The sequence below is a fragment of the Cryptomeria japonica genome, chromosome 5 (assembly GCF_030272615.1).
Source record: "Cryptomeria japonica chromosome 5, Sugi_1.0, whole genome shotgun sequence".
In the NCBI taxonomy this organism is placed as follows: Eukaryota; Viridiplantae; Streptophyta; class Pinopsida; order Cupressales; family Cupressaceae; genus Cryptomeria; species Cryptomeria japonica.
In genome coordinates this window covers 48,269,605-48,341,693 of record NC_081409.1, presented here as the reverse complement: position 1 = coordinate 48,341,693, position 72,089 = coordinate 48,269,605, and positions in this window count along the sequence as shown.

Genomic DNA, 72,089 nt, shown 5'->3' with positions numbered 1-72,089 from the left:
GATGGTCCTTTATATATAGTTGCAAAAGTTAAGAATACACCTTGTTGTGGAGTGCTTATTGATCCTTCTTGCATGGTTAATGTCATTACTGAAGAATTTCTTTTTACTTTGCAATTGAATCAAGTGATCTATGACAAAACAAATGTGGTTGTGAAATTATTTGATGCATTTTCTTCTCCTACAATTGGTTCTATTACATTACATATTGAGGTCCATAACAAATCCCTTGATGTGAGCTTTGTTATTATTCCATCGTCCGAACAATTTCATGTGAAGCTAGGCTATCCTTGGCTATCTTCCATGAAAGCTATTGCTTCTCCTATTCACAAGTGTTTGAAATTTCCCCATAATGGTGAAGTTGTTACTATCAATCATAGTCTCTTTAAACCAGATGAAAGAACTTCTAGCATTCCTATTGATTATTTTTGGCCTAAACAATTTCAATCTCTTCCACCGTGAAGTGATCATCTTTTCAAATCTTATCAAAAGTGGAAAAAAGATATGATCCTATCTCTAGGTGAACCTAGAACACCCAAACTTGATATTCCTATCATTCTTGAGAAGGAAGTTCTTCCTTTGAAAGATAAAACTAATGTCTTTCCTCAAGAAGATCCCCAACCCATCCCTATGGATGTGACTATGTCTATGTCTAATAAACTTTCTAAAGGTAGAATTATACCTCCTCATCATGATGGACTTGGTCTCCTTCCTAAACCAGATATTCCTCCCTTATATGGAGCAGTTCCTCCTCCTTCCTCTTATAGAGAGAAGAGACCTTCCTCTTCTCCTATTATCCAACCTAAGAGACCACATCCTAAACACCCAAGTGATAAGGATGAGAACATTCCTCCTCCTCAATCTTCTCAACATCCTACTAAGACTAGACGAAATCATTCTGCGCGTGAACGCCGATGAAAGCATTATCTTAGAGCTCGTGCAGCTGCTTCTCAAACTTTGCAATCCCCAAAGACACCTTCAGCTAGTATTATTCCATTTTCTCCTCAACCGAAAATTGAGCCAAAATCTCCTAAACATAAGATGCATGATGGTTTTGATCCTGTGCGAGTTAAAGATACTATTTTTATAAATCTTGATGATGATATAGATGAAAATGTTATTCATGATGAAAATGTTACTCCTCTTGCTTCTGATAGTGAATATGAATATGTTGATATTGATAACCATTTATCTAACAAATTTTATAAAGCACTTATCTTATCTCCTAGACAAGAACAACATGGCTTGGAACATGAACATAGCCCTTGTTAGGATCTTGTGATAGCTCCATCTGCTGTGTTGGATGTTCCTCCTCTAGTGTGTTTCCTGCCTTCCTGAAATATTGATCAGCAAGATCGGGGGGTGGATGACGTGCTAGACTAGTTCATTAGCATAGCAGACTCTCTCCTCCTCTCTTGATCTCTTTTGTTACTTCTTCTATGTGTTATTCCCATATTCTATTTGTTGTCCTTAGTGTTGTCTACTTGAGGACGATGCAAAGCATTGCGATCTCTTTTGGTCTCTCTCATGTTGACTCAAAAGACACATGTGTTCCCTTCTTCTAGGTGACCTTCCTTGATTGGGGAATGAAGAACAATTATGCATACATACATATGATATACATGAATTATCATATAGCATACTGACCCCAAGGAAAGCGAAGTCACTTCATGATTTGTGTTTTGTGTCTATTATCCTTGGGTTTATCTCACACTTGGGGGCTAAATCTTTGTGATAACATGCTCCTTTCCCTTCTCATTTCTTATGTGTATCACTACCTTAAAGCAATCACCCCCAATGAGGCATGTGTGATTGCTTTAACGTAGGGGGCATACACTCCATTCATATCTCTTCAAGATTCTTAAAAATTTCTTGGCGAACTTAGCTTTGCCTTGAAAATTTTTGGTAGTATTCTTGCATGACTCATAGTGAGGGAACCTTACTACTCACAGTCATGGTTCTCCCTTGTGATCTTCCCTTTTACTTTTTCAATCGAAGTCGTAAGATCCTTAATCCACTCGAGGCTTGGTGTATCTTGCCTCCTTGATGTGGTGAAAGTCTTTCAATGTTGTTTCCTTGTACTTTACCGGAAGTATGGGTGTACACTTATACTCCCACTAAAGTGGGGGCTAAATGTAGCATCGTAAAATTGTGACACTTGCAATTTTGACTGCATTTGTGTCTTCACGATGGCGGCGCAATGTTGAACCTGAATGGAGACCCTGAAACCTATTTACGATGTCAAAAACTGCATCTTTCTGCACCTTGGCCTGATCCTCCTTGCACCTTGCTGTCCTGGGAGGTGGGATCATGGCGCCCAGCGCCCTAGTCCTTTAGGACTATGGTGCCTAGCACCCTGGTCCCTCAGGACCATGGCGCCCAGCACCCTAGTCCCTGGCCCTATTTTGGGCCCAGTCTCTTGTTTGGCATCGGGTCTTCAAGTTTGCAATTTGGAAAATAATGCTCCTAGGTCGGCCTAAGGTCAGAAAAATCAGTTTCCTAACCCTAATTGACAAGTATATAAACTACATTTCCCCTCCCAGAAAGGAGTGAAAAAAACATATATGTGTGCAAGAGGCAAAAGCGATAGGCAAACATTCAAACATTCAAGCATTCAAGCATTCCTTCAAGAAATTGAGCATTCTAGGTCTCCATTCAAGGCTAGGTGTTGCATTCAAGACAAGGATTCAACCATTGAAGAGGAGATCACCTACAACATACAACATACAGCATCATTACACCTTCGCATGTAGGAATACAAACATTCTTACAACAAGGTATCAATACTTGATTACATTACAAACACTTACATTTACAGCATTCTCATTTCTTGGTTAATTCCAAAACCAGGGTTTGACCTAAAGGAAAACCCCTAATCCCTAAGCCCCCAATCATCCCTTCTTTTCTATGTGTAGGTTGCAAATACACAGCTATAATTGAAGATCTGGAATCCTTGTGCAGAGACGAACAGATCCCCCTTTGTTTCACGGATTTCTTGGAGGACCGTGTGCACTTCGGGCACCATCGTCCCGTCAACTTTCGTTCAAACTTGTAGGACAGCATCATCTTGACATTTTACTACTAATTTTAGGTCCGTAGCTTCATCCTGTGTCCCTATCTCCATCTACAAGTGAATCTTTCTTACTTTTACATACACTCCTAGTTCAATCCTTCCATCTACATTCTTTACAAAAGAGGGTATCATTGTTGTCTCAACCCTTGAAACTCATTTAGAATTCAATCTTGCATTGTGTGGGATTGGATCTTGTGAGTTTCAACCCCTCTTTTGAATGTAAATTCTCTCCTAAGTGAAAACCGTCAATCCTAGTGACCTTCTTTCTCTCTCCTTGGAGTGGGGGAACACCTAGGGTTCGATTTTTCGCTTTACAGTACTAAGTTAAGTGCATGATGATTTCATGTGGCTACAAGAGAAACCATTTAAGATCACTAAAGAAATCATTCATTTGATCACCGGTTATCCTATCTATGATCATGCCTGAGCACAGAAAATGATATCACAGAAGGAATTGATCAGTTTGACTGGAGTAGAATCTGATTGCAGAGGTCTAAAGTTGAACAATGTCACTAATCCTAAACTCAAATTTGCCATTAGAGTAATTGGTTACTGTTTCTTCTAATCGGCAAGGGAATAAAGTGTACCCTATGCAGTAGTGGACTTAGCATACAAAATTGTTAAGAAAGGCATGAAAATTGACTTGTGTGAAGTATTGTTGAAGAACTTGTTTGAAAATCTGAACACAATCAGGAAGCCGAAGAAGAACAACTTGGCAAATACTCTAAAATTTGGATCACTACTTGTATGTATGTTTTTCTACTTTGAGAAGTTTTTTCCAACAGTCGGTAAAGTTGTTTGGGAACTACACAAACCAATCACCCATCAGATCAATGACTTCATCAAAAAGTTAGGTGATAACTTTAATGATATAATGGATGATTACTTTAGCAAGTTCCAAGAGAAAATGCATAACAGGTATCGGATTCCACCCCAGCTAGTAGAAAAATACAAAGATGAAATATGTTTTGAAGTCGACACTGATTACTATTATGTGAATGATGTGGAACCGAGGATTCAATCTTTGTCACCTATGGGTTACAAGATTGATTTTGATATCACACAACAACAAATTGATGCATTTCTGACACTACTAAGGCATACTACTGAGCTAAGGTATGGAACCTATGAAGAGGTGAAAGAAAAAGTAAAGATGAGCATTGTAGAACCCAAAGCTACAAGGAAGGCATCAAAGATGATTAAGGCATTAACTGAGAAATTCAGAGAAGAGTCTTCCCCCACACCTGTCAAAGGCATTCTAGCCATCATCGAAGAGGAGACAGAAGCCCAAGAAGCAGCCATAACACTTAGCACTGAATTTACTAAGGGAAAAGTGTTGAAGAGAAAGAAACAGGACACTTCAATGGCCCTACTGACTCCTCCAACAAAGAGACCTAACACAAGGGCATCTGCTACATCATCAAGTAAGAAACAAAAGACTGTTGACGTTCCGAAGGTAACTAGAACTTACAAGAAATCTACTCGGAGACTCATTTTGCCAAAAGAGTCGAGTGATACCGAATTCGAAGATGCAAGTAAATTTCAGATTGTGAAAAGAAAGAAGGTAGATGTACATAGTGTAGAAAATTTTTGTAATAATCTGAAGGAATATGGTGGATTTGGTGGATTCAGATTTGTCAAATATGAATCTAGATCTGCTGATGAAAAGAGGCAAATTGAAGAAGCTGTCATTTGCACACTTCTAAAATTCTGAGTGGTCCCATTAGAAGTATGTAATTCTATTCCTAAGGAATTATATGCACATATTGAAACCAGATGGAAATATGCCCTAGACTCAGAGAAACAAATCAGAGAAAGAAGTCTGGTGCATCTCTTTCCTGATATGCCAGTTGATGAAATAAAAGAACATCTGACAAATAGCCAAACACAATTTACAGTAAAACAAAAGGCCTTGAAATTGATGAATGGCATGTATATAGAAGTGGAGAAGGAAACAAAAGAGCAATGGTAGGACATCTTTTGAAGAAAGAATGTTGGTGAACAATCTACAGTGGAAATAGTCGATGTCACTAACCAAGATCCTAATGTCACCGAGCAAGACCTTGCTGACACCATTCAAATAGATGAAGATGTCATGGATGCAGAGGCACCTGAACAAGAAATGATAAAAGGCAATGCTTATGCAAAACTTGTCTCCAGTGAATTTGTTTTGGAACAAGTTCAGCCTTACCCACCGATCAATCAACCTGCTACAACCGAAGCTCCTCAGGATATAGATGAAGGCACTGAAGGTCAAAAGTCTACAACAGAAGGTACTGCACAAGAACAAACCTCTCAAGCACCTTCTAGCACAGAAAATGTTACAGCTAAGACACCAAGCACTGAGACACCAAAGGACACTACTAAGGCTAAAGAAACTAACCAAAGTGTTGTCTCTACCAAGCAACTTACCGAGGGTCCTCAAGCCTCTCAAGCTATTGTAGTGGTTCACCCGGTGAAAGGTAAAGAAAAGAAGTTGAAAAAGCATAGTTTCAAAATAGATTATTGAAACCGATAGTGTTGCCCAATGTAGACATCTCCAAACTGAAAGGGCAAGCACTCACTGAATTCGGTGACCTGTGCAAAGCAAAGGCCGAAGAAGAGAAGCAACTGGCCATACAAAAGAAGAATAAAGTACTTCAAAAGGTAAAGACCTTACTATCAGATATGCTACCTTCAGCTATAGTATCAACTGATGCAGCCATCCATATTCAATTGGATGAACTCCTAAATCAGATTGAGACATCTGGAGTAGATGCATCCGAATACTTGAGCAAACTAAAAGACAAGGAGATAACTGCTAAAATGATAGAGGAAGTATAGAAATACATTGCTGTTTGCATGGTAAAACTTGTCAAATTTATTGTTGAGTTGTCCCATCAACTCAAGCACATTCTTTCATTATTTTAGAAACTCTGGACATTTTCTTTATTCATTAAGGACATTAAGAATAAAATAGAAGTAATTGAGAAAGAGATCACCGATCTCTCAAATAAGTTGACCCCCAAGCCCAATTCAGTTCAGAATTTTTATACTAAGCTACAATAGCTCATGGCTTAACAATTGGAACTGAGGAATGAGGAACACAAGATCAAGATGGACATAATGACACTTCAAACATTATTCCTTCCTCATCTTTCATCCGTTCAAGAACAGCTCAACCGAGTCACTTACCTCTCTACTACACAAGAGGGAAGCACTTTAGATGGCTTAATTTCATTATTGGCTAATATTAATGCATAGAATTCTTTAATGGACAGTGTAAAGGATGCACTCTCTGTTGCTCTCACCGAAGCTAAGACAAAGTACAAGTCTATTTTTGATCAGTTGCCACCTCCAAATGGTAACTAAGTTTTGATGTTTGTCAAAAAGGGGGAGTATATCATCAGAGTATATATAGCATCAAAGTACACAGCGGGAGTGTATAGTATTCAAAGTATCAAATAGTCGGAGTGTAGTATACAAGGGGAGTATACTGAGCAGAATGAGCAGAATAAGCAGAGTATCCAAGAGCAGTGAACCGAGCAGTGAACAGAGGAAAGAATAGTGATTACAGATTATTGATCACCGAGCATACATAATCAGAGTTTTGTATAGCATATTAATAAGGGGAGTATATTTGATTATACTATTTCATTGGCTAATGTATATACTATATGTTTAGTCAAATTTTGTAAAGTATATTGATTTTTGAGTAATGACTTTGAAAGTAGTTTTGCCAAACATCTCAACTAATGTCAAAAGGGGAGATTATTACTACTTATCAAATTGCCATTAGTTTTATATCCAAAGTCATTCTATATACTCTAGTCGGTTACTACTACTGAAATATTTAGTCGGTATGAACAGTCTAGTCGGTTACAAAAGGAAAACAGTCACAAAGCCCAATATACACCAAGCTATCTACTGAGTGTTATTTCATGTCTACCGAGCAGTAAAGATAATACACCGAGTTGATATACACCAAGTGAAACATGTTACCAGATTCATTGAACCTGGACACACATATGAAAATGTGTTACAAGATTGAGGCACATAGAACCATTATTGCATTGGAAATTGCACATATAGATTTTGTATAAATTTGAGGTCATCTAACCAATGAAATATTTTGCATGGTTATTCATTTGAGAAATCATGTTTGAAAGATCAAAGCAATGAATCAGATCACCGACATAAGAAATCTATTTATACAACATGAATTTAGGGTTAGATATATATGTGAATGAGAGAAATGTGTGTGCATATGTGTATGAAGTAAGACTTATGTGATACATGAGAAATCACAGAGTATTATGACTTTTACAGAGACACAGAGGTCACCAAGAAGGTTTTTAGAGAACAGTCAAAGAACAGAGTAAACATAAGGGTTTACCGAGTTACTTTATGTGTTACCGAGGTATGCTATAGGCAAGGTAATCTTATTTTGAGCACATAGAATCTACTATAGCATTTCAGATGTAAAGTTGTAGATATTTGTAAAGTATTATTGTAATATTTTGAAGTTGTAAGAGAAACCTTTAACAAGGTAAAAGACTCTAATCAAGTCTATAAATTGTAAAGCTTCTAACCAGGTGCAACATTCAGATCCATGTTGTAAAATCCTTTAGCAAGGTAGATCTAATAGATCTTGTTACTCCTAACAGGATAAGCTATCAGAAATAGCTAAATATGTAGCTCTAACCAAGCACTCTTTATTATTGCAGTAGTGAAGTTGTGGGTGCCATCCCCACTACAGTTTTTCTCTCTAACCAAAAGTTTCTGCATAGCCAAAATATATGTGTTATGGAGTGAATCATGTATGATTGTTACTTATTTGTTTTAGCTTTATGTTATGTTAGAGAAATTTTTGGTTTATGCATAAAAGTAAAGATATTGTTGATAAAAGGATTTGAAGTACTGATTCACCCCTCCCCTCTCAATACATTAGCTTTCCATATTGGGCCTAACAATGTGGTCAGTGTATTTTTATCTATTTCTCTTATTGATAATGATTCCATTTGTAAGTGAAGTGGAGCTTCTTGATTGTTTGTTACTTGATTGTATGTGCTTGCCCTTAAATAATTATAGTGTTAAAAAGGGTTTGGGTCACCATGGACAGTGATATCAATGCCATTGTATGGGAACTTCACACATTGGTGAAAAGTTGATGGTATTGCTTACATGGTATGTATCTATGGGTGACCTAATAGCATATTGTACCCCAATTCTTTGTCTAGGACTTGAAAGGTGATGTCTATTGTAACTAATCCAACTTGTACTAGTAAAGTCACCACACCCTTAGAAGGTCGTTCCTCATCATCATAGGCTTTGATATTGAATCTCTTGGTAGAATCAATATAATATTCAGAATATCCCAAAGATTAGATCAAATGTAGTGTGCATATGTTAAGGCTAGCTCCACCATCTATAATCACCTTTCAAACCTTCTTTTGGTGAACCAAAGATTCTAAGTGTAAGGGATCATTATGCATGGGTCAATCTTTAGGTACATCTTGTTCATTGAATGCAACCTTTGAAGCTGTCAAGTTTCCAACCATGGATTAGAATGTGTTCTCATCAATATCTCTAGCAACAACTGAATTTTGTAAGGCTTTGTCCAGTACTGCCATATGAGTCAGCGAGATGCGCAGTAACTCAAATAATGAAATTTAGGCTAGAGTTCTCTTCTATTGGTCTGCCATATTGTAGTTGCTAGTTGTTGAAGGGGGATTTGAAGGTACCCCTTGTAATGTGACATTTGATCTTCTACTGATGACAACATAGTCTCTATTTGTGGGATTTATTGTGATTGTAGCCCCTATGTCATCTCCTGCACTGAGTGCGTTTATGGAATAATCAAATGCGACATTAGTATAAGATGCTATGATCTGTGTTTGGTTCCTTATTGGTATCCATGGTAATGTCACCATGATCAATGAGATCTTGTATGAGGTTCTTTAGTTTGTAATAGCTTGTTGTGTTGTGACCTTTATTGTAGTGGTACTCACAGAAATCATTGTCATTCCACCAAGTGGGCTTGAATGGACCTGGTTCATATGGCCTAACTTCTAGTAAAGTTATGGCATTGCTTTGTATCAATTTTTTGAGTGTTGATTCAATAGGTTAACCAAGGGGTGTACAGCTTCTTCTCAGTATGCTTTCCCTTGGTGGTCTTGGATTGTTTGAATACAGTGCATTGGTGTTGTTTATTTGAGTTTGATTCTTATTGGCAAAATCAGTCAGTCCTTGCAAAGATAGTATTGGTTGAGCTCTGTTTACAATACAGGCATCAACAACTCCATCATTTGTGACATTCTTATTCCTAGGCCAAAATTTTGGCCTTTCATTGTTGCAGTTGTGTTTGCCCATTATCTTTGTGGTGTTTCAATATCCATTGTTCTAATAGGCCTCATTCACACTTGATTCCTTTTCTGTGATATTTTTAAAATTGTTTAGGCATTGCATTTGTAATGGATACTTAATTCAAGGTACAATATTTTCATTGAAAATGTCTACTTGCTTAGCTTCAAGAATGTGACTAAGACATTTACGGTATAAACCTCTCCATCTTTGCAAGAATGTAGTGAAGGTTTCTCATTCCTTTTGCTTTGTTCCATATAAATCCATTAGGGTAACTGGATTATCTATATTGCATGCAAAGTTTGATATGAATAACTCAGCCAGTTCACCCCACGAATCAATCTTAGGTGTGAGGTGTGAAAACCATTCTAATGTTGTCCCTCCAAGACTTTTAGAAAATAGCCTCATTAAGTATGTATCATCATGATCTACCTCGATACATGTCATGAAGAATTCCCTGACATGATCTTGAAGATCACCTTTCCCTCTATATTTGTCAAACCTTAGAGTTTGAAAATGCATGGGAAAAGGTGGCATGTATAACTTTTTGTCAAAATGATATGGACGGAGGTCCTCCATTGTATAGCTCTTTTTATCATTGATTGTTTGCATACTAGTCATTTGTTTCTAAATATTCTCTATTTGTTGAGTCATAATCTCTATGTGCGTCAATGGTGTATTGACTTGATGAGTGTTTTTGATGGGAAAGGCTTGGGATAGACTAGCCTAGTCTATGCTCTTTGATCCTCTTCTTGGATCACCAGGTGTTCCAACCACACCCTAGGGTATCTAGGACTTCCCTTGCTTGTGGGATCCTCTGACATTTCCCAATCCACCCACCAACAACAAGTGATTCTTCTCCTAGGCTCTCACCTACTCACAAGCTTCAAAAACCCTTAATAGGATTATAAGGGTTTAACTCTTCCTACACCTTCTCTGAGAATAGCAAGGATAGGACAGGTCTTTAAGATGTTTTTTCCACCACTCATGTGCCCCAAAGAGGTTTTGACATTCCTTCTTGTTACCGATTTCACTATTTTGCTTTTTTTCTACAAAATAGGGCTACAAGGAATGAGCCCCTATTAGGCCTCCATTCCGGACTTTTAAGGCTTCCACCTGCAAATGATGCCAAAACATGAAAATTTTCCCAAAGGGATTGCTATTCATTTGTCAAAATCTCAAGGATTTTCTTGGTTTTGGGACCCCAAGTGTTTGTACACTGCCCTAGGTGAAATTAAGGGTTTTTAAGGGTTTTTTTAGGCCTGCTAGGGACACAGAGATGGTTTGTTGTCTTCACCACCTTGTTTGGATTGGTGGAATCTCCTCCTTTTCACCATTGATGCTCCACACACCCCTCTTCAACTCCTCCAAAGGGTGGCTCCTTCCATGCTCTCACAGACCACTGCAACCTTGACCCTTCCTAGCTAGGCACAGTCTAGTCTTGCCTAGGAGTGCATCTTTAAAGGCTTTTCCTGCATTTTCCAAGGCCCTGCTTCCTCTGAGATACTATACAGGGTCTATACTCCTACACCCCATGGTTTCATGGTGTTTCCATAATGGGGATAGGAGTTACCAAGCCATTTTCACAAAACAGTCCAAAACTGGACAGTGAAGAAGAAATTACAAAATATTTACAAAGCACACAAAACCTGCAAAACAAACCTGATCTAAATGCTCAAAATGAAATTATTAACACTAAACAAGACTCTCAACTCAGTTTAGTTTCCAAAACAATCTATTATCAATCCTTCAATGCTCCATTTATGCCGACTGGCAACAAAAAAAATAGTCATAGTCAAGGTGTTTCTCCTTTGGCCATACAATCTGACATCCAACCCCTCATTTTGGGGTTTGCAACAATTTATAATGTTTTTGCCTTGGTTTGTGTGCCAAGGTTAGGGTTCCCAACACCAAGCTAAGGTTTTGACCAATTTGGTGGAAAAGTTGTTGAGCAACATTGAAAAGTTGTCATGCAACTTTTTGCAACTTTTAAGCAACTTTTGCAATGTTGCTTTGCTTGGCTTTTAAGCCTTTATTAGGGTATCCTCTGGACACAACCATGACAAAAGGACCCCAAACTCATCAATAGGCTCACATTCCCTCAACTCCAAGAGAAAACTCAACCTAGACTTGTGAACCTAGGACCTAAACAAAACCAATGAGCTCTTGGATCTTATTATATTTACATGGCTTCATAAAGAAGAAAAATCACAACAAAATCAAATGATGGGAGCCCTTAGAAGGGTGCTCTTGCACCATACTCCCCCTCTACACAAAACTAAGGAACTAGGGAAGAGATAAGAGCCAGATCAATACTAAGTTTCTTGAACCTACCCTCTTCAACCCAAGTGGCTTCAGACTCAGGTTGACCTACCCACTTCACCAAGTGTTCCATGTAGACCTGGTGTCTAGTAGACTTCTTCACCCTTGACTCCAAGATAATCTCTACTATAGGCTACTTCACTTGAGGCAAGGCATTCACATCTAATTCCTACAGCACCTTGACTTGATTCTCAGTCTACTCTGCTATTTCACCTTTGTATAATATCAAATCAGCAACATTGAAGACTAGTGACATAGCCAAATATGAAGGAAGATCCACCTTGTAGCCAAATCTGAAGGAAGGTCCACCTTGTAGGCATTCTCACCATATTTGGAAAGAATTTTACAAGGTCCTACCCTCTTCATTTGTAGCTTAGTAGGCATGCCGCTTTGCATTCTAGCTTTGCTTAAATGGACCATCACATAGTCACCCACTTTGAATTGAACCGCTCTCCTTTTCTCATCCACTTTAGCTTTTAGTTTTTTAGTAGACTCTAGGATGGCTCTCTTGACTTGTTCTTGTACTTCCTTGATGGTTTGGGTGAAGTCCTCTACTTGCCCACTCTTCATTTCCATTGAACCAAGTTATCTTAGTTAACACACCCATCTAGGGTGTCTGCCATAGACAACCTCAAAAGGACTCCTTCCAGTGGTCCTATTTACACTATCATTGTAGGCATACTCAGCTTGTGGAATAACTAGATCCCAAGTCTACCCATACTCCTTGATTAGACACCTCAACAAGTTGCCTAACACCCTATTAATGACTTCAGTTTGACCATCAGTTTGTGGATGGTAAGTTGAGCTGAATGATAGATTAGTTCCTAGTCTTCTCCATAAGGTTTGCTAAAAATGGCCCATGAACTTGCTATCCCTATCTGAAACAATACTTAATGGGATTCCATGAATCCTTACATTCTCCTTAAAGAAGAGATGTGTAATATAACTAGCATCATGAGTAGTTCTACATGGAATGAAGTGGCTCATCTTAGAAAACCTATCTACTACCACATAGATGCTATCCATACTTGTCTTTGTCTTGGGGAGTCCTACCACAAATTCCATGCTCACACACTCCCAAGGCCTATTTGGAATAGGTAATGGCTGATAGAGGCCTGCATTGCCTGATCCTCCTTTTTCCCTTTGGCACACACCACATTGCTCCACATACCTTCTCACATCCCTTGGCAACCTAGGCCAATAGTAGTATCTTTGTACTAGATCCAAAGTTTTATTGATTCCAAAGTGTCCACTTAGGCTTCCATTGTGTTTCTCTTGTATGAGATTTTCTCTCATGGATCCTCTAGGCACACATAACTAATTGCCTTTGAACAAGAGACCATTTTGAAGAGTATAATATACATACTCACCATGGAAATTATTCTCAAACTCCTTGCAGACCTTGTAGGCTGATGACAAGTCTTCATCTTCTTCATAGAGATCCTTGAAACCTTCTATCCCTATGCTCTGCAATTGCAATTCTTCGATAGTCAATAACTTCTGGTTTAAAGCATCTGCCACCTTGTTGAGCTGCCCCTTTTTATGCTTGATGGTAAAGGTGAAGGATTGGAGGTACTCCATCCACCTCAAATTTCTATTGCTAAGCTTCTCTTGAGTGTTAATGTAACTCAAAGCCTGGTTATCCATGAACACCACAAATTCTTTTGGGAGTAGGTAATGCCTCCACTTCTTGAGAGACTGAACTAGTGCATACAACTCTAGATCATATGTTGAATACCTCTTCTTTGCCTCATTACGCTTCTCACTAAAAAATGTCATAGGCTTTCCCTCTTGGTTCAAAACACCCCCTACTGCAATTCCACTTGCATCACACTCCAAAGTAAATAGTTTGTCAAAAGTAGGGAAGAGTAGAATGGGTTTTGTGGCTACTTCTTGCTTCAATAATTGGAATTCTTCATCAACTTGGTCAATCCATTTGAACTTAGTTTTTAGGCATCCTTTTATAGTGTCAAGTACTAGTGCACATGTGCCACTAAAGTTCCTCACAAACTTTCTATAGAATTGGGCTAAACCATGGAAGCTCCTAACTTCAGTCCCTATTTTAGGGGCAAGCCAATTCAAGATTGCCTCCACTTTGCTTGGGTCCATCTTCAAGGTTCCCTTAGACACCACAAACACCAAGTAGACTAACTCTTGTTTCAAGAACTCACATTTCTCTAAGTTGATTTCTAACTTCTCTTCATGCAACCTCTCTAGGACTAACCTCAAATGTTAACAAGGTGCTCCTCTTTGGTTCTGCTATAGATGAGTATGTCATCTAAGTACACCACCACAAATCTACCTGTGAAGTCCTTCAACACCTCATTCATCAACCTCATGAAGGTGATTGGGGCATTGGTAAGTCCAAATGGCATCACAAGCTATTCATACAACCCTTCTGTGGTCTTAAAAGCGGTCTTCCACTCATCACCCTCCTTAATCCTAATTTGATGATAACCACTTTTTAGGTCCAACTTAGTAAAATACATGGCACTCCCTAAACAGTCCATCAAATCCTCTATTCTAGGAATTGGGAATCTGTACCTTATAGTAATCCTATTTATTGCCCTTGAATTAGTGCAAAGTCTTCACATACCTCCCTTCTTTGATGCTAGCACTACCAGGACTGCACATGGGCTGATGCTCTTCTTGATCAGTCCTTGATCCAACAACTCCTGCACTTGCCTTGTCACCTCCTTGTTTTGATTAGTTGTGAGCTTATATGTTGCTTTATTAGGCAAGGATGCATCAGTTACAAAGTCTATTTGATGGCTTATAGACCTTCTTGGTGGAAGTGTTGCAGGCACTCCATCACTCACTATGTCTTTATATTCTTGCAACATTTGCTTTACCTCCTTAGGTACCTCTGTCTGCAACTTACCTTCCTCCTCCTTTGGCTTCACAAAGATGGCACATCACACTACCTCCTCTTCATGCAGCAGGTGTAAGAACTCTTTACCAGTGTTAAGTAAGACACTAGGTGTTCTTGAGGTTCCCTAATCATTCTCTATCAGAGACTGAATCTTAAAGGTTCTATTGTCCTTCTTGAAGGAAATGGAGTTCTCCTCTCCATCATAGATCATCTTCCTTGCAAATTGTCAGGGTCTACCTAGCAACAGATGACAAGCATCCATGGGTAGCACATCACAAAGGATCTTGTCCTTGTCACCTCCAATAGAAAACTCCACCCAAGTCTGTTTATTGACAAGCACACTCTGCTCTTGATTCAACCATGTCACCTTGTAAGGATTAGTGTGGGGTATCTTTGTGAGTTTCAACTTCTTAGCTGCCTCATCTGATATGATCTTATCAGTTGACCCTGAATCAACTATCACCTTGCAGACCTTACCAAGGATTTTGCATTTCACCCTAAATAATGCTCTCCTATGCTTAGGTTCATCCTTAACCGGTTGTCTTATCAAAACCCTATTGAACATCATATTTTCTCCAATTTTTGATTCAATATGGTCCACCTCAGGTGTCTTTCTACTTGATGTGTCTTCATGGGCATAAGCAACCCTCTTTCCACTGTTTCATGAGGTAGGCTTGTCAAGGCATCTATAGGCCGGGTGTCCCAATTAACCACAATTGTAGCATTTCATGGTTGCAAAGTAGGAATTACCCCTATCAGTACCTCTACCCCTATTTGGACCTCCTTATGCACCTCTTCCTCTAGAATGGCCTCCTCTGAGATTGGTTTCATTGTTATGCTCAGTCAACTTGGACTCTCCTTGGTTCCTTTGCTCATTTGCCTTGCTTTGGTAACCACCTCGGCGACTCATTTGATCTCTACCTCTGCCTCTACCCCTATTGTTGGAGTCTCCCTTCTTTTTGTTCCTCTCTTCCACCTTAGCAGCAAGCTGATGAGACTTTTCGATAGTGGTAGGAGTCCATAGATTTATCTCCTCTTGGATGTTCCACTTTAGGCCACTTAGATACCTAGTCACCTTGATAGATTCCTCTTCTTGGACTTTGGATCTAAGACAAAGCTTTTGAAACTCCTTTGTGTAAGAGGCTACATCAAGATCTTTTTGCTTCAATCCCTGTCTTTTCTTATGAAGTTGGACTTCATAATCTTTTGGCAAGTAGTTCTCCTTGATCTTACTCACCATGGCCTTCCAGTTTGCAATAGGTAGCTTCCCCATGCTGATTCTCTCCTCTTGCAGGTACTTCCACCATGTCAAGGTTGCTCCCCTTAGTCTTGATTTGGTAACCTTAACCTTTCGGGCTTCTGTCACACCTTCACACTCAAAATGGTTCTCCATACCCTCAATCCATTCCATGACGGTGTCAATATCCATCCTTCCACTGAAAAGTGGCAATCCTTCAAAAGATTTTGTATTTAAAGCCTTAATGGCCTTTACAAAAGGTTCTTCATTGATTAAGGGGTCTAGTTTAGGTATGATATCATCTATATCAATAGCTTTCTTGCCTCTATCATTGGTGTCTGCACCCCAGAGTTCTTGTGCCCTCTGATCAACCACTTCTTGTAGCTTGTTCCTTATCTCACTCATAGCATCTTCAGGGAGTCTATTTTTCTCATTTTGTTCTTCCACCTCCCTAGCCAGCTCTGCATTGGTGAACATTATGTTCTCCCCTACTAATTCACTAGAATATAGAGACATGTACGGTCAACCAAATATTTAACTTGGCTCTGATACCAATTTGATGGGAAAGGCTTGGGATAGACTAGCCTAGTCTATGCTCTTTGATTTTCTTCTTGGATCACCAGGTGTTCCAACCACACCCTAGGGTCTCTAGTACTTCCCTTGCTTGTGGGATCCCCTGACCTTGCCCAATCCACCCACCAAAAACAAGTGATTCTTCTCCTAGGCTCTCACCTACTCAGAAGCCTCAAAAACCCTTACATAGGCTTATAAGGGTTTAACTCTTCCTACACCTTCTCAGGTCCTAGCAAGGATAGGATAGGTCTTTAAGATGTTTTTGCCACCACTCATGTGCCCCCAAGAGGTTTTGACATTCCTTCTTGTTATCGATTTCACTATTTTGCTTTTTTTCTACAAAATAGGGCTACAAGGAATGAGCCCCTATTAGGCCTCCATTCCAGACTTTTGGGGCTTCCATCTGCAAATGATGCCAAAACTTGGAAAACTTCCCAAATGAACTGCTATTCATTTGTCAAAAACTCAAGGATTTTCTTGGTTTTAGGACCCCAAGTGTTTGTACACTGCCCTAGGTGAAATTAAGGGTTTTTAAGGGGTTTTTTAGGCCTGCTAAGGACACAAAGATGGTTTTCTATCTTCACCACCTTGTCTAGATTGGTGGAAGCTCCTCCTTCTCACCAATGATGCTCCACACACCCCTCTTCAACTCCTCCAAAGGGTGCCTCCTTCCTTGCTCTCACGAACCACTGCAACCTTGACCCTTCCTAGCCGGGCACAGTCCAGTCTTGCCTAGGAGTGGGTCTTTAAAGGATTTTCCAGGGCCCTGCTTCCTCTAAGATACTATACAGGGTCTGTACTTCTACACCCCATGGTTTCATTATGTTTCCACAATGGGGATAGGAGTTACCAAGCCATTTTCACAAAATAGTCCAAAACTGGATAGTGAAGAAGAAATTACAAAATATTTACAAAGCACACAAAGCCTGCAAAACAAACCTGATCTAAATGCTCAAAATGAAAGTATTAACACTAAACAAGACTCTCAACTCAGTTTAGTTTCCAAAACAATCTATTATCAATCCTTCAATGCTCCATTTGTGCCGACTGGCAACAAAAAAAACAGTCACAGCCAAGGTGTTTCTCCTTTGGCTGTACAATTTGACATCCAACCCCTCATTTTGGGGTTTGCAACAATTTATAATGTCTTTGCCTTGGTTTGTGTGCCAAGGTTAGGGTTCCCAATGCTAAGCTAAGGTTATGACCAATTTGGTGGAAAAGTTGTTGAGCAACTTTGAAAAGTTGTCATGCAACTTTTAAGCAACTTTTGCAATGTTGCTTTGCTTGGCTTTTAAGCCTTTATTAGGGTATCCTCTGGACACAACCATGCCAAAAGGACCCCAGACTCATCAATAGGCTCACATTCCCTCAACTCCAAGACAAAACTCAACTTACACTTGTGAACCTAGGACCTAAACTAGGACCTAAACAAAACCAATGAGCTCTTAGCTCTTATTATATTTACATGGCTTCATAAAGAAGCAAAATCACAACAAAATTAAATGGTGGGAGCCCTTAGAAGGGTGCTCTTGCACTAGTTTCCCACAAAAGGGATAGTATTGGAGTACCTTTGATCTTGTTGAAATGTAGACTAACCATGTAGTTGTGTACCATAAGTCCCACTAGGTGGTGTAAATTATGCAAATTGTGCATTGATATTAGGCTCAGATGAGCTAGTTATTCCCTAATTCACATTTTGGCCACTATAGGTGGATCCACTTGAAACTAAAGGTTGAGTTATACTTGTTGAAGCAGGTTTTTGAGCTATTGTAGCTTGCATTGTTACACTAGGCATTGTTTGAGACATAACATTGGTACTTGTTGATGAAACTATTAGTGTTGCTAAAGTTGTAGTCACTTGAGTATTTTGAGATACATCCTGGGTTGATGTAGCGAGTGTTCCTTCAGTCTATGTAACAATAGGTACTTGAGGAACATTTTGATTCAATGTTACACCTAGCAGAAATATAGTCAAAATGTCCACCCCTAGAGGTAATTTGGCCCCATTTTGGACTAATAGTGTGAGATATCTATCTCTATCATTATTGATGAGAGCGTTTAGAATCATAAGCATTGCAGGATCTTGTTGGGCTGCTTCCAGTTCTTCTTTTGTGAGATTATGTTGTATTTCATCAATGGAAGGAATCCTATTTGTGTTTGTTGATAAGGTTGCAGTTCTTCGAACCAGTGTTTGTTGATTTGTGGACAAGTTCATATTCCTTTTTGGGTTAACCGAAGGGTCGCTGTTAGGTTCCATCTGATTTTTCTCCTTTTGAGCATGTGTTAATGGCATGAATGTTATTCTAACATGATCTTGACTCTTTAAGAGTCTAAAATGTGAATGCAAGACTCAAATAAATGTAGCTAGGTATTCTTATAAGACTTTCTAAAGACTAAAATGCAGACAATACAATCTATGATTGAAGACTTGCTATCAAGGATTTCAGAATTCAAACACAAGATCTTCAGCGTATTATCAAAATGCTTCAAATTTTGCCTCGATTTTTGAGGTCTATGTCAATTTGTACTAACTTTTGAAATTCCTCATTTATGACAGCTTGAACTATGTCGAATTGGTCCTAATCAACAATCAATTCCCCAACAAGTATGTTTAACCCATCAATTATTTCTAATTAAATGTTGTTTGACCCAACATTGGGTTGCCCAAATGGGAATTTGTCATTTTCTTTTAGACCCATATGTTAAAGATTACAATCTAGACTATATGAAACCTAGGAATTATTGATGCTTTTCTTTAAGGACTCTAATGAGGATTTAGAAACTCTTCTATGGTCTTTCAACCAATTGTCTAATAGCTTCCTTTTGAGATGCCTTTTTGATCTTCTTCCTCAATTTTTCATCAAGACAGACAAATTTTCGGATCTCGTTATCTATGATGGTTTCAACTATATCGTACTGAGCATGATCAATTTTTAGTTTCCAAACAAAGTTGTCCAAACTATGAATTATTTTTAATTGGTCATTTTTTGCTCCAAGATTGGGTTGCTCAAATGGAAATTCACCATATCCTTTCAGACCCATGTATTAAGGTATGTTTCTTAAACTCTAATGCAATACTGAATTCTATATGAGTGGATGCAACTTGGTTGAAGACTACTCTTTTTGTGATGTGAGGACTTGTGCAAAAAATTTGTGCAGTATGATGACACTAAAGGACTTATGCATGAACTAGATGTCTAGGACTTAAGATCACTTGAGAATACCATGTTTTTCATCTTTGAATTTTGCAAAAGTTTTGGTTTGATGTTGATGTTGATGTTGACACTTGACTTTGTTGAGGGACTTGATCTTGTTGATATTTTTTATTAAACCTAGTTGATATTCCACTTTGTTTTTGGTATTTTCTAAAATGTTTAAATCTGGTGAAATGTAGCAAAGGACACAACAGACACATCAAAAAGAAAAGTAACACAGAAAGAATAGTTGTTTAAAGAACTTTTTCAAATTCTCATGAATGTTGGAGTCTTTCAAAACCCCATTTTGTTTTCATTGTATTCAAATGGGTAATTTGATAGCATATCAAGTAGACTCTCGTAAGGTCAAAAGGTTACAAGTATTATCATAGCCCACATCTTGATACTCCGTCAGCTCAAACAACCCTGTCACACCCTAGGGTGTACCCATTTTTTTTGCCTTTTTTCTAGAAATTAGACCAAATAATATTTCTCCTCAATTGGCCCGTTATCCTAGGAGATATATGGTGAGTGTCTTGGGGGCGAATTCTTGCCCACCCTTGCAATAGGATAATACAAGTGTCTGGTTGCTGACTCAGCTGGGCTTCTAATTTCTAAGGTGTTTAGAAAGGGTTCCGTTTGAGTGGTCACAATCAACAACATTTTACACTCCATTGAGGGAGGCCTCCCAGTCTATAGAGGTTACGCTCTATAGATTTTAACGTACCATATAGGCACTGGGGAGACAAAATGTCATTGTGACAACATGTAACACTCGTCACATATGAATTTCATCACATATGCATTTATTTATAGTGGCTTGGATTACTTGGCTTTAGTCGTTGCCACTTAGGTTGTTCCCCTCTCACTAACCTTAATGGCACCCTAAAGGCAACTTAGGAGGGTAGGCCTTCTAAAGAATGTAAGTACAAAAATTTACTGAAAGCGTAAAAGAAGAGAGTCTTGTTTTCTGATCACCCGTTGAAGGGGAGAGCATAATGTATATCCCTTTGAAGACACAAAAACCAAAGTTATTTTTATCCTTCCATTGCAATGATTTTCTATTCTAAGTGGAGATGTTGCTCCACACATGCATGGTGATAATTTTTAACCTTCATAGCAATTGTGAAAAAGAAAGCAGGTTGCTTGTGGTTATTTTATTTGCACCAAACTGAGGTGATTCTAAGCTATCCCTACAGAGAAAATAGCATTAGTAGACACATGGTGGGCTATCCAACCTAATTTTTTCAGTTACAGAGCTCTATCTTTTCAAAAATAGAGAGAAATCCTGATAAAAACCATAACTAAATAAAGATAGAATGTGAAAAAACCTAAACTTGTAATTGTGAACTAACTATTGAGAAATGTGAATTGATTTCAGATCAATTATGAATTGATATACAATCCAATAAGAATTGTAGACATCTAAAAATGGTCAATGCTTGTGGAGTCATACTTTAACATTTGTGTATTGCCTTATTTTAGGGTTCTTGCATCACATTAACATTTCTTCTATGTTGCGCACTTGGTCTTTATCATTTGCGAGCATCGAGTCATTCTTCTACATTCCTCATTTTTCTCGCTTTTGAATTTGGTCTTGTCGATAACAATCTTCAGTCATGATTTTGGTCAATCTTATCTTGTCGCATCAATGTGCGTGTTCATTTGTCATATATTGGGCATCGCCAATCCTAATCAATGATAGAATTAGGGTTTTGTCCTCTTGTCAATTTTGTCATCTTGTGATCGATTCGTCATCGATCCTTGTCTTTGTCAATCTCATCATTTTGCGATTGATTCGTCATCGATTCTTATCCTTGTCAAATCACGTCATTGCTGTGATTGATTCATCATTGATCCTTGTCCTTGTCAATCATGTCAATTTTGATCAATGAGTCATTGTTCCTCATCAATTGGTGCCTATCAGTTTGATCACTTTATCAATCTCAATCATTTATCAACATTGGTCCTCTATCAATAAAAATCATGATCAAATCGACCCTACATCAATTATCTTTTGTCAAGACCTACTTGTCGTCCTTGCATTTCTAATTAATCTTGTTTGTCATTTTCCCTCTAGGTTAAATTATTTATTTATTTATCCTAAGTCTTCTTGTCACAATTAAATTTTTATTTAATTGGCTAATTAATTCCCCCTCTTTTTGTGAATTAATTAATGAATAAAAAATTATTAATTAATTTACCTAATTTTCATCAATTTCTAATTTCCTAATTTCCAATTCATCTAATTTTCTATATTCTCCTATTTTTCTAATATTTCCCCTAATTTCATGGGAATGACATTTCAATCTTGTCATAATTTGTCAATCAATCAATTTTGCATAGCAACCTTGTCATAATTTGTCATAAATTGTCAATCAATCAATCTTGCATAGAAAGTGTCAATTTTGTCATAATTTGTCATATTTGTCATTCTTGATTTGAAATTTCCTTTCAAATCTCTTCATGCTAATCTTGTTATCTCTCCAATTTTTCTATAAATTGGATGATTTTCTTCAATCAAGGATCCCAATTAATTACATTTTCGAATCGATCTGATCAATCAATCACGCTTCTAGTACCCTTACGCTCCCATTCCATCTTAACAATCTTGCTTTCATATTATGCCTTTGCATTTGTAGGTGAGATCCACAAACAAAGAAATTTGAATTAGAAAGAAGGACAATGGAGAATTATGGAGGAGATATTCGCATTTGTGATGGTTTGCATTTGATTTGAATGTCTTGTTTTCGTGTCTCTGTTGAATGTTTTTAGGATTCTTATCATTGCAATCTAGTTTTTTGTGATTGAGCTAGTTTAATATCTAATTGCTTTGATAAATTCTAAATTCCTATCTACATTTCTTGGTGAACCCGACGTGAACTAACTATTTAACCTTGTTTTGAGTGCCTTTTGAGCTGATTTGCAAGTGAAAACCCAAGAAACAGGACAACTCAGGGCTTTCTGGGCACTTCTGCGCCTGTTTAGGAGGGATTTATGCCTGTGTAGGAAGGATCTATGCCTATGTCAAGGAATTATGCACCTATGTCAAAGGAATCTACGCCTGTGTCAAGGAATTTTGCGCCTGTGTCAAGACATTCTGTGCCTGTGTAAGGCCAGAAACAGAGGTGAAAATCAGTGTTTTTACTTGCAAATTACTTTGTTTTGCATTCTATTCTTGTATTCTGGTTTTCTTTAGTACTAATTCTCTATGCAGCACCTTGGCATTACGTGTGATGAAGACTAAGAATGAAACTACTAACAAATCTTATGCAGGTTCGCTAGTCAAAGACCAAACAAATCAAACTTCTAACTTAGTGATTTTGCAGGTTGCCTTATATTCCAAACAAACTTTGTGTTTGTGATTCATAATTAGGCACCTAGTATGTGTTCTAAGTAGGATGGAATGAACATGGGTTCACCTTGCTTGTCGAGTTTGACATTGGAGTAGGAGAGTATGCTCTCATCCTTCTTAGGGTGATCAGAAATCCAGATCTTCGATACCATTCTAATGTTTTGGATTGTTTGTTACCTTTAGAGGGCCTGCCTTCTCGACCATTTGCTTTCTTTTGCAAGCAAGTGACAATCATGAGAAGTGAACAACCCAAAGTGAGCACAACTAGAGTACCTTGGCATTCTAACTCACTATAAATAAATACCTGATGGGCGAAAGCTTTGAAGGAAGGGTTAAGTGGGAATTGTAGTTACTTGGGAAGTGATGACCCTTGGACTCTTTTTCATATCAGCATCTAAGTAGGGCCTCACAATATAAATCATGCTTGCATGACTACATTTGTCTCGTATCTTGGTGGGCCTATGTCTCAATCATGCTTGCGTGACACCAAGGAGTAGTGCTTAATAGAAATCCTTATTAAACGCCTTGTATTTAGAGGCCAAAAATCCTTCTAGTTACTTGAGAAGGAGGAGTTCGGATACTTGGAAGAGATACTAAGTTCGCCATGGGGAGATTTCCATGGGGACTGATGCTTGGCTGCCCTGAGAAGTGAGTATCGTGGAGGGGAGCCCATGGGGTCAAGCATCTATGTATTCTCCTTGAATCTCATAATGAGTCTACCTCTCAAGTACCTACTGTCCTTACCTACCATAAGAAATGTGTGAATGAGCATGATTGTCTTGAGTCTAACTTAAAATATCTTGTCTTCTTTGCTTGTCAAAAGTTGAGTTGTGTCTCATTTCAAAAACCAGACAAATTGATTCAAAACAAGGTTAAACACAAGAGTATTTCATTCAACAAAGTTCAAAACACCTTCAAACATGGTTGTCAAACATTTTTCAAAATCTTGTCTCAACATTCATGTCACTTAGATTTAGGGTCATCCTAGGTTTGCATTTTGCAAATTCATTGTCAACTACCAAGGTTAGGTTTCACCTAGGTCATACTCCTTTGCATATCAATAAGGGTCATCCATTTGAATGTGTCCTCTTGCATTAGAGTAATACAATTTCATAATTCAACCTTAGGTTTTTCCTTAGGTTGACATTGTCATACATTTGCATTTGCATCCTTGTCCTCATAACATTAGGTCACATTTGCATACCCTAGGTCTCTTCATTAAGCTTAGGTCTTTATCATATCATATTAGGGTTGTTGGCGTAGTAATTGTCCCTTTGCATATAGTGTCAAAACTTTGGTTTGTCATACTTGAGTAATCCAAATCTTTGAATAAACCCTAAGTCATTGTTAGGAAGTCTAGACATTATCAAACTTTTGTCTTTTTGTCATCCATGTCATTTGGTCAAACTTAGCTTAGTATCCAAGCATATAGGGGAGACATTGTCATTTTGTCCTTTTGTCACTTGGTCCTTTTGTCCTTTGAGGTCTAGACATCATTTCAATTTCCTAAGGGTCTCATTCTTAGAATTGCATTCATGAGTTTGTCAACATCTTGAAAAAGCAACAAAAACATAGGTTGCATTCTTGCCATAGATTGCATTGTCATCCTTTTAGGTTGCATTTGTCAATCCCATTAGTTACATTGCATAGTGACATGTCTATTGAAACAAGGTTCCAAGCACCAATGATGCAACAAAGTTTGACATATCAACCAACAATGCAATCACAATTCTATCCAACCCAACAACAAAGCAACATTGATCAAACTTTTTATGATGAAACAAGTCTCCAAATACAAAAACTAGAGGAGAAACTAGCTCAAGAAAAGGAGATATTGGAACAAAGAGTGAAAAAAATTGAGAAGAATAGATCAAAAATGTCCAAAATGTTTCAAAAATTTCCAGGTCAAAATCCAAATATTGAGCCAATTGATGTAAGATCTCTTATCAAACGATCAAACATACCAGCTCTCCTCTCACAAATAGAGATGACGAAACAATTTCAAGAAAAGAGACAATAACAATTTCAACATTATGTGCCTCCACAAAAAGAACAAGAAGGTGTTTACTATTAATTAGATTTTCAACCATCACAACCAATTGTTCAATATTTCCAACAGACACAACCAATGGTCCAACATATTCAACCAACACAACCAATGGTCCAATTTCAACAATATGTCCAACCAACTATACAATCTCCACAAATAGTTCAACCAATGGTGGAATATCAACAAGTTCAATCAGTGTATCAATGTCAACAACCACAACCAAACATTCAAAAACAAAGGTTGCAACATGCACCAAGCCAAATTTTGAACATGTCAAACCAATTTGATCAACATCTAGTTCAAAATAAAAACATGACATCAGACTAGAACCAACTCCTTGCCAAACAAGTTCAAATTCCAGATACAACCATGTCAAAACCTCGAAAGAAAGGTGGCTTTATTGCAAGGCTCTTAAGGAACCTACCAAGTGATTTCTTTGAAGAAGATCAAGATAATACACTTATGTCTAGCAATGCCTCATACCCCCACAAACAAATTGACTCTCCAGTGGCATCTATCCCTACACCTCTAGAAGTTTCACAAGAACTTTCCATATTATCCTCATCAAACAATACACCCAATGATGAAATTATCCAAGGGCTATCCATAATTTATTGTCAAGATAATCCAATTCATGATGCACATCCTTGTCATGTTTCAGAAATACAAGACCCAATGCAACCATGCACTTTATTGCCATTACCTGTTTTAGAGGACCCCATTCGAAGTCCCTCTTCCTCATGTTCAAGCATTGATTCCTTGCCAAAATCCATCACAAATGTTCAAAGTGCATTTCCTTCATGCCAAAGCATTAATCCCTTGCCAAAATCCCCCATGCATATCCAAAGTCCAACCCCATGTCAAGAGGATAATTTAGAGCATGAAGAAACGTGTCTTGAAATAGATGAAGATCAAGATCTTGAAACCTTATCATCCCATCCAATTGTTGACCAAGATCCCATTTCCCCAGACACTCGCAATGATTCACTTATTCCTATCAATTCTATCCAAGAACACAATGTCCTTTCGAATCCCATTAACACTCCATTCCCTGAGCTAGATCAAGATATCCTAGTCCATCCAATCCCAAATGATCCCCTTCCATTTCATGAAAAAAATGTCCTTTCAAATCCCATTGACATTCCACTTCCTAAGAAAGATCAAGATATCCTTTCCATCCTTTATGATGATCCCATTAAAAGTCAAGAGAAAAGCACCTTTAAAGAGGATTCCAATGATCTTCCTCCTTGTCAAGATCAAATTATTCCTTTAAATCCTCCACAAGATCCTTTTGTTCCTCCATCTCCTTGTCTTAATGCTCCATATACACTCCAAGATCGCATTTCTTTTGATGATCCCATTATTTCTCCCATCCATCTCTTGAAGAGCCTGTCATTGAACCATGTCCACTACACAATCCTAGTCCCCCTCATGATCCTAATCCCCCTCATGATTCTAACGTGTCAGTGCAAGATGTTCATGATCAACATGCATAATGGATTCTTCCACTTTGGTACAATCCGATCCACTTCAAGATCTCATTATTTCTCTCATATCATATCCACCTCATAATGGACTCGCATCTTCTTCCCAAAGAAAAGAGTATCCTACAAGTCAATATATTCATAAAGGCAAAGGAGTAGATCTCCATAAGCAAGAATCTCTCCATATCAAAGAAGATCTTAAGGGTCATGTCTACACAACTCACTCTCAAGACGTTGGTATCCCTCCAAAATTAAAACATACACCTTCCCCATCATACTTTCCATCCATCTTAGGTCCTTATATCCCTTTGTCCTCTATGCAAGGTCAGCAAAGGCACACATCCTTGAGTAAATTTCATCAAACCAAAAGAAGTCCATTTCATTCATATCCATCCATGCATTCCTTTCCCCCTCCAAGAAATTTGGATGCCAAGTATAAAAGTCATCAGTCTAGCAATCCACATGTATTCAAGGATCAGCATGTCCAATATAATTGACATGTCAAAACAAAGAACAATATGATCTATAAAGAAAAAGAAATATCCAAAAGGTCACAAAGGCCCATTGCTCAAAAAAAAAAGTTAAAATCTATATGGGTTCCTAAATCCCTTGTGTTGGCAATGCACTCCAAGGAACCACAAAAGCATGAAAAATCAAAAACCATGTGGATCCCTAAGCGGCTCCTTGAACCACAAAAGCCTAAAGAAACATCCAACTTGGCATCCAAAGTTTCTATTCCTCCATCCAACCCTCTCAAATTTGTTCCTCCATCATCTTCTTCATCCATTTTGAGCCCTTATGTCCCAAAACCCAAGCTATTCCTCCATCCAAATCTCACAATCTGAGATCCATTTTTCCTCCATCAATCCACCACCCGTCAAGGTGTGTGCCAATGTTGATCTTGCCTTCATTTCCATCCACTGAAGCCCAATTCTTCCAATACCCTATCTATTATCCAATGAATATTTTCCATCCTTCGATACCTTTGATCCAATCCTTTGCATAAATCCTCGCCTTAGTTTCATCTTATTTTCCATATCCTTATCCTACTAGGGTCTTTGAGCATACTTTTAAAGGTCATGGTCCATTTTTTTAAGGCTACTATCAAAAAAAAAAAAAGACACTTGAGTCCTTCTTCCATCCCCTATCATATGTCCATCTTCTATTGAAAAAGTCAAAATACAAAAAAAAAAGTGAGAAAAAAAGAAAAAAGAAAAAAAAAAGTAAAGAAAAAATAATTCATCCACTGGTGAAAACCTGGCAAACAGGTGTCTTGGGCAAGTACCATGATGAAAACCTGGCAAATAGGCATCATGTGTAATCTATGAACTTCTTGCATACCATACTTGGGGACAGGTTTTATCCTATCATATCCTTTTGTCCTTCATTGTTCCATTATCCTATCGAACCCCTGTCATTACCCTTCATATCCTATTGTCCCTCGTGTCCATTCCCTCTTTCCACCTTTGATCTTGACAAGGCTAAGGATCTTCATGAGCATCATGCATCTTGTTTGCAGCTTTTAGTCCATCATAGCTTTTGGTCATTTATCCATTTTCTTATTACAACCTTTCATCCATATTCCCTAGCTTATTGCAACTTTCTGCCACTATCCCTTAGCCAATCCCGACCTTCAACCCATGTCCCTTATCCATTCTTGGTCTTGCTTATCCTATCCATATCTTATCACTATCTATACACTCTTTTTCATTTCTTAATCTTGATCTGACATAAGGACACAAAATTTAAACATGGATTCAAAAACCTCTTGACATGTCCCTCATGCCATGTTCCTGCTTTACATTGTCATATCTAGTCTCTTGTCCCATCACGCAATAGCCCTTCAAAATTGCATCCATATTGTCTCCATGATAAAAGGCCTTTGTCTTCCCTCTATCCACCATCATTTCAGCAAGCCTATTTATTCACCTGTCATATTCCTTGCCTTGCTAGACACTGGGGGCAAAATCATAAAAAAATCCCTAAAAATTAAATAATGTCCTGAAAAAATCCCTAAAAATTAAATAGTCTTGAAAAATGAACAAAAAATTAAAAAAACTCGAAACCCTAAAAATTTCAAAACATCAAAATCCAAAAACAATTTCTTTGGCATTTTGCATTTTGTCAATAAATGGTCCCCTTTGTGCATAGACAGATCGTTGAGCATACATCCAATGACAATCAATCACACATTGTGCTTTAATGAAATCACGCATAAATAGATGAACTTTTCAATCAAACCAGGCATTCAAACTAATCAAAATTGTCATGTCAATAAATCAACATCCATATCATTGGTCCTTGTCAACATTATCATGGGTCTTATACAGGGTGTGGTATACTCGAAACCAGACTGTGTCCTATCTTAGATGGGGTACCGCATTCCCTGGAACCAGACAGCATGATCATTCTTGTTTTCCACTTTTGACAATGATGATCAGACTATTTGTTTGACTTGGTTGAATTTGTGAGTCTTATCTTTTACTGATTTATCATGTCCCTATGTTGCTCGAGGATGTCACTAAGTGATTTAGAGTGACCGGGAGGGTTCATGGTCCCTTTCCTTTTTTGTGGTGTTTGTTGTTTATGGAATGTTTGTCACAAACTGGGGCAACTATATCATTGGGTGTCTATGATAAGTATGTTTTCTTTGTGAGCACCGCACATACCTCGACCCTTGATGTATGCACCCTAGGATGCTTCACTCATTCCTTGTGTGCGATGTGTCTGTCTTTTGCAAAAGGGGTTGCGTTTCAGCTCTAGCCTTCAATGCCATGATGCTCTGCATCTTCTTTGCTACATTAAATAAAGGTTCTCACCTAATTCTGTGCATTGGTTAAAGCAAGTCTTTCTTCATCTCTAATTATCCTATGTCTAATTTTTTCTTACTAACATTTCTTCCATCAGTCTTGGCAGTCCGTTCAAACCTATCATCTTCTATCATTCTTATCGATCAATTGGCCTCTTTTCTAGATTTTTTTTGGCCAATTCCTTGAGGGGGCATGCATATTTCATTGTTATTGTCTAGGGCATTTTCATTATTGTTCTTTGAAACAACGCTTAAAATCACATTTTCTCAAAGAGGGGCAAAATGTAGACATCTAAAAATGGTCAACGCTTGTGGAGTCATACTTTAACATTTGTGCATTGCCTTATTTTAGGGTTCTTGCATCGCATTAACATTTCTTCTATGTTGCGCACTTGGTCTTTATCATTTGTGAGCATTGAGTCATTCTTCTACATTCCTCATTTTTCTCGCTTTTGAATTTGGTCTTGTCGATAACAATCTTCAGTCATGATTTTGGTCAATCTTATCTTGTCGCATCAATGTGCGTGTTCATTTGTCATATATTGGGCATCGTCAATCCTAATCAATGATAGAATTAGGGTTTTGTCATCTTGTCAATTTTGTCATCTTGTGATCGATTCGTCATCGATCCTTGTCCTTGTCAATCTCATCATTTTGCGATTGATTCGTCATCGATTCTTATCCTTGTCAAATCACGTCATTGCTGCGATCGATTCATCATTGATCCTTGTCCTTGTCAATCATGTCAATTTTGATCAATGAGTCATTGTTCCTCATCAATTGGCACCTATCAGTTTGATCACTTTATCAATCTCAATCATTTATCAACATTGGTCCTTTATCAATAAAAATCATGATCAAATCGACCCTACATCAATTATCTTTTGTCAAGACCTAATTGTTGTCCTTGCATTTCTAATTAATCTTGTTTGTCATTTTCCCTCTAGGTTAAATAATTTATTTATTTATCCTAAGTCTTCTTGTCACAATTAAATTTTTATTTAATTGGCTAATTAATTCCCCCTCTTTTTGTGAATTAATTAATGAATGAAAAATTATTAATTAATTTACCTAATTTTCATCAATTTCTAATTTCCTAATTTCCAATTCATCTAATTTTCTATTTTCTCCTATTTTTCTAATATTTCCCCTAATTTCATGGGAATGACATTTCAATCTTGTCATAATTTGTCATAATTTGTCAATCAATAAATTTTGCATAGCAACCTTGTCATAATTTTTCATAATTTGTCAATCAATCAATCTTGCATAGAAAGTGTCAATTTTGTCATAATTTGTCATATTTGTCATTCTTGATTTGAAATTTCCTTTCAAATCTCTTCATGCTAATCTTGTTATCTCTCCAATTTGTCTATAAATTGGATGAATTTTTTCAATCAAGGATCCCAATTAATTACATTTTCGAATCGATCTGATAAATCAATCACGCTTCTAGTACCCTTACGCTGCCATTCCATCTTAACAATCTTGCTTTCATATTATGCCTTTGCATTTGTAGGTGAGATCCACAAACAAAGCAATTTGAAGGAGAAAGAAGGACAATGGAGAATTATGGAGGAGATATTTGCATTTGTGATGGTTTGCATTTGATTTAAATGTCTTGTTTTCGTATCTTTGTTGAATGTTTTCAGGATTCTTATCATTGCAATCTAGTTTTTTGTGATTGAGCTAGTTTAATATCTAATTGCTTTGATGAATTCCAAATTCCTATCTACAAGAATTATTGTTGTAGCAATTGGAATGTGATGACTAATCAATTGCAAATTGATAAAATATCAATTGCTCATCAGTTAAAAAAAAAAAATTGAATTTTTAAGAAACAATAGAAAAAAACAGAAGATAGAGAAGTTATTTGACAATTACGTTATTCCACACCAGCCGAGCCATCACATCGATGCCATCGTAGAATTTTTACTTGGCTAAGAAGTGGTGGATATTTCTATGATACTAGGGAATCTCTTCTTTTTCCTCAATCTCATGAAGCTCCCTTTCTACCTTTAGGAGTCTTTGATATCTTCTTTGTTTACTCCTATGTTGTTTTTCCCTTCTTGCACCTGAAATTCTGAATGTTACCTTTCTTGCCATTGGATTAGATATATTTTATACACAGAAAATGAAATCTCCAAAATTTAATGATTTTTCAAGGTTAAGTGTGCAAGATTACACAATAAAGAAATGAAAAAAGACTTTTTAATTTTGCAACCCCTTAAGGCAATTATGATATGTTTTAGCAATTGTGGTGCACCCTCTGAGCAATTGTGAAATGATGTGATAGGAATTGTGAAGTATTATGAGAAATTGCGAATTTCTATGTATGCAAGTGCGAAATCAAGATTCCTATGCACATACGGATCTACAAAATCATTCAAAAAAGAAGGTGAAGGTTAGCATGCTTCACTTCGAATTCACCAAATGTATCGAGGGGTAAAATAAGCATAAATGACATAATCAATTTATCAAAGAAAATCACTAACTCTAATCTAATTAAATTACTCCTAAATTACAATGAAATAAAGCTAACATCAATTGAATTATGAAATGAAACTAATTAAAGCTCCCTCAATTGATGCAACATGACTTCCATTTCTCTTCTCCAATTTGTGTGGTAGGCGACTCTCAGGTATTACAATGGACTTCCTGCATATGATTAACAAAAATATTTTGAAGACTAGGATTCTAGCTTGAATTGAGAAAAGAGGTTGAATTTAAAGATTTTCAACACAAATGAGGTGAGAAATAAAACTCAAGTGTTGATTGATAGATAACTTATTTAGATTGATCAGTTAACATAATTGATTGATTTGTTAACTCAATAGATTGGAGAGTGAACTAAATAGATTGGCTAGTGAACTCAATTGATTGATCACTAGAATGAATTGACTAGCTAGTTGACTGGATTGATTAGGGAGATGACTGATTAGATGGATTAGTCAGAAAAAGGCAATTGAGAGTTAAAAAGAATGATTGTTGAGTTAACTGAGTTAACCAATTAGATAACTGATTTGATCAATCAGTTTTGATTTTAGCATGTGTTGTAGGATTTTTAAATTGAATTTGATTCTTGTTTTCAATTTGGATTTGAATTTGGACTTTCGAATGCTGAAATGCATATGAAATTAATTGAAATTCGGATTTGGTGAAATGTGAATTTGGAGGAAATGAAATTAATTGGAATTAGAATTTGGGAGAAATGAGATGAAATTAGATGGAATTAATTGGAATTATAATTTGGGGAATTGGAGGAATTTAATTAATTAATTTAAATAATTTAAATGAAATTATTTAAACATAGGAAATTGAATTAATTAAATAATTAAGATTATTTAACTAAGAAAAAAATCGCAATTAATTAAATAAATAATATTTAATTAATAATTGAGATAGGGTTAATTACTTAGAATGATGGAGAAGTTGAAATTGGACAATTAATAATAATTTGAATTGATTAGAAGAATAAGTTAGTTTCATTAAATAATTAAAGAATTACTTAATTAAATAGATGAATAATTAGTGTAAGATCCATGAGACATTTTTAGGTGTCTACATTTACTTTTAACCATACTGTTAGAAATTAATGTTACTGCTCCATGTATGGGGCTAAATAATAATTATGTGAGTAATTAATATCTTGTAAATGTTAGTATTTAGTAATATTATTATTGTATTAACAATAATATATACTATACTTTGAAGTTGTTTTAACAACTCATATTATTTGAGTTGTGTATTCTTACATGAGTAAAAATCACAACTAAATAGGGATTTGTGGAGATAATGTCTCCTTGAATATAGGAGTAGACTCTCCTATATATATGTAAGTTGTATTGATTGACTAGTGGAATCCCGTACTGATTTGTTTTTAATTATTCTGGGTTTAGTCTCTACTTATATTAACTATTTATAAGGTTGGTGCAATCCTATAATCTTGAATGATTATAGCCAATCTGAACCAAATTCATTCTTTGAGTTGTAGATTGGAGTCGCCCTTTGGTTGTGGCATCATCTCCACCCAGTTTCCTCTGACTGGATGTATCCAACGGTGTTTTGTCTAGTTGATTAATTTTATTTGTGAGGAGTGAATACTTGTTTGGATGTGTTCGACCACAATTTGTGTTTTCTCTTGAGCCATGATGGTCATGGAGAGTGCTTCGGCTAATCATGCCAACGCCCACCTCTAAGAACACTTCCACTATTTTCAGGCGGATCTATCGAAGTTGTTGGAAGTTGAAGTCCAACGGACTCCTTCCTTCTTTGCCACCAAAACTCTTGGTTATTCATATTCTCTTTGCAAGCTCTTTAAGAGCTGATTGTAATTCAATTCTGTAAAGCGGAAAATTGCGATCGAACCCTAGTTGCTCTCCCCTCTTCCAACTCCAAGGAGAGAGAAGGGAGATTCACTAGGGTTGATGGTTTTCACTTAGGGGAGAGACTTTACATTCAAAAGAGGGGTTGAAACCCACAAGATCCAATCCCACACAATGCAAGATTGGATGCTAAATGTGTTTCAAGGGTTAAGAAAGCAAGGCTACCCTCTTTTGTAAAGAATGTTGATAGAAGAATTAAGCTAGGAATGCATAGAAAATGACAAAGATTTGCTTATAAACTGAGATAGGGATATAGGATGAAGTTGCGGACCTGGAATTAGCAGTAAAATGTCGATACGGCACTGTCCTGCAAATTTGAGCAAAAGTTGTCGGGACGATGGCGCCCGGCGCCACGGTCCTCCGAAAAATCCGCGAAACGAAGGGAGATCTGTTCGTCTCTGCACAAGGATTCCAGATCTTCAATTTCAGCCACGTACCTGCAACCTACACACAGAAAAGCAAAGACGATTGGGGGGTTAGGGATTAGGGGTTTTCCTTTAGGTCAAACCCCGATTTTGGAATTAACCAAGAAATGAGAAATTGCTGTAAATGTCAATGTAATGTGAAACAAGTACTAATACCTTGTTGTAAGCATGTTTGTATCCTTATGTACGAAGGTATAGATGTTGTTGTTTGTTGTATTGTTGTATGTTGTATGTAGCATGTAGTATGTGATCTCCTCTTCAATGGTTGAATCCTTGTCTTGAATGCAACACTTAGCCTTGAATGGAGACTTGAAATGATCAATTACTTGAAGGAATGCTTGAATGCTTGAATGCTTGAGTATAGTTTCCACGCTTTTTCCCTCATATCGAATGAAAGAGGAAAATGTAGTTTATATACTTGCCAATTAGGGTTAATAGACTGATTTTCCCGACCTTAGGCCGACCAGGAAAGTTTATTCTCCAATTTGCAAACATAAAGACCCGAAGTCCAAAAGAGATCGGGCCCAAAATAGGACCTAGGGACCAGGGCGCTGGGTGCTCTGATCCCACCTCCTGGGACAGCAGGGTGCAAAGGAGGTTCAGGCCAGGGTGCAAGAAAATGCAGTTTTTGGTGTCATAATCAGGTTTCGAGGTCTCCATTCAGGTTGCGTGTTGCGTCGCCATCATGAAGACCGAAATGCAGTCAAAATTGCAAGTGTCACAATTTTAGGACGCTACATTTAGCCCCCACTTTAGCGAGAGTATAAGCGTATGCTCATACTTCTGGTAAAGTACAAGGAAACAACATTGAAAAACTTTCACCACGTCAAGGAGGCAAGATACACCAAGCCCCCAGTGGACTAAGGATCTTACGACTTCGATTGACAAAGTAAAAGGGCAGATCACGAGGGAGAACCATGACTGTCAGTAGTAAGGTTCCCTCACTATGAGTCATGCAAGAAAGATATCAAAAATCTTCAAGGCAAAGCTAAATTTGTCAAGAAATTTTCAAGTATCTTGAAAAGATATGGACGAGATGTAAGCCCCCCTACGTTAAAGCGATCTCACACGCATCACCGGGGGTGATTGCTTTAAGGTAGTGATACATATAAGAAATGAGAAAGGAGCACGTTATCACAAGGATTTATCCCCCAAGTGTGAGATAAACCCAAGGATAATAGACACAAAACACAAAGCACAAGGTGACTTTGCTTTCCTCGGGGTCAGTATGCTGTATGATAATTCATGTATATCATATGTATGTATGCATAATTGTTCTTCATTCCCTAATCAAGGAAGGTCACCTAGAAGAAGGGAACACATGTGTCTTTTGAGTCAACATGAGAGAGATCGAGAGATCTCAATGCTTTGCATCGTCCTCAAGTAGACAACACTAAGGACAACAAATAGAAGAATGAGAATAACACATAGAAGAAGTAACAAAAGAGAGGGGGAGAGAATCTGCTATGCTAATGAAACTAGTCTAGCACGTCATCTACCCCCCGATCTTGCTGATCAATGTTTCGGGAAGGTAGGGAACACGCTAGAGGAGGAACATCCAACACAGCAGATGGAGCTATCATAAGATCCAAACAAGGGCTATGTTCATACCCCAAGCCACGGTGTTCTTGTCTAGGAGCTAGGATAAGTGCTTTAGAAAATTTATTAGATAAATGGTTATCAATATCAACAAGTTCATATTCACTATCAGAATGAACAGGAGTAACATTTGCATCATGAATAACATTTTCATCTATATCATCATCAAGATTTATAAAAATAGGATCTTTAACTCGCACAGGATCAAGACCATCATGCATCTTATGTTTAGGAGATTTCAGCTCAATCGTCAGCTGAGGAGAAAATGGAATAATGCTTATTGAAGGTGTTTTTGGGGATTGCAAAGTTTGAGCTCTAAGATGACGCTTTCATCGGCGTTCACGTGCAGAACGATTTCATCTAGTCTTAGTAGGAAGTTGAGAAGATTGAGGAGGAGGAATGTTCTCATCCTTATCACTTGGGTGTTTAGGTTGTGGTCTCTTAGGCTGGATAATAGGAGAAGAGGAAGGTCTCTTCTCTCTATAAAAGGACGGAGGAGGAACTGCTCCATATAACAGAGGAATATTTGGTTTAGGAAGGAGACCAAGTCCATCATGATGAGGAGGGATAGGTCTACTTTTAGAAGGTTTATTCGGCATAGGCATAGTCACATCCATAGGGATGGGTTGGGAATCTTCTTGAGGAAAGACATTAGTTTTATCTTTCAAAGGAAGAACTTCCTTCTCAAGAATGATAGGAATGTCAAGTTTGGGTGTTCTAGGTTCACTTAGAGATAGGATCATGTCTTTTTTCCACTTTTGATAAGATTTGAAAAGATGATCACTTCGTGGAGGAAGAGATTGGAATTGTTTAGGCCAAAAGTAATCAATAGGAATGCTAGAAGTTCTTTCAGCTGGTTTAAAGAGACTGTGATTGACAGTAACAACTTCACCATTATGGGGAAATTTCAAACACTTGTGGATAGGAGAAGCAATAGCTTTCATGGAAGATAGCCAAGGATAGCCAAGCTTCACACGAAATTGTTCGGATGATGGAATAATAGCAAAGTCCACATCAAGGGATTTGTTACGGACCTCAATAGGTAATGTAATAGAACCAATTGCAGGAGAAGAAAATGCATCAAATAATTTCACAATCACATATGTTTTGTCATAGATCACTTGATTCAATTGCAAAGTAAAAAGAAATTCTTCAGTAATGACATTAACCATACAAGAAGGATCAATAAGCACTCCACGGCAAGGTGTGTTCTTGACTTTTGCAACTATATATAAAGGACCATCAGGTGCCCTGATAGTTTCACTGCAATCAAATGTGATGGAAGGTTCTTTAGGGATTTTCTGCTGCTCTACAAAGTTAATCACATTTGGAGTCATAGACACAAGATCATCAGGTGAGACAGAGGAATCAGTAGTATCAATCACATTAGAGGTATGAGAAGGTAATGGATCAGTAAAAATCTAAAGATTTTGGTTAGGAGGAGCTACAGATGTGTTGCCTTTATCATTCACTCCAGAAATAGAGATAGTATTATTATCAATCAAATCTTGAATTTTCCCCTTTAAAGCAAAACATTTTTCAGTATCATGCCCAGGCTGACGATGAAATTGACAAAAAGATTTGTTATCAAAATAAGGTGAAGTAATCTTTGCAGGATCAATTTGCCTTATAGGAGGAAGAGTAAGCACATTTTGTTCCAATAACTTATTCATAATACTATGCAATGATTCATTCAAAGGAGTAAACTTTCTTTCTCTCTTGAAAAACTTAGAAATAGGAGACACACCTAATGCTGCATTCACATTGTTGTTGATGATGTTTTCATTGAATTTAATGGACTCTCTATTCGGTTTAAACTTCCCAAATGGTTGTTGACTACTATCACCCTTATCACTCGGAGCCATAGGATGTGATTGTCCCATTTGACTCACAGTCAGTTGATAATTGTGAAGAGTTGCGCACAACTGTTGGAAAGAAGTAAACTCAGAAAACAAGAGTTTTTCTCTAATGTCTTTTTATAAATTAGAAATAAAGATTCTTTGAATATCATTGTCAGGCACTGGAAAAGAAATTTGAGCATATAAATTCTTATATCTACCAATGAAATCAGTCACTTTTTCTTTAACACCTTGTTTGCAATGCATTAAATCAATCAAAGTAACTTTAGGACTTATATTGTTTTGAAATTGTTGAATGAAAGCATTTGCAAGTTGTTCGAAAGAAGTAATAGAATAGGAAGGCAACGAGCAATACCATTGTAGGGCTTTGTCTCTTAATGTTCTAGTAAACAGTTTTGCAAGCAACCTTTGGTCATAAGCAAAATCAGTACATATTGTTTGAAAAGTCTTAACATGTGTTAGAGGATCTCCTTTACCGTTATAAAGTTCCAAATGCGGGATTTCAACATGTTTAGGAGGGATAGCTTGAACAATGTCAAGAGAAAGTGGGCTCGCAACATCAAATGTGGGCACACTAAACTTAGATTGATTCATAGAGGCAATTTGTTGCTGTAAAGAGGAGACAGTTTGTGCAAGATTGTTAATGGTCGCTTCAGTCGAAGAGTTCATATTAGACGTGTTGGATTGTGATGGATGTGTTATGTTATTGAAAGAAGGTAGAGAGTAAGGTGGTGGGACACTATGATAGTTAGTCATAGGAGATGATTGGATAGGAGAAACACTACAAGGAGGAATGGAATGGTTAAATGAATTGCCCCCTTGTGTCATGTTCATTTGTGGAAATGAAATAGGGACACTCATTGAAGGAATGAATGAAGAAGTTGGATTGAATGAAGGAAGAGGGTTAATTGAAGAAGAGGGATTTCCCCCATGACTGGTGATCATAGGAGGAATGTCTTGTGTTGAAGTAGTCATTATGTTTGATGTAAAAGTAGGTATATTAGCAATAGAAGTCGTCAAAGGAATAAAATGATTGTCTTGAGTAGGAGGTTGTGTATAACCTAAGGTTTTGGCACAACTTTTCATAGGCATCACATTTGAATCCACAATGTGTGCAATACCACGCAAAATATCAATTCCATTCTTATCAATTTGAAGCATACATTTTAGACCCTCAATTAAAGGAAGAGCTTGACTATCAGGGTATTCTTGAGACATCCACTGTCGAAAATCGTCAAATTGGTTATCCAATTTTGAAAATTGTTCCACAGAAACCTCATGGAGAGCTTCTTCATCATTAAGAGGATTAGAGGAATTACCTATGTCCTCGTTAAAAAGACCATTCAAATTAGGTTCCATCTCCTCAGTAATTAAACCTTGGAAAGACTTAATTCTAAGGCTTCGTCTAACGGGAATAGTGTAGGTAGGGCTTATTGTTGTAAAACTCATGCACTAAAGAAAGAGAGAAGATTTTGAATTTTAGAGGTAGCAAATTTCAGTAAAACCAGCCAATCTTCTAGATTTAAGCTATTAAATACAATCAGGACAATCTCCCGAAATTTTGGAAAAAATGTCCGGGACCGTGGCGCTCGGGGTGCACACGGTCCTCGTAACTTTTTCCGAAATTTGCAGGGATGAAAGTTATGATGATTTTACAGCTAACCTGAAAAAATTGGGTGATTTTATGATCTATAGATAGGCCAAATTAAAGTTGCAATCTCAAAATTGAACCCTACCAAGATTGTCGAAAAATGCAAAATTTGAATTTTGAAAAAGAGAGGGAAACTGAAATTTTGAATTTTATGATTTTAGAGGGAATACCAAAAGCAATGCAAGTTTTGGATTTTAAAAATTGACTTAATTTCACGCAAAATTCGATTTTGAAAGCGGAAATCAAAGTTGTTGTAATTAAGCACTTAATTTCAAAAGTCACAAATTGCAAAAATTTGAATAAAGCACTGAAATTTTGAATGAATGCAAACACACTTTTCAGATTTAGGACTGTAAGAAACACAATTTTGACATGAATTTCAGTTTCAACAATTTTTGAATGATTAGAAGCCTCAATCCAAGCAATCGCTAGACCAACTTTGACTTTAATTTTGAAAGTGTTAAAATTGATAAAATCAACCAAAATTCTGGATTTTGGCAGAAAAGTACAGTAAGATCTAGCTCCCGAAATTTCGGAAAAAATGTTGGGGACGATGGCGCTTGGGGTGCACACGGTCCTCGCAACTTTTTTCCAAATTTTCAGGGATGAAAGATATTGTGATTTTATTGCGGAATCCAAAGTTACAGCCGATTTGGAGGTGTTTTGATCAGTGAAATTGTCGGACAAAGGTTGAATCAAGAGGGTTTCAAAAATTAGGGTTTTGACACTTAACCACTTAATTTTCAAAATTAAAGCACAAATATGAATTGATAATTTGTAATAGAAGGGCAAATCTAAAACAAGCATTAACAATTAAACATTTCACAAGTTTAATTACTTAAAAAGAAAATTTAGGGTTTTTATGCAATTAACCTCTAAAATTTTGCAAAAGATCAAACATGGAAATGTAATCAAGGAATCCAATTTTCAGATCTAACTATGAATAATCAGAAAGGATGTTCACATCGGGTTCACCAAAATGTAAAGCGGAAAATCGCGATCGAACCCTAGTTGCTCTCCCCTCTTCCAACTCCAAGGAGAGAGAAGGGAGATTCACTAGGGTTGATGGTTTTCACTTAGGGGAGAGACTTTACATTCAAAAGAGGGGTTGAAACCCACAAGATCCAATCCCACACAATGCAAGATTGGATGCTAAATGTGTTTCAAGGGTTAAGAAAGCAAGGCTACCCTCTTTTGTAAAGAATGTTGATAGAAGAATTAAGCTAGGAATGCATAGAAAGTGACAAAGATTCGCTTATAAACTGAGATAGGGATATAGGATGAAGCTGCGGACCTGGAATTAGTAGTAAAATGTCGATACGGCACTGTCCTGCAAATTTGAGCAAAAGTTGTCAGGACGATGGCGCCCGGCGCCACGGTCCTCCGAAAAATCCACAAAACGAAGGGGGATCTGTTCGTCTCTGCACAAGGATTCCAGATCTTCAATTTCAGCCACGTACCTGCAACCTACACACAGAAAAGTGAAGACGATTGGGGGGTTAGGGATTAGGGGTTTGCCTTTAGGTCAAAACCCGGTTTTGGAATTAACCAAGAAATGAGAAATTGCTGTAAATGTCAATGTAATGTGAAACAAGTACTAATACCTTGTTGTAAGGATGTTTGTATCCTTATGTGCGAAGGTATAGATGTTGTTGTTTGTTGTATTGTTGTATGTTGTATGTAGCATGTAGTATGTGATCTCCTCTTCAATGGTTGAATCCTTGTCTTGAATGCAACACTTAGCCTTGAATGGAGACTTGAAATGATCAATTACTTGAAGGAATGCTTGAATGCTTGAATTCTTGAGTATAGTTTCCACGCTTTTTCCCTCATATCGAATGAAAGAGGAAAATGTAGTTTATATACTTTCCAATTAGGGTTAATAGACTGATTTTCCCGACCTTAGGCCGACCAGGAAAGTTTATTCTCCAATTTGCAAACTTAAAGACCCGAAGTCCAAAAGAGATCGGGCCCAAAATAGGACCCAGGGACTAGGGCGCTGGGCACCATGGTCCTGGGGGACCAGGGTGCTGGGCACCCTGGTCCTGAAGGACCAGGGCGCTGGGCGCTCTGGTCCCACCTCCCGGGACAGCAGGGTGCAAAGGAGGTTCAGGCCAGGGTGCAAGAAAATGTAGTTTTTGGTGTCATAATCAAGTTTCACGGTCTCCATTCAGGTTGCGTGTTGCGTCGCCATCATGAAGACTGAAATGCAGTCGAAATTGCAAGTGTCGCAATTTTAGGACGCTACAAATTCTAAAGATTAATTGTTGGAGCTGATTGCAACTGTGTGTGTAAAACCAAATTAGTGATTAATAAATTGATTCCCCTGCTTCAAGTGTGGATGTAGACAATTGTCGAACCACGATAAAATCTATGTATCTCTTTGTTTAAGTTGTGTGTTGTTAATTCTGTTTATCTGCTCTTTTCAATTCGATTGTTTCATCCTAACAATTGGTATCAGTTAGATCGTTGTTTAGATTTTGGTGTTTGAATTTCCAGAATTATGGAAGAATCGAAGATAGAGAAGTTCTCCAGTCAGAGCTTCAGGTTATGGAAAGTGCAAATGGAGTCTTTGCTGATAAAGCAAGACCTTTCACTCACACTTGAAGGGAAAGCAAAGAAACCAGTTGAGATGGTTGATGAAGATTGGGAAAAATTGGACAAGAAGGTGAGAGCGACAATTTTTCTCTCGCTATCCAATAATGTTCTCTTCAATGTCAAGGGTTATGCAACAACAAAAGAAGTATGGGATAGACTCTCAGCCATGTATGAAATGGCATCGACTGCAAATAAAGTTTTAATATGAAGCATTTTTATAAACTGAAAATGAAGGAAGGTTGTGATATGGCAAACCACATCAATGAATTCAATACATTGATTAGTCAAGCGAATTCAATGGGGATGACACAAGATGATGAAACCAAGGCTATTTTGTTATTATGTTCTTTACCAAGCAATTGGGATGGTGTTGTAATAGTAGTTAGCACTTCTATATCCAGTAAAAATAAGTTAGTTTTTAATGATGCAGCAGCTACTCTTCTCAGTGAGGATTTGAGAAGAAAGAATGATGAACCTTCATCCGGTGAAGCCCTAACTGTGGTTAGCACTGATAATAGAGGTAGAAGTCATAATAGAGGCAGAAATAATTACCATAGATGTTCAAAAGCAGCAAAGAGATTGAAGTCTAGAAACCAAAATGGTGAATGTTGGTTTTGTGGCAAAGCTGGTCATGTGAAAAAGGATTGCAGAAATTTCAAAAGAGCATAAGAGAGAGTGTGAGATAGCGAAGCAAATACAGTTTATGATAAAGATGATAGTGTTTTAATCCTCTCAACAACTGACACTACTCCAGATTCATGGGTTCTTGATTCCAGTGCCTCCTATCATGCTACCTCATGTCTTGAAGCGTTCATTAACTACCATGAAGGTCATTTTGGCCATGTTTTTTTAGGAGATAACAAAGCTTGTGAAATTATAGGCAAAGGGGATGTATTGCTGCCATTAGAAGGTGGTAAAACATGGCTTCTCAAAGCTGTTCGCCATGTCCCAAAATTGAAGCGGAATTTGATATCCATTAGACAGCTCTTTGGTCAAGATCTTAATGTTAATTTTCTCCCGGAGACATGGAAAGTAACACATGATACCATGCTGATTGCAAATGGTAATAAAGTGGGAAGTCTATACATATTTAAGACTCATGGTGAAGTGGGAGCTACAATGGTGATTGAGGACAGAAAAGCGGATCGTTGGCATCAAAGACTTGGGCACATTAGCAAGAAAGGTCTCCATGTTATGCATACAAGAAATCAGCTACCAGGCCTCAAGCTTGTTGACTTAGCCTTTTGTGAACATTGCCTTTATGGCAAACAAAAGAGAGTCAGTTTTTTGAAAGGTGGGCATGACACAAAGACAACACCATTGGAGCTTGTATACTCAGATGTTTTTGGACTGACTGAGGTAACCTCCATTGGAGGAGCTAACTATTTTGTAATATTTCTTGATGATTGTACAAGAAAAGTATGGATTTATATGCTTTCTAGGAAATCTGAAGTATTTTCAAAATTTAAAATTTTCAAGGCTTTAGTTGAAAATCAGATTGGGCATAGGATTAAATGCTTACAAACCGATAACGGTGGGGAATTTTGTTCACATGAATTTGATAAATTTTTGTGCTGATAATGGGATTAGAAGAATCAAGGTTGTCCCTTTCACTCCTCAAGAAAACGGTGCAGCCAAGAGGATGAATAGAACAATTCTTGAGAAGGCACAATGTATGTTGTTTAATACAAGTTTAGGCAAAGAATTTTGGGCAGAATCGTGTAACACAACAGTATATTTAATCAACCAAAGTCCTCATTTAAAATGGATTTTGGTATTCCGAAAGAGGAATGGAAAGGGAAGAGGATTTCATATTCACATCTTCATGTGTTTGGATGCGAAGCCTTCTCGCATATACCCAAAGAAAAGTGAACGAAATTGGATCCAAAGTCGCTGAAATGTATCTTTGTGGGGTATGGAGAAGAGTAGTTTGGTTTCAGATTGTGGGATTCAGTTCACAAAAGGATTGTTCGCAGTAGAGATGTAGTCTTTCATGAAACCTCATTTCCCGCACTACAAGATGCAAATAAATCAGAGACAAAATATGTCCCTATGTCTCTATTTTAGAATTTGACTACCAACGCTCTACCTCCAGTCTCTCATTCAGTGGGAGCTCCTATGATATCTACATCTATTGAATACAATTCTCAATCTAAGAATGAAGAAGAGAGTAATGAAAATGTTTGGTCTTCTTGTAACTTTGAAATTGGGGGTCTCCAGAACAGAGCGAGTTCTCCCCAAAATATAACTCATATTGTAGGAAACCTTGGCTCCCTTTATTCCCAATTGGCTGGGCAACCCTCACAGTCATCTTCAACTCCACCTCAACCTGCACAATGTGTTTCGTCCTCCCCACACCCCGTGAGCTCCCTACAACTTCCGCACCCCCAGTCTCCTTTCCTTCACCTCGCGGATTCCCTGCAGCCTCCCCTCACTCCTCGCAGGACCTGCCAACACTGCAGGCTCCCCACGAACCCCCCACAGTGTCCTTCCCCTCTATGCAAGCTCCCTCCCATAAGCTCCCTGCCCACTCTCATGCCACAGTCTCTCCTTCTCCCCATGGATTCCCTACAGCCTCCCCTCACTCCTCGTAGGACCTCCCAACACTACAGGCTCCCCATGAACCCCCCACAGTGTCCTTCCCCTCTGTGCAAGCTCCCTCCCATGAGATCCCTACCCACTCTCACACCACGGTCTCTGCACCATCCCATCCCCTACACTCACCTGTTGCTACGGGGTCTCTGCCACCATCATGCATCCAAACTACCGATGGTGATGTGGCAAACCCCTCCCACTGACCCAGATCCTTACACAAATGGTCATTGTAGGTAGAGCATGATGTTTCTGGAGGTTCATTTTCTTGAGAATTGCCTGCACACAATATGGATAAAAATCCACAAGTTTTCGCATACCCTGCAGATAGGAAAAAAATAGGAATATTAGTAGAGACATTAATAGTGGGAGCAATGTAAATATACATAAATAGGGGACACATAATGGTTCTACTACTCTAGCCAAGAGTCAATTGAGGAAATCAACCAAACAGAGGCGACCTCCTACAAAATTTTCTCATTATGAGATACTATTTTGTGAAGAGGTTGAACCTTCTTTGCTCATTTCTGATCAAACAGAGCCTGCAACATACAAAGAGGCTTGTAAAAATGCAGACCATGATAACTAGCACACTACAATGTGTGAAGAAATGGATGCACTAGTGAGAAATCAAACATGGGATTTGGTGCCACTTCCGCCTGACAATGTGTGAAGAAATGGATGCACTAGTGAGAAATCAAACATGGGATTTGGTGCCACTTCCGCCTGACAGAAAGGCATTAAGAAATAAATAGGTGTACAAACTAAAAGATGAATCCAATGGTCATAAAAGATTTCAAGTGAGACTGGTTGTAAAGGGATATGCTCTGCAGCAAGACCTCGACTTCAAAGAAATTTTCTCACTAGTAGTTAAAATGACTACCATCCGAGCAGTTTTGGGCTTAGTTGCAGCCTGGGATCTTGAACTTGAACAGCTAGATGTAAAGACAGCTTTTCTCCATGGTGACCTTGATGAGGAACTATTTATTCATCAGGGGGAAGGGTTCATTAAAAATGGGTAGGAACACCTTTATTGCAAATTTAAACGCAGTTTGTATGGGCTTAAGCAAGCCCCCCAGTAGTGGTATCTTAAATTTGACAAGTTCATGATTGATCACAAGTTTACTTGCAATGAGTCTGATCCTTGTATCTATTACAAGAAGCTTCCTAATGGCAAATTTTTCATTCTTCTCCATTACGTGGATGATATTCTAGTGGCCGGCACAAGCATGAGGATTGTGAGTGAACTTAAGACTCATTTAGCAAAAGAATTTGCCATGAAAGATTTAGGGGCAGCAAAGAAGATACTAGGAATGACTATTTTTCGGGATAGAAAAAAGAGAGAATTCAAACTATCTCAGCAAGACTACATTAAAAAAGTCTTGGAAAAATTTGGTATGGTGGATGCTAAGTCTATTTGTGTACCTTTAGCCTCTCATTTTCAGTTGTCTTCTCAATTGTGTCCTAAAACACAAGAAGATAAGGAGTTTATGGATAAAATTCCATACAAATCTGCAGTTGGAAGCCTCATGTATGCTATGGCGTCTACTCGACCAGACATTGCTCATGTCATGGGTTTGGTGAGCAGATTTATGGCTAATTCAGACAAATCACATTGGGAGGTGGTTAAGTATATCTTGAGGTATCTCAAAGGTACTTCTAATTTTTGTTTATGGTTTGGAAAGGACAAGGCATTTTTGCAAGAGTTTACCAATTTTGTTTTTGTCGGTGACTTAGACAAAAGAAAGTCTACTTTTGGTTATACTTTCACATTTGTTGGGGCAGCGATTAGTTGGGCTTCAAAATTGCAACATACAGTTGCTCAATCAACCGCGGAAGCAGAATACATAGCTCTTTCTGAGGGAGCAAAAGAGATGGTATGGCTGCAACTCTTGTTTAGCGAGTTGGGTTTGAAGCAAACAGATTTTGCTTTGTTTTGTGATAATAGCAGTGCAATTTTTATGACTAAACATCAGACATCTCAGCCGCAGTCAAAAAATGTTGATGTTCGCAGTCATTATGTTCACCATATGGTCAAAGAAGGAAAGTTTCATGTAGATAAGATTCATACCAACTTAAATCCAGCTGATGTGCTCACTAAAGTGGTTAAGTGGGAGAAGTTTGATTTCTGTCGAGCTTCTCTTGGCCTTTCCAATAACTAATAGCAAAACTGAGTAGGGGAATCTACTTGTTGCAGCAGTTTGTTGGCCTTCAATGGGAGATTGTTGGAAGTTGAATTCCAATGGACTCCTTCCTTGTTTGCTGCCAAAATTCTTGGCTATTCATATTCTCTTTGCAATCTCTTTAAGAGCTAATTTTAATTTAATTCTGAAGATTAATTGCTAGAGCTGATTGCAGTTGTGTGGGTAAAACCAAATTAGTGATTAATAAATTAATTCCCCTGCTTCAAGTGTGGATGTAGGCAATTGTCGAACCATGATTAAATTTGTGTATCTCTTTGTTTGTGTTGTGTGTTGTTAATTTTGTTTATCTACTCTTTTCAATTCAATTGTTTCATCCTAACAGAAGCATCATATAGATTGATTGGCATATCTCATTGCTTGTGATCAAGTTCTCTATTTGTTGAGAGAGATTTGTTGTATCTTTGATCGATATACCTTCCATCAATCGTGCATTTCACGAATTGGTGTACACTTTGCTTTGATATACCAGCCCAAAATGGATATCAGCCAAAGCAAGTGTACATCAATTCATGAAATGCACCAATAGTTTAAAGTAGTGGATGCTTTGTGTTAGCAATTCCCATATGCTAGTCATGTGGAGAGTAAAGAGAGCAGCGTAGAAAGTGGTGCATGAAGTATGAAAGGAATTGTGTGAGATTTTGAGGTTGAATGTATTGGGAGCAGCATTAGGAAAAAATCTCATCTCTGTGGCATGACCCTCCCTTCATTGGCTTAGTGTTTCTCATTGATCTCACCAAATTTTCTATAGAAGCTTCTTTCACCAGTTTGGAGAAATTTATTTTGCATCGATTTAACTGTTGGAAATCTATTATCACTATGACATTCTAAGAATGTTGTCTAGAAATCAATGGTGCATGTAGTTGTTCAAAGCAGTATGCACTTTTAGCAAATAGTGTGTTTGGTTTTTAATGTATATTAAGTGTCTATAGTTTTGAAGTTGTATTTGAATAGGGTCTATTATTTGTCATGTCAAAAAAATTTGAGTTAAGACAAAAGGTGCATTATCAATGAAACCCGACATCGATTTTTTTTTTAATTTAAGAGGTAGTCATGGACAAATTAAGTTTTATCGAGAAATTTGAAGGCAGATCCAGATGCAGTTACACTTGATAAAAAAAGATCTTCAGGATGTTGTCAAACCGAACTCAATCACACCAACTGATGCAAATGAATTTGTAAAGTGGAATATCAAAAATCAGAAAGCTTTAGGAACTATTGGCCTTGGCTTATCAAAAGCATACTTACACCATGAGGATTTTGTGAAGTTGGCAAAATAGATTTGGGATTCATTAAACAAGCTCTTTAGATCTGAAAAAAAAAAGTGTCAAGACAACATTGAAGAGAAGGTTGTATGGATTGAAGTTTGCAAAAGGTACAAAAAATCATATTAGTAAGTTTCAGTCTATCCCAAATCAATTAGCTGGGATTAATGAGAAAGTAAAAGGTGATGATGCCAAAGCAATACTTCTGAATAGCTTGCCTAAAAATATGTCTGGAGTGGTGTTCACATTAAGTAAGGTAACCATTAGTCTTGAAGGAGTAATATATTCTCTACTTGATCATAATGAAGACATGGAATCTGAAGATGTCTTATTTGTACATAACAAAGCAAGAAAAGGAAAGTACAAATCTAAGAATATTCCTTCAAAAAGAAAAATCAAAATTTTCTACTATAATGAAAAAGGACAAGTAATTTTGAATTGCAAGAAGAGGGCACAAGATCTACTACATGACAAACTGGATCATCATGCTTCCTTAGCTGAAGAAACTAATTGGGAAAACCATGCCAATAATGAAGATCCATCATGTCCTAGTGATGAAGAATACATGCTTTAGATAAATTCAAGAATGGAGGATGGAGGCAATAGAGGAAAGAGGAGAATCGATGTTCTCTCGTCACTCACCAACAATAGGGCCACTTATTAGCTCTGGTGGCATTTGTTGGCTTGATGATGATTGTAATGGATGAATTCATGTGATGTCATTGATAGCACATGTATATACACACATATGTTCACATTGTCATAGTCATCTTAGTTATGACAAACTGGTTCTACTCCTAAGGCTTTGCATTGCAAAATTGGTATTATATGTATAGTGAAGTTCAATTGGTTTTGAGGGTGTCTAACCGGTATATGTAGATAACCGGTATATGCAAGAATCGCATGACACTAGCATGGAGATTTAGCAGAGATCAACAAGGAAGCCAATGGAGGACAATCGATTTGTTGTTCTCAAATTCCGATTCCCCTCTTATCCCTTGTAAGAAAAATAATAACTTTGTCTACAAACAAAGAGATCAAAGAAAAAGAACCTCAAAGCAACATATGACAAGGTTTCAAAAAACCTTCTACACTTTGAACTTATCCAAAGTTCAGGCGGGTATACCTTCTGTGAATAATTTCACACTTTCAAGCAAGATCCATAGTAAACCAATGTCCAAAAATCCAATGGATCTTATCACCTCAACATAAACTGAAAAAATAAAGAAAATCTTATGCTCATTTTCAGTATTGATCTTCAAGAGATGCAGAAAGAGAACTATAAATGATACCAGTGCCTTATCCAAGCTACAGAGTCATCTAATAAAACAAGGATTTCATAATTAAACATCTCCATACATCTCATCACTTTGGCTTCTATCAACCCCATGCATGCCTGACATACATAAGAGTCCTTCCTTGTTAAACTAAACAGTGTTCATCAAATTCAAAGTCTCTAACAAAATAACCTACTGACAGAGATATTTCTTGCATATTTAATTCCCCTCCTAAAGAAGAAAGCTAAGAAACATATCTATAAAGACTGCCTTACAATCCATGTTCAATTGAATAATCCTAGATTACCCAAATGAAACTAGTAAATTATTGAAAGCACACCAGAAGACAACACAAATTCTAGGATCGAAAGTTTATGGTTTGTATATTGATATTCATTTTGAAAAAATCTTACAAAACTCAGAATATTCTCTATAATCTTAGAAAAACCCAAATATATTTTTGCAGCGTTTCTTTACAAATTCTTGTGATCCCTTCTCTAACTAGTCCTGGTATCCATTTATAATATTATGGATGCATAAAAGCTTCGGACCTTTTTAAAAAAGTTTGTTACAACAATCTTCTTGTTTCAACAAGAAATTACAAATCTTTTCCATATTCTAACGGCCCCCTTTCGCCAGTTATCATTTTGCAGCTTCTTCTTGAACTTCTACATCCGGCACCACATACTTTCTTGTCCATTCTTGGTACACATCATCAGCAAGCCATGAGAAGTTAATAACTTTCCCTTTTGTCTTGGCTAATCTTTTCCAAGAGTTTCTCATTTTATTGACCTCTGAATTTAGAAAGCCATAGTGTGATTTTATCTTCTCTATCTCCTCAATTGTTCTAACAAATAGGGAAGTATCATCTATGCTAATGATTCCCTTAATCCTTAATGATAAGTTGGCCTCTAATTCATTAAGCCATACTTGTTTGTCCTTCAATTGAGCTAGACTAGCAAAACCCCCAGGAAATAATTCAAATTCCTACTCAGTGTATTCCTTTTTATACAAATTGATCTTCCTCTCTACATTATCTATTCCTTCCGCCAGCTTTGTCAGATCCTTTGTTATGTCATAGGTGGACTTGATAATGGGGTCAGCCCCTGCCTCATCATAGGATACACATATGAGTCCTAGGTCCACCTCCCTAGGCATCCACTTGTCCAAAATGGGCATTAGATTAGCCTTGTCTCCATTGAGCTCATTCCACATATCCAAAACTTTACTCATATTGTTATACACCAATGATGATCCTATAGTGTCAACAAAACTCAAAATTGTGGCCCTCACTCTCTCTTCATACTTATTTGCAAATAGGATTTGAGCCTATTTTAGCTTTTCCAACTCCTAAGGAGTGATCTCAACTGATTGGGAACCAGAAGGTGCAGGAGAAGGTGGGAATTCAATGATAGGGCTAGTAGATAGAGGCTGTGCAGGAGAAGAAGCAATCATTAAGGTTGAAGACTCACCTTGATGGTATTGTCTTGCTAATTAGCTTTTCAATTTAGCAATAATGATGTCTCGGCTCATTACCTCTCCTTTGGCATCATTGTAAGCCTTAAAAACTGTCTCCAACTTAGCTTAGAGATTAGCCCTTTCCTTTGCTTCCTTCTCTGCCACTGCAACACTAAATTTTACAGTTTCCAAGACTATGCTAGCAACTTCCACCACTCTAGTATTTTGCACCCTCTTTGCTATCATACCTCCAAGGTAGCTGGACTCTAGGGTATCCTTTCTCTTTTTATTTTCTTTTCTTTTCAGACACCACATGACTAGGGCTGCATCATCCTTGTTGAAGGTTACACCTTCCATAGGCTTGGTCTCTTTCCTTCCTGCCTCTAAAACCAAGGCATCTGCTATATCCCATTTAGGAAGGATGAGAACACCAGCCTTTGCTACCATTTCCCTTCCTTTCTTAGGAGTGATGGTCTTAAATTCAATGACCATTTCTTGTTTTATTTCGCCCTCCACCACAGCTACATCCTTGTGGGGCTACTCATTCTTCCTCTTCTCACATCTGGCATTGAACTTATCAATATTCTGCTTCCACACATTTTGCATGAAAACTCTTGAGGTAACAAAGTTACTATCAGCTAAAAATTCTTCACTGGCCTATTTAATGGCAGGATCGAGTTCCTGGCCTTTGAACTCATTGGTGGTTATGTCCATCTTAGCATCTTCTGGCTCCTTAGGCACTCCATCCTCTACTTCATCATATGTATAGGTGATCTCCCCTAGACTCCCTAACTACAACAATTGTTCAGCTGCTACCTGCTCATCTCCTATATGAATGGGGGATTGAGATGGGGAATACATGGGCTCATTAGTTTGCACTTCCTTTCCCACCCTTTGCTTCTTTGGGGAGTCCTCAATGTCAATGACATCTTGTATTTTCCTCTTCCCTTTTGAAGTAGAAGGCTCCCCTGTTATTGGCACCAACACATTGTACTTGGATTTTCTATGTAGCACATAGTCACCAAGAGGGATTGCTTTAGCAGATGCAGACCTAGCTAGATCTAGTCTTGCCTTCTCAAGGTTGTTTTTAATCACTGCTTCCCTCTTCTCCTTTAGTGTTTTCATTACATCTTCAAAGAAAAGAATTAGGAATTTAGCCTTTTCCTCAAAGGGGTGAAAACTGGATAAGGGGTCATAGCTGCTATCAAATTGGTGTACAAAATCAAGAGCCTTCTTATAGGCCACCCATTTCTCTCCCCTCAGCTCTTGCTCATCCAAATCAAACTCATTTCTAATGAGATCTTCAGGGAATTGGAATTGGTGGGGTTTGCCTTTGCATACTACCCTTTTCCTAAACATACCATTAAAGAAATCTTCAGGATCAGAAAACCTTGACACTACAGTGGACAAATGGTATTGTTGAAAGAAATCCTCAAAGCACTTCCATCCACCCTTAGTAATCATAAATTGATGTGCTATTGTTACTATAGGGAAAATGGTCCCTTTTCCTCTATTGGATATCTCCGCCTCTTGTACACTCCCAATCTACCTAAGGACCTCTGCAATTCCTATTTTTAGTGGGACCTGATAAGGTAACAAAAATGGAGTGCCTCTGAAACCGTACACTCTAAAAAATGTGGAAACAAGGTACAAGTATATATCACCCCAATTGTGGATAATTTTGATTTCTTTAGCAAACACCTTAGGCCTAAGAAACTCCAAAAGAGCTTTAGGGACCCTTGGATTATCTGAGCATAAGAGAATTTTGATTTTGGATGCAAAGCACTTATCAAACTTTAGGTAGCTGGCATCCTTCCTGTCCCATGACAACACTATGCTCCATAGTTGATCTGGCATTTTCTCCCCATCCTTTTCCTTCACTAGATCCATGTCATTAGCAAAGTAGTCACCACCCTTGAATAAAAATAGATGCATGAGGAGGGAATACCATCCAAAAGGCCTATCCACCTTACCATTCTTTATCCCTATCAAGCCTTCATGGATTGCATCAATAATATAGGGGGCATAATCAAATGTTACTACCAGAGAAGGATTTAAAATTTGAGCTATCATTAACATGTAATGAGTTGGCATGTTCACTTTAGCATCCTCTCCAAAAATCTAGCAGAGTGACGAGTATAATCCTTTGGCTCTAAGAGTGAACCAATTTAGGGAGAAAGGCTCCATAGTATTAGGCCCTACAACAGTCAGCCCTCCTATTTTGACAAAAAAATCTTTAAGAGGCCCATTTCTAAGATGATTCCTCTATGCACTGTAGACTTGAGCTAATGATTCAAAATTAATTGGCTCCAAATAATTGGACACCTCGCTGAGCCCAAATACATTTCCAAATTCATCATCATTTACTTCAATGAGGGTTTTCCCATTTATATCCCTAACACTTTTGGTAATAGGGTCATAGTTATGTGCAATCTGAGTTAGGAGATCCACATCCATGAAAACTCCAGGGACCACCAATTTACCTACATCCAACTCCCAGATACTATTCATTGGGGTAGGGAAGTGTCTCATACCAAATCCAACCTTGAATAGACCCAAACCAGACAACCCTATCTGTGGATCTCTCAGCCAATTTCCCTTGTCATATAATCCTTCTCCTATTCTCAAGCGAGGAGCCTTGGGAACTAATTCTTTAACTTTAGCTGCTACATTTGTGGACATAGACAATTGTTCTAGGAAATCATCACAAATTGCTCTCTCCTAGTAATTAACTTTCCCTGTGAGTTCCCTTCTAGGTGCCATCTCAATGATATGCAAGTAATTCAATTACTAATCACAGCAATTCTTTAACAGAACAAAACCACAATTCATCAATCTTTCAAGTAATTGGTAAGCAAAGTACAAGAAAACCTATTTTCGGCCCAAAGAAATCTACTCTGCACTAGATTCTCTACAACAACTCTTCGAAATGACACTTACATTCAATTGATGTGAGCCTATATATGGCAATCAAGTTCTTAACTATGACATTAACACCACATGCTTTGGCCATCACCTCAGAATTTAATTCACGAATGAATTCAAAAATTTCACTCCAACGGATCATAAAATGTCTCTGTTTCTATCACTTTGTTGTTTTTCCATTTCATGAAGCTTAAAATCCATGCATCTTCATCTAGTGAAATCACACCAACCATCAGATCTAGCGAAACTTGCACAACCTTTACTTTATTGACTATTCTTCATTTGGCGACAGGCTCAGATCTATTTTGCTATTTCATGAGGGCTAAACACTGTGCACATTCATCCAACAAAACCACGTAGGCCGTCTGATCAAAAGGAACTTTAGCGGTCTTTATCTTGTTCTGTGACTGGCGGTTTACCCCATTAACCATGCACCAAGCCTTGAAGGCTAACAGTTTTCACTATTTCACGAATGGTAATTACCCTGCATCTTTGGTCTGCAAAATGGTGCCTACCGTCAGATCCTCTTTGAGATACTTGCCTTTTAACAAACTTAACTGGTAGAAGTGGGCCCTCTGACTCAGCACCATCCAACCTGGCAATTGACTAGCAAAGGAAACCAATGTGTCAATCACTTGTCGAAAAACTTCCACGGGATCCACTTCAGGACTGCCACATGCATCTAACAATTTATCTTTTGGTCAGTGGTCTGATCCATCTGTTCTACCATGACACCGACCAAGTGGCTGCCGTGTCACTTTTCTATTTCGTGAAGGTTAACAGTTTTGAGTATGTTGGTGATGCAGTTTTGAGTGACCAGAAGAGGATCTATTCGAGCAAGATGTGCTACTTATAGATCACACCACCTATTGTTTTCTAATCACTACAATAGTCAAATCCCCTAACCGGGTAAGCTCTAACAAGTTTCATTGTACAAATCCTCTAACTAGGTGATCCATTAGTTTGGGTTTGAAATCCTTCACTGAGGAGGTTACTCTTAACAGGGTACTACCCTTAACAGGGCATAACTCCTAACAAGACATTGGGATCTTTAACAAGATTCACTCCTAGCAGAGCACTTTTATAGACCTTAAGCGGTCAATTACCTATTACTATAGATAGTTAACTTGTGAGTCCCATCTCATCGTGGTTTTTCTCAGTTGGGTTTTCCACGTAATAACACTTGTGTTATGGTGGATGTTTTACTTGTTGTGGATGCTTTAATATAATTTTGGATTGCATGCATAGTATTAAGTAAGCTAGTTAACTGTCTTTACCAGTCAGTGATTGAAGTGGTATTGTTTTTTCTATCACTAATTCAGCCCCCCCCCCTCTCAGTGTTTTATGTCTATCAATTGGTATCAGAGCCAAACTTCCTTGAGACTTAATCGCTTGGAAGGAAACCCTAAAGCTACCATGGGGGATATGAGTTATTTAGAAATGGCTAAACTGCTTGATGCAACCAAAGAAGAGCTTGAAACCCTAAGGGTCAAATTTAAAGCTTCACAAGTCAAAAGGAGAGAGCTGACTGAGCAACTATTGGAGATATCTGACAATAGTTCTTCAGATGAAGCCAACATTGATGCATTGGCTGAAGAAGTTGAAAAATTGAATGGTGAAAAGAGAAATATGAGGAGAGAGTTAGAAGCCCTAACCATCCGCATGATCCAAGAGATTGAAGCAAGAAGGACAGTTGAAGACCTAATCAAATAAAGAGATCATGAGATTGCTAAGATCAAACAAGAGAATACAACTTTGCATGAGCATTGGCATGAAGAGAAGGAAGAGAAAGAAGCACTATAGCTAGATCTTGAAATGGCAACATCTCTAAGAGAGACTCTGACAAAACACAATGAAGATCTTACTAGGGAGCTCATTGAGGCTAATGGGAAGCTTGAAAAGTTCAATAAGAGTTTTTCTATGCTGGATGACCAGATCCAATCTCAAAGGATGAAAGGTGACACATCTGGACTAGGTTTCAATACATCTAAGAAAGGAGAATCTTCTAGTACCAAGAGCAATATGCACAAAGGTAAAATTGCTCCTAAGGCTAACAAACCTACCGGTAAGAAATATTTCAAACCTATTTGTTTTATCTGTCATAAACCTGGACATACTCCTAATGTGTGTAGAAGAAGACCTAATGAGAATATAGACTATAATGAAAATGCTAGCTATGTGTCTAGATGATTTGAAGGTCATTGTTTCATCTGCAACATGTATGGACATAGATCAATTGAATGCAATTATGGAGCAAAAAATCCGGCACCTCACATGAATCCAATACCTAATGGTGACTGGAGAAGAACCTATGACAATCGGGGAAACATGAACTGGCAGAAACCCTATGTCAACCGGTTTAGTCCATTTAAAATGGAAAGGTAACAAATGTGATTTGCACCATTTGTAATAATTATGGACATGTGGCTATGAACTACAGAAGGAGAACTGGAAGAGTTAATGTAGGACCTTAGAGATCATCGGGGATGGCTTTCTATCAATGTCACAAACTGGGACACATGGAAAACTTCTGTAGAAATAGGAAGAACAAACTAATTAACCACTCTGAAGATCAGAAAGGTAAGAAGAAGGTCAATGTTGAGGAAACCAAAGAGGAGATGAACAGAATCTGGAAGAAGAAGAGTGAGGACAAGCCTGTAGAAGAATTTATCCCTTCACCTAGTGTGGAGAATCCTGCATCGATGAATTAAGCCTTTCAATAGGCCTAAGGGGAGCATAGCGGTAAATCTACTCCTGGACCCCTTGAAGAATGTGTGGTAAGAGAGTTTTGTATTTTGGGTTGTTTTGTGAGAATTCTTGACATCAATGTCTATCATTTTTTCAAAAGATTGTCAACCAGTTATATACATGTCAGTATTGGGAAGTTTTGTTAAGTGGTATATTAGGGTTTGTTACCCTATAAATTGAGTAATTAATGCAATGGGTAAGTTTTTAAAAGAAAGTTTCACTATGTTATTTTTTACCTTAATTGCATTCAAAAGAGAATTATTTAGCACCTATAGAGTGAAAAACAGAATTGCTAGTTGATTGTAGACAGATTTGTGTTACGAATCGAAAGATTGAATCGGATTCTAAGATTAGTAAAGGCGAAATGGGTGTACATTTGAGAGATCAACCAGAAACCTTACCAGTGTGAAGGAACTAAGGTATTCTTTTTCTAATCTCTCTCTATAGATCAGGAAATTGAAAATCATCCAAACAATAGCAATTAGGACAACCACAAAACCTAAAGCTTCTATGAAAGCAATCCTAATCCAATCAATGAAGACATAAAGACAAGATATTCAAATCAAATGAAATTGAAGCAAACCAACATAGATATCTCCTTCATGTGGCTCCATTGTTCTTCTTTCACCTTCAAATTTGATGTGGATCTCACCTACAAGTGCAAAATGCAAGTGGAAAGCAAGTTGTTGAGAGATGAAATTCATAGCATAAGGTTACTCAAAAATGTGATTGATTGATTCCTTTGATTGAAGAAAATCATCCAATTTATAGACAAATTGGAGAGAGGACAAGATTAGCATGAAGAGATTTGAAAGGAAATTCAAATCAAGAATGGCAAAATTATGACAAATGTATGACAATTTCTATGCAAGGAGTATGAAAAATTATGCACAAATTATGGCAAGTTGCCATGCAAGATGTATGACAAATTATGACAAGATTGAAATGCCATTCCCATGAAATTAGGGGAAATATTAGAAAAATTAAAGAAAATAGGAGAAATATAAATTAGGAATTAGGAGAAATTAGCAAATTAGAAAATTGAGGAAAAAGATGAAATAGAAATTAGGTGAATTAATTAATAGGTTTTCATCCATTAATTAATTCATGAAAGAGACCTAGGACTAAATAAATAGATTTATTTAGCCCACAAAGAAGAAGAAAAGAATTAAATGAACAAATCATAAAACCCTAGAAATAAGTGGACAAGGAATTAGGTCAAGACAACAAGAAATGTAGGTTCGATCATGATTCTGATTGATAAAGGACCAATATTGATAAATGATTGAGATTGGTTGACCAAAAATCAATGATAAATTGACCAAGATTGTCAAGGAGATCAAATTGAAGGTGCCAATTGATGAGGAACAATGACTAATCGATCCAAATTGACATGATTGAAAAGGACAAGGATCGATGACGAATCGATCACAAAATGACAAGATTGACAAGGACAAGGATCGATGACGAATCGATCACAAAATGACAAGATTGACAAGGAAAAGGATCAATGACGAATCGATTGCAAAATGATGAGATTGACAAGTTGATAATCACAAATGATTGCTAACAAGATAAAGATGATTGAAAGATTGGCAAGAGGACAAAACCCTAATTCTATCAATGATTAGGATTGATGATGTCCAAAAATGATGATAAATGAGCACACATCATGATGCGACAGGATAAGATCGACCAAAATCATGATTGAAGATTGCTATCAACAAGACCTAATTCGAAAGCGATAAAAATGAGGAATGCAGAAGGACTCGATGCTCGCAAATGATGAAGACAAAGTGTGCAACATAGAAGAAATGTTAATGCAACGCAAGAACCCTAAAATAAGGCAATGCGCAAATGTTAAAGTATGACTCCACAAGTGTTGACCATTTTTAGACATCTACACTCTCAAATCAAGTTTATCCAGAATGGAATCATCGTCTAAGAAAGTAGCATCATCATCTAAGCAAGTAGAGAGACTTATGATTATTATTGAACCTATGGAGTCTATCGAATCAGACAAAATAGTATCATACAATGCATTGTCTCAAGTTCCTGATGGTGTTATGATCAAAGGTGATTTATCCAGTTATATTGACTGTAAAATTGAGGATTTAGGATCACTATCAATTTATTCTCAACTCAAATCTTTATGTGATAAAAGCAGGAAAATCAAACCCGAGTTCATTAGGGTTTATGAAAAGGGTTTTCACAATGAAGCATATTTCCTTGAAGATTTTGAAGAAGAGAATGTTAGGATAATTATTTGTCATGTGCATGGAGAAAATATGTATCTTGATAGGTCGCACACAATCATGAAGGAAGAAATTCATGTAGTGACTAGTTTTTGGCAAACTGGTAAAGTTCCAAAGCTGAGGAAAATTTGAAAAGAGACTGTGATTGTACAAACTCAGACCACCTCTAGCGGTCATGCATTTTCAATCAACAACATTAAAGACCCAGCAGTTAGACTTGCAACTATGGTCATTAGTTATAGGATATTTTATTCCAGTAAGATGAACAGTGTGCCATCTGTAATTGTGCATGCAACTTACAGGATGATTGTTGAGAATGCAAATTATGACTTATGTGAGGCAATAAGAAGCCAATTGATGTTGAACCTGCAATCAATTAAGAAAGATAGTAGTCAAAGGTTCAAATATGGTCAATTATTGATTGGTCTATTCTTCTATTTTTAGAATTTCCTACCAAGAATTGGTGACATTCAATTGTCAAAGGACATACCGGTAACAACTCAAATCAAGAACATCATTAAGGTTGTAGAGGAACACATTTTTTGTTGCTATGAACATATATTTTAATGAGTTCCAAAAGAAGATGAGCATGAGGTTGAGGCTACCTAAAGATGTGGTGAAACACTTTGCAAAAGACATCTATTTCATAGTTACCATAGAATTTTGTCTTATGGAGGCTATAGAACCCAAGGAAGATGAGATGGAAGAAATGAGTTATGAAGTCAACTATGACTTATTAGTCAAATATGCCAACAACCTTTTGGCATCTCCCAAGGATAAGAAGAATAAAATACTGGGAACTTACAAGGAAATAAATGCACCTGTTGAACCCAATACTTACAAAGAGAACAAGAAGAAAGTTGAGCAGGCACCTTTACTGACCACCAGTACAAGGGTGACAAGAAGTGTTCAAGTCAAAAAGGAACTGGCACCCAAAGTATATGCTAAGAAGCAAATTGCAATGAAGAGGAGAGGTAGGAAACTTATTCTTCAAGAGAATCTAAGGATACTGACACTGAACAGGAACCCAAGAAGATGAAAGCAACTGGTACGAAATCCAAACTAGTAGGAGACACTTCAAAGCAAAGTATTCCTATTAATGCTTTATCTTACAAACTTATGACTGGTTTTGAGAGAACTATAAAAACATTAGGGAGGAATAGGTTTGATAATGTGAAAGAATATTTTGATTCACTTGATGATGATCAGAAGCAACAAATTGTTCAAGAGTTAATGAACCACTTGTGTCAATACAATTGGTTACCTCAAGATATTGAAAAGGATATTTCTGATTCTTTGTATTTTATTCTTGTAAACAAGTGAAAAATGGTTGTTGAACAAGACCAAGAAATTATTGATAGAATTGTCAACAATATTTTCCTGAATTACCTAGAGATGAATTATTAGCATTGCTTGATAATTTCAAAGGACAGTTTCATTCTAAGGCAAGAAGATTGAACTTATTGAGTGGAAAGGTTCAATTTGTTGAAGTTGAAACTCATTAGATAGCTAGAAATATTCAAAGGATGCATGAGCAAATGAAGTCTCATAAAACTGATCAAAGAGAGACTGGAGCTCAACCGGAGTTAGATGAAGAAGAAATTATTGCATTAGATATTATCTATCCTATCAAGCATAAGGATGCCACTACTTCTCTACCAGTTATCTTTGTAGATGATACTAATGAAATCCAAGACACTATTGATACAACTGGTAATATCATTGAACCAGTTATGGAACCTTTATGGCAACCGGTCATTACTATTACACGGGAAGTAGCTGAAGCACCGGTCATTGAACCTAGTGTGGATATTCAACCACCACCAGAAAAAGAACACCAAGTGGAAAATCAATTGTCACGAGTTACAACAAATACATAGGAGAAACAAACAAAGGCAAAAATAGAGAAAGAGAAACCTAAGAAGGAGGTTGAAGTAAAGGAAACTGAACAGAAAAAGGAGGAAGTGAAAAAGAAAACAAAGGAGAAGATAGCAGATGAAAAAGAAAAAGCAAAGGTAAAGTAGCAAACTGATGATGAGGATGACTCAATAAGCATCAAAGGGCCTATAGATGTAGATAATGTGAGTGCATCTAAACTTGTGGAGATTGCAATAGTGATGCAATCTAGAGATCAAAAGAAAAGATTGAAAGAGCAGAGGAAAGAAGCAAAAACAATTCAAACTATTGTTGAGATTTTGTCAAATCTCCTACCAGTGACTGACACTGGGAATTTTTCAACCCCTATTGGAAAGCTTGGCCAGTTGGTTGTTGACACTTCTGACCAACTAAAGTCCCTTGAAGAAGCTTCTCAGAATTTAGCTGAGAAGAATTACAGAAAGAACAGAGGAGAGCAAATAATGAAAGATATTGATACAGGGAAGATTGCCTTATCCTTGAATAAAGATCTTTTGAAGACTACTATTAAAACTAGAAGAAGGATACAAGCCTATACATCTAACATTTCATTTTTCTATCTTGATTTAAAGAAGAGGCGAGAAGAAATAGAACAAAAACTGGAAAGGATATGTATTACCTACATACCTTTACAGGATTCAGCCTTAGCATTTGGCAAATCAATTAATGATTTGCAAAATCGGTTAGATATTTATGATTGTGAATAGGCTAAGAGACTCTGATCCTTGAAAGAGCTCAAGAACCTGTTGAGACCTAAAGTGGACATCTTACAACAGGCATACAGGGATGCAGAAGCGGTTTTGGCAACTCCAAAGATGAGCATAATGGATGCCATGGAAGAATTCACTGCACAAGTTATGACAACCATTGAGATAACTGAAACATTATTAGATACATGGGATAATAATTTTACTCAGCTGAAGGTTACTTTAATTTACATTTTCTTGAAAATTGTAGTGAACACTCCTTGATAAAACTCCTAAATTTTTGTATATGTAGTTTTTGATGCAAATCTTCATATAATATTTATGTATTTTACTTTTCAATTTGGCATTGTTGTCAAAAGGGGGAGTAGAAATATGTATGTGTTGTGAAAATTTGTATGTATTGTTAAGGGGGAGTAGAAATATGTTTATACAATTTTTATAAGCACACTTAGTTGTAAAGTTGTAAAATTTTCTAAGTGTTTCCATCAATGCCAAAGGGGGAGATTGTTGGATTGATGATAATTGTAATGGATGACTTCATGTGTTGTCATTGATGGCACATGTATACACACACATATATTCACATTGTCATAGTCATCTTAGTTATGACAAACCAGTTCTACTCCTAAGTCTTTGTATTGCGAAACCGGTATTATATGTATAGTGAAGTTCAATAGGTTTTGAGGGTGTCTAACCAGTATATGTAGACAACCGGTATATGCAGGAATGGCATGACACCAGCTTGGAGATTCAACAGAGATCAACAAGGAAGCAAATGCAGTCCTGACAATCAAACTATGAGTTGGAAGAGGTTAACTCTTAACTGGTGTCGATGTTCCAACCGGTTTCACTAATTGTGTGATGAGTTATCACCAGTCGTGATGAGTTATCCCTAACCAATAGATTTGGCAGCAATCTATGATGTGTTATGTTAGATTGTCCAGATACGCTACACCTAGGAAATTGTGATGAATTTCCTAAGCCGACATGAAATCTAATGTCTATATAATGGAATTATGATGAATTATTTTCATGATGCGAGATAGAAGTGTTAAGTTGTTGTGACTTACTGAAGCCATTGCAGAGTATGCCGGTGGTGTAGTTTTGAGTGACCAGAAGAGGATCTATTCAAGCAAGATGTGCTACTTCTAGATCACACCACCTGTTGTTTTTTAATCACTACAACAGTCAAATCTCCTAACCAAGTAAGCTCTAACAAGCTTCATTATACAAATCAACTAACCAAATGATCCATTAGTTTGGGTTTGAAATCCTCTACTAAGGTTACTCTTAACAGGGTACTACCTTTAACAGGGTATAGCTCCTCATAGGGCTTTGGGATCTTTAACAAGATTTTCTCCTAGCAGAGCACTTTTGTAGACCTTAACCGGTCAGTTACCTATTACTAGAGATAGTTAACTTGTGATTCCCATCTCACCGTGGTTTTTCCTAGTTGGGTTTTCCACATATAAAAACTTGTGTTATGGTGGATGTTTTACTTGTTGTGGATGCTTTAATATCATTTTGGATTGCATGCATAGTATTAAGTAAGCTGGTTAACTATCTTTACCAGTCAGTGATTGAAGTGGTATTCTATTTGTTGTCACTGATTCACCCCCCCCTTCTCAATGCTTTATAAGTCTATCAACATTTCATTTTCTATGCTTTTCAATGTTCCTACTTGTGTGAATAAGTGAAAATTTAACATTCTGGAGGGAATAATAACTAATGTTCCATTCCTATTTCATGCCAAAATGACTAAAGTCAAGGTGATGTAGGAGCATCTCTAGTTCTTGGCAATCTTGCATCAACCAAAAACTTTTTTTCTTTTTAGTTTGTTCTTGTTTTGCAGTTCAACATTTCATTTTGCGCTTCTTTGCATTTCCTCATTGAATCTTGTGGAGCTAGATTTTGGTTATGCACATGTTCATTTTCCTTATCCTAAGTCCATGGGATGTTTGGATCTTTTCCCGGCAAGTTATCGCTTCTGAAATCTGAGACAAATTTCTGGCTTAGAATACCGGAACCGCTTGGACCTATTTTTCTATTAGCAAATCTTATTGATCTCTTTCGTAGTATGTAGAGCTTCAGTCTATTGTTTCCCACGTTCCTTGGCATCTGGTCAACCTTCCCTTAGGTCAGCACTTCATCCTATGGATTTTTTGGATGGGTCTCTTTGGTAGAGGTTGACCTTATTGTTTTACACGTTTCATCTTGTTCCTCAGGGATTGTTTCACCTTGGGCCAACGTAGATCACTCTTGATCATATAAATCAATGTAATTGAGCATTATAAATCAATCGATTAGAATATAAAAGATAGATCTATGGATTACAAGGTCCAGATTTGACTCGCATTATTTCTTGAGCCCAAATGTTTCATAACATGCATGTTTTGTACTCAGGCCTATGAGCCGAGTCTTGGAGCCCACAAGTTGCCAACATTTTGCAACTGATTTTCATGATTTAAAATAGTTTTTTTTTGCATTGCCTACATCACTTTGAGTTGTTTCTATTGTGTAAATTTTGTTGCACGGGCTGTACTATTCTTTTTGAGGACCCTCCTGTCGTCACTGGACCAAGTGGTATCAGAACGAGATTTCATTCTAGAGATTGTGTTGTTCTACAAGATTTTATTGTAGGGTAGCGGATTGAGGATCCGGCCTACAACTATAGAGGACTTTCATAAAGATGGTGCGAAGAGGAAATAGAAATGGTGGCGTGCGTGGAAATGCAAACCCTGCTATGATGGAAATGTTGAGAGGAATTGCAGCCTGATTGGAAGTTGTTGAAAGCGCCCAGAGAAGAGGTCAACATGTTGAAGATGTGAGCGAAAATGAAGAAGAAGAAGTGGGAGATGGAGAACAAGGAGGAAATCCACTAGCGAATGATCTGAATGAAGAAAGGTTTATAAGAGCATTGTCTAGAGAAAATACGAGACCACATTTTACCCCATCGGATTATGATGGTAAACTGGATTCGGATGAATTGCTATATTGGATCATGGAGATGGAAAAATATTTTGATTTTGAAGGCACTATGGAGGATAGGAAGGTGATATATGCTTGCACTAAGTTGAAAGGTCATGCATCTGTTTGCTGGATTTGCAAGTTGATAGACAAAGAAGAGGTAAAGAGAAGCTCAAATCTTGCAAGCAATTGGTTAGCAATATTAAAACCAAAGTTTATGCCTACCAATTATCAAGTGAATCTATTCCGGAAGTTGCAGAACCTGAAGTAGAATGAATCTAGTGTGAAGGAGTATACTGAAACATATTACAAGTTGAATATCAGATCTAGACATGTTGATGATGAGATTGAACAAGTTGCTAAATATTTGAATGGGTTGTGGATGTCTATACAAGATGAACTCAATTTAATCAAGTTGCAGAGTGTTGAGGAAGCCTATCAATATGCCCTAAAGGCTGAAGAAAAGTTGAACAAAACACATAAGAAGAAGTAAAGAGGTAGAGGTGGAAGGTTTTCCAGAGGAAGATTTAAAGGAGGAAGAGGACCCTATACAAATCAGAATGATAAAATTGTTTACTGGAGAAGATAACCTGATGGATACCAAAATGAGAGTTATGGCAAAGATGATAGAAGACAAGATAGAAGAGTGTTTAGAGGAACCTGCTTTAAGTGTAGAGGAGAAGGACATCGAGCTTCTAAATGTAAGAAGACAGAGAACATTGGAAGGAAAGCATTGGTGGAAGAAGACCATACCAGATCAGCTAATAAACTGGAAGATGGAGAATTTTTGGTAATGAGGAGATCTTTGTGTTAAAATGGAGATTATGAAGAGCCCTTGCAAAGAAGGAATTTGTTTAGAACTAGATGTAAGGTATCTGGTAAATGTTTGTTAAGTTATAATTGATAGTGGTAGTTCAGATAATCTTGTTTCAGAGGAGATGGTAAATAAACTAAATTTGGAAAGGTTGAAGCACCCTAAGCCTTATCAAATAGCATGGATTCATTATGATCATAAGATACTAGTAAGTGAACAATGTTTGGTGAAATTAAAGATTGGGTCATATCATGATGAAGTTTTGTGTGATTTATGCCTGTGGATATTTGTCATATCTTGTTGGATAGACCTTGGAAATATGATAGACAAGAAATACATGATGGGAGGAAGAGCATATACATTATTATTGCAAATGGGATGAAGCAGACTTTGTTACACTTGGAGGAGCCTTTGAAAATTGACGTTTGTACCAGTGCTAGAATCTGTTTGGTGGATGGAAGGAAATGTTTAGATGGGATGAGACATGACAATGTATGTTTTGCTTTAGTTTCTAAGAAAACTGATAATCCGGAGCATGAAGAAGAACCAAAGGAGATAAAGGAGTTGCTGACAGAGTATGCATACATAATTTAAGATAATGTACCTGATGGATTACCCCCTATGAGAAGTATCAGTCATTGCATCGACTTGATTATCGAAGCCAGTTTGTCTAACAAAGAAGCACAACAGATGACACCGACAGAAAATGAGGAGTTGAATAGACAAGCGCATGATTTGTTGGGCAAAGGTTTGATTAGATAAAGTTTTAGTCCTTGTGCAGTTCCAGCAGTATTAGCATTTGAGAAGAATGGATAATAGAGGATGTGTACTTGTAGACACCTAAAATTATCATGTCTAATTAAATAAATATTTTTATTTATTTAATTATTTTATCCTTAGTGTGTGGGGGAAAAAGTGACACTAAGCAAATATGCCCTAATCTCACTTTCAATCACACATTTGTGGAATACGAAAGAGCCTAGAGGTATCACACAATTGGCTACTTCTTTTTGGTGAAAGAGAGAGCCACGGGCTACCTATTAGGATTTCTATTCCTTTGTTGCAATTTGAAAGATAATATGATGCAAGTTCAATTCCCAACCCCAAAGTGCAAGTATGAACTAATAACAAGATTGCAGAATTGAACTTAAACTATGGAAAGCTATAAACACAAGAATAAGACAAGAATGTAAATGCGTACCCAGTGTTAAAATATGAATGAAAATGTTCAGGACGGGGGCACGGGCACCACTATACTGTTTTTGTGCCAGAAACTGCTCCTGAAACTATTGTTTTGCACTCTGGAAAACTGTCAGAAAGATGCTGAAATTGCTGTCTAACAGAAGGACCAGGGTACCCAGCGCCCCTGTCCCAGGGACCAGGGCGCCCCACGCCCCTGTCCTAGTCTTTTGCTCTGCAATTTGGTGTGAAGTTCAGTCTCCGTCTGCTTTCGTCGGATCTGCAACTTCCGGCGTTGTCCGAATCCTGAAACCTGCAATTATATCTGAAAAGGGTATTATGGGCGGCTATATAGGGTTTTGCCTTAGTCAAACCCCCGCTTCGGTGATTTCCACCTCCACGAATAGCCAAGTTGTATTGTAAAAAGTATTGTGTGTGCAGACCTTGTGTGTGTGCAAGATCCTAAAATGCAAGTAAGCAAACTAGAGCAACCTAGAAAGTAAACCCTAATTGCTTGTAAATGATAATGTAAATGCTCCAAATCAAGATGCAAAGTGATCTAAAGCATGAATACAAATGATATAGTGAGGCTTATGCAAAGAAATGAAAACAACATGAAATCATACCCAACCCCAAGGGAGGGGTACAAGCCAATCTTCAGTCGGTAATCCCCTATTGCTCTTCAATGTCTTCAAAGCCCTAAATGGATGAATGAATTTGATGAATGCTTGATGGATGGATGTTGAATGTTGTTGAAGTCTTCAATGATCTACTCTTTCGCTGCATATGAGGTTCCTGAAAACAAAAATTCGGATCCTTTCAAATGAAGAAAGAGAGTTCTTATATATGAAACCCTAGGTCTTAATTTCAACTTTTGGCCGACCTAGAGATTGAATATCCTACCAATTTCTTGGGATTAAGCTTTATTTTATGATTGGATCGCGCTCCTAAAATTTCGAGAAAAATGTCAGGGACCATGTGCACTCCAGGCGCCATGGTCCCAACAACTTTTCACCAAATTTTCAGGGCCGTCGGATATGATGATTTTAGAGAGAATCCCAAAGTTACAAGTGATTTCGAGATGTTTTGACCCCCGAAATCAAGCCCCCAAGTTTAAAATAGGACCTAATTAGGGTTTTTGATTAAATGATGTATTGGAAGAATAAAATGAAAGGGGCACACTTTAATAAAAAGGGCCCAACTTTATGATATGGGAGATGATAAAATAGAACCTTAAACCTAATTAATTTAATTAATTAAGTGCTAAAGGGGAAATGCAATGCAAAATGCAAAATGCGCCAAGGTGGGTGCTAAACTAGGTGTGAAATTGTACCACCCTAGCAAGTGTGTACAATTTACGATGCTACATTTAGCCCCCACTTTAGCAGTCATATGAACACTACGTGCATATGCAAGCTAAAGTATAGAAAAGTAAACATTATTTGAAAAAGGATATATCCATAAGTCTGTCGAATGAAGCCCCTAGCGGTATCTGTAGTACACAGTTAGGAACCGCACCCTACAAAGCACACGTTAGATCACAAAATCACCTAATGCTTACTAAGGAAGGTGATGAAAATTTGAGGGTAGCTATATGCCCCCCCCTGTTTCGGCTTGCTAATTTTAGTGAGTTGAAACAGGGTATCATGTTTACCACTTCGAATTGTTAAAGAATATTGATGACAAATGCTCACAAGAAGATTTGATATGAGATCAAAAACTAATGGAGAATCATTTGGTAAGAAAGAGGACTAAATCTCAATTCCAACACAACAAAGAGTGTGAGGATTCGAGAGTTCTCTAACACAAGATGAAGGATGTAAATGGAAACAAAATGCAAAGAGAAGAAAAGAAAGGAAAAAACCAGCATGAATACACACAGTGGTGATCCATGAGAAGAATAGTGAGAGAGAAAACATGGAATTCTCACCCCTAGATCTTGTCTAGGTGATCCATGGGAAAAAGGACATGGAAAACTAGCCCCTAGAGTCTGTCTAGGTGATCCATGTAAGGGAGGAGAGTGAGAAAGTCTAGCCTTATGCCGCTAGTTCCACTCAACCTTGTGCATGTGTGTGTAAGTGAGGTTAGAAGCACCTCATAGGAGTCTATGCCCGAGTATGCTACAACCTATATATGTATAGTGCAAAAGCGTGACCTCTCTCTCTAAGAGTCTGTGCTCTGGTTTCGAGAATAATCACCTTGCATAAAAGAAAAAATGGAGACATCTCGCTCTAAGAGTCTGTGCTCTGGTTCCGAGAATGACCCATTGCTCTACAAGTGTAATGTTTATGTCATAAGCAAAGTAGAACAAGGATACCTACCTTCATCAAAAGAAGATACCCCAAAAATGCAACAATGTCATAGATCCAAGCAAGGGAGTTTTTGCACTCTTTAAGCAAGGATAAGATAGTTGAAAAGGGATATCTTGTAGTATGTGTAAAGGAGATCCTTAGAGGAGAAGAGATCTTTGTACAAAAGATACCTATCCCCGAGAGGAATTGTCTTAGACAAATATAACATCTTCTAAAATAAGGCAAAGAAGAGAATAAGAATGCAATACTTCCTTCTTTTGCGAGGTGAAAGTGATTCTTAATGAAGGATGACGCTCTTTTTAACCCAATTGCGAGAGTGAATTCATTATGGATGTATTTTACCAAGTGCAAAAGAGGTTGTAGTCAAGGACTTACACCTCTTGTAAGAGAGAATCCTTGAACAAACAACAACAAATGCATACAAGGAATAACATCAAGTAATAAAGTTCACACCATCCACAAAATAGGAAAAAGTGGATCCTTAGATAAAAATAAGGAAAGATCATTGCCTCCCAAGGATAAGGACAATGAGAAGGACTTACACAATCTTCTAGGGAGAGATTTAGACATAAGCAAAATGTACTACATACTCACATGAGTTCATGCAAGCAAGACATTAGTGTATGTAAAATGCTCCTCACAAGAAGTGGGTAGGATAAGAAAGAGAATACACATCTTCTCCCATATCTAGGAAAAGAGGATTCTAAAGAAAAGATGATCAATATTTCCACACTATTACCCCAAAGGGAAATTTTAACCATAAAAAGAAGAGATGTATGAAATCACTCTTGTCCCCATAGGAACAAGAGATAACATAGAAAAATTAGGCTATTATGTTGCTTCAAAAATATGATTGCACTTGAAATTGTACCATCATGAATGACAATGAGCCCCTAGTAAATGAGCTACCAATGTCACATAATGATGAGCAACATAATAGCCATTAATGTTATTTAAAGACATGATAGATTGAATGAGGTATTTGAATATGACATGCTAAATGCTCAACTATAAGTGAGATAAAAAACATGTATAAAGTGATAAAAATTGAAGAAGAAAAGTCACAAGAAATCTTAGAAGAGGGATGAGTGTAATCTATTAGAGCCTTATCCCTAGAGGAAAGGACTTTATGATGAATAGGAGATAAAGATTCATAAGTGGATTTAGAAATTTGAGGAGAGTCATAAAGAGATTTGTTCATCCCCAAGATTTCCTTATGAGGGGAATGAGAGTTGATAGAAGTAGAAGATGATTTAGTTGAAGTGAGATCATCATCACTACTAAATAAAGCATTCACATTGAGATATGGTCTTTTAGATGCTTTGGTGGGCTTAGAAAGATTATATCCAAGTCCAAATGAATATTTATGCATGTTATGTTCTAAAGGAACTTTAATTCCTTGTTCATTTGCGCCACAACCATTTCCACTATAGCCACTCTTAGCCAAAATGTGAAAACCACGACCATAACGATTAGCCCTTTCAGAAAGAAAAGGTGGTTTTTCATAAGACAAAGAGTCAAATTCTTCATAATTAGAGGTGTGAGGAGAAGAAGTTTGAGAAGCGGCCACAAAATTATTGCTCATAGGTTCAGGTAAGACTGATTGATCTCTAGTTTCTTCCTTCTTTTTAACTTTAAGCTCTCTAGGAGGAACCCTATACTCACCTACAAAGGTGGGATTGAAATCAAGAGATCCCCAATCGTCTTCTACGAGAACCTTCTCAGGATCAAAAGCCTTTTCATGTGTAGATTCAAGTTGAGAAGAATCTTCTTCAGGAACTTCAGACTCATCCAAAGAATTTTGATTATCAGAGGGTGATGATTCATCCATAGGTATCTTGTTTAACGAGTCATCACTAGAAGAGGAAGGCTTAGAAGAACTCCCTTTGGAAGTAGATGTTTGCAAACAAGCTTGAAAATTAGTATCACCTATCAAGGTATATGTCTTATTATTATAAATAAATTTAACTTGTCTATGCAATGTAGAGGGGACAACTTGCATACTATGAATCCAAGGTCTCCCTAATAACAAGTTGTATGTTAGATTTCCCGACATAACATGGATAGGAGTAGGCAAAGTAACAAGTCCCACCATGATGGGTAAGGTGATAATACCTAATGAAGACTTAGCCACATTATCAAAGCCTCGAATGGGACGAGAGTCAGGCTCAATAAGGGATGTATCCACATTCATCTTATGCAATAGATTAATGCTACACACATTAAGGCTAGAACCATTATCTACCAGTGTTCATCTTATAGCAATGTCATTTATGATAACCACAATCATCAAGGGATCATATTGATGTTGAATTTCACCAGTAGGCAACTCATCTTGAGTAAACACAATTTGAGATTTAGGATTCATCACAGAGTTAACTATATTACTAGATGTATTAGGTGGAGGAACATTCAAATCTTTCAAGGCATCTTGTAACATTCCATGATGAGCGGAAGAAGTTTGGATCAAATCCCAAAGGGATATCTTAGCAGGAGTAGTTTTAAGTTGTTCTATGAGATCATATTCCTTACCAAGAACTTGTGAAATCCGTGGAGCTTGCGGAAGAATAGGTTGGGAAGGAGGAAGAGACACTGGAGTAACAGGAGGAAGATTAGGCTGCCTATTATTTCTAGTATTATAAGTATGGGCAACCGCATGATAACTCTCTCTAGTCAGTTGCTTAGCATACTCATAAGGGCTCTTAGTAGAATAACCTCCTTGCACAGTAATAATAGGTTTCTTAGGAGTGCAAAAAGAATCATTAGCATAACCACCTTGGACCACTAAGATAGGCTTATTTAAAGGTTGAGAATTTTGAGAAGGATAAGCACCTTGGACAGTGAAGAGAGGTTTGTTAGGTGTTTCATTCACATGTATCGAATTGATTGAGGATGGTTTAGAGGAATTAACAAAAGTGTTGGAAGAATTATTGATAGTCTTCTCTTGCACTAAAATCTCATCACAAATTAAATCAATTTTAGGAGAGAGACAAGGGGTAGGCATTGATGTTCTAGTAGGAAGAGTAATACTAGGAAAGGTCATATCATCCTCTATCATCAAATGATCTACATGGGGAATAAACTCTCTAGGAGAAGGATCAACATTACTCTCTAAAGTCTCACTTTTGAGAGGGAGATCTTTGAAAGAGATATTAACCATCTTGCTTTGAACTAGGGTATCCTTATGAGTAGAACCAAGTTGAGGAGAGGGAGAATAATTGAGATTCAAGGAAGGCGAGAAACTATCAAGGGAGTTTTCAATTTTGATTTCATCCCCTTTGGCTAGGGTTCTCTCATGGGGTAGAGAATAATCTACACCTTCTTCTAATGGTTCATCCCAAATAGTGAGGTTGTTGAAAAGGATGTTTGAAGTATTGTCAATTTCGGGAGAGGAGATAACATTGTTTATTAATTTCTCATCCTTAGGAGGGAGAGCATCAATAGATGTGTTAAAATCATCCTCTTTCCTCAAAATATGTTCAATATGATCTTTAGGGGAGAGAGAATTAAGGAAATTGTTTATTATTTCATCTTCTTTCTCTAAGGGATGCTTATGGGTAAGACAAACTTTAGGAGAAGGGTAAGCATTTATCATTAATTCATCATCTCTAGTGGGAATTTTGTTGGAAAAGGAAATGCCATCACTAGGA